At 40.5% G+C, this 72,089-nt stretch overlaps 3 protein-coding genes and 2 pseudogenes across 3 annotated transcripts; 3 read left to right on the plus strand and 2 right to left on the minus strand.

The window, feature by feature from the left end:
* The first annotated feature begins 6,733 nt into the window (after nucleotides 1-6,733).
* LOC110304078 (proteasome subunit beta type-3 pseudogene) lies at nucleotides 6,734-7,345 on the plus strand (annotated as a pseudogene).
* Nucleotides 7,346-10,846: 3,501 nt separating this feature from the next.
* LOC110303744 (trace amine-associated receptor 7f) lies at nucleotides 10,847-11,923 on the plus strand. Its single transcript, XM_021174948.2, has one exon. The coding sequence runs from the start codon at nucleotides 10,847-10,849 to the stop codon at nucleotides 11,921-11,923; it is 1,077 nt and encodes a 358-aa protein (XP_021030607.1).
* Nucleotides 11,924-38,526: 26,603 nt separating this feature from the next.
* LOC110303445 (trace amine-associated receptor 8c-like) lies at nucleotides 38,527-39,649 on the plus strand (annotated as a pseudogene).
* Nucleotides 39,650-53,139: 13,490 nt separating this feature from the next.
* LOC110303695 (trace amine-associated receptor 8b) lies at nucleotides 53,140-54,204 on the minus strand. Its single transcript, XM_021174878.2, has one exon. The coding sequence runs from the start codon at nucleotides 54,172-54,174 to the stop codon at nucleotides 53,140-53,142; it is 1,035 nt and encodes a 344-aa protein (XP_021030537.2). The 5' UTR covers nucleotides 54,175-54,204.
* A 9,991-nt stretch (nucleotides 54,205-64,195) lies between these two features.
* Nucleotides 64,196-65,260, minus strand: LOC110303812 (trace amine-associated receptor 8c). Its single transcript, XM_021175035.2, has one exon. It carries the CDS (start codon nucleotides 65,228-65,230, stop codon nucleotides 64,196-64,198), a length of 1,035 nt encoding a protein of 344 aa, XP_021030694.2. The 5' UTR covers nucleotides 65,231-65,260.
* Between the last annotated feature and the right edge of the window lie 6,829 nt (nucleotides 65,261-72,089).

Raw genomic sequence — 72,089 nt, forward strand, 5'->3', positions numbered from 1 at the left:
CCCAGATCTGCTACTGATAAGTGATGAATTATGCTTCTGCAGTGACCCAAACACATAAATCTAATGTCTTTTTAAAATGTACAATTAATTTTTCATTTTGGTGAAATCTGAGGATTTGGATCTAATTCATTCTTCTGATTTTTGTGCTGGTTTGTGTCCATTACTTTCCCTATATCCCTGGCTAGTAGCCCCCTTTCCTGCCCTTCTGAAATTCTAATGGTCATATTTGTTAAACTTTTTCCTTCAAGTTTTAATATATAACATTTAAAGCTCTTAGTAGTATTTTTCTTTTTCTTCCCCCATAATATTTTTATTGATTTTTTGGGACACAATGCTGCACAATGTACCTTGACTACCCTTGCTTTCTCTCGCTCCCAGGTCCTCCCTCCTGTTCTTTGCCTTTCCCCAGCCAAAAATAAATGAATATTTTAAAAAAAATTCACCAAGTACAATTTGTGCTGGCAATATACTCATTGGTACATGGTCTAACTTCCAGTGGCCAGCACTTAAACCTGAGTCCATTTCATTCCTCCCATCATTAGCTATCAACTGTGAAGAGCTACAGACCAGCAACATTATCCCAACTCTTAAGGACTCTCTTTGATGTCTTTCCATCTGTGCCTTTTCTTTCTCTGTGTGTGTATGTGTGTATGTGTTGGGGGGTAGGGTGTTGCAGAAGTGTTTGGTGCACAGGAGACATCTCTTACTCAGAAAGGGGCAAGGATATAGTAACTGAGACCCAGCTTTGCTCATTTAAAGTGTATTAATTAACAACTACTCAGTTGTTTATAGAGGAAAATAAAAAGAGTATCACAAATTGTAATATCTCTTCAGTGAGCTGCTTTCGAGGGAGCACACACACAGAGGAATGCTCACAATCCTAAACCTTTTTAAGTTGTCATATGTTTAAATTAAAGATTTAAAGATGATCATTGTTTATTCACTATGATTTATAATTTTGCTGATCCCTCACTTATTTGTTTTTTCCATTCTTAGAGATGTATAGAAGTGTTCAAAGATATGCACAAAAGCAAAGTTAATAAGGTGTTCAGAAGAAAACATGAAGATAAAGGGCGAAATAGGCAGTCACAAAGTTGTCAATACATAAGAAACGTCTTGATATTATTTTTTAATTTCATGTGAACAAACATGAAGACTGTTTATTATTAATGTATGATGTCCTTTTTGTCAGATTTTTAAAGCTGAAATCCTTCCCTCAGTTGTAATTCCATTTCTGTTTCTTATTTGAAACAGTCTTTTTCTGCAGCTCAGACTAACCTATATTGGGTTATAACTGCAGGCAATTCCCCTGTCTCAGGTTTTTGAGTGTTACGTATAGGCTTAAACTACCACACATGGGTTATTTCCTATTTACTACAATTGAGGAAGTCTGTCCTTGTGAGACTGACAGATGACCAAAAGCTCCCCAGACTCCTTAATATCCCCTGCTCATGGCTCTTCAGTTCAACCCTTAAACACTATCAGTTTATTTTGGCTTTAGCTGTTTAGATTCCAGTGGCTTATCCTGCATGCACAGAACTGTAAGGTGTCTTCCCTTGAGTGACAGTGTTGATAAACAAAAGCTTTAGAATAGCTGATGCTTACTGTAATCGTCTGCATTGAAAAGAAACACTAATGTGTAGTTAGTTCAATATAAGCAAAGCAGAAGTTCCTCTTTCAGTAGCCTTTTGTGCTGTCTTGTATTATATCAACTTGACCAAAGCTAGAGCTATGTGTAAGGAGGAAACCTCATTTGAGAAAATGCCTCCATAAGACCTGGTTGTAAGGAATTTTCTTAGTGATTAATGGCAGGGGACCCAGCCAGTGGTGGGCGGTCCCCACCATGTGCTGGAGTCCTGTGTTGTAAAAGAAGGCAGGCTGTCCAAGCCATGCTGAGCCAGAGAGTACTTAGCATCCCTTCATGGTCTCTGCATCACCTGCTGCCTCCAGGTTCCTGACCTGTTTGAGTTCCTGACTAACTTCTCTCAGTGAAGGCCTGTTACCTGGAAGTGTTGGCTGAAATAAACCATTTTCTCCAAAAGCTGCCTTGGTCATAGAGTTTTATCACAGCTGAGGGGGTCCCTGGAGGTGTCATAGCAGGCAGGGAAAAGAACCTGCAAGAGTGGAGAATGAAAACTTGGTTCTGACTAGCTTAGTCAACCTAGAACAATGTTTAGGTAGTCTAATGACAGGACATTTATTGCCAGCATATTTAAACACAATATAACGTGGATAAAGGTTTCCAGGCAACAATCACTTCTGTTCTATGGTGCACAATAAAGCTTAATATGGGACTACAGAGAAACTCTGTTAGTGTGTTGTCTAACTAAACGGTCTAGAATCTAGTGTGGTCTCTAGTTGTGACAGCATAGAGGTCCACATGGTATTAAGTACATGCGACATCTCCCTTAAGGGTGGGTTCTATTACCTGGGAACTACAGATGAACCCAGTGAGGAAAATTCTAGGATAAACATTCTGCAGGACTTGGGACATGTCTGCCTCTACTGATAGCAAAAATGTCACCAGGACATTAACAACATCCCCTCTCAGCTCTCTGGGTGGAATGCAGTATTTTGTTTGGTCTCCTGCACAGAGGAGGTGCCCCTGATTTTTCAACCTTCCTGCTTCTCCTACTACTTATCTGTGAACACACAGCAATGGCAATCCTGACTAAGACTCCTGGAACCATATTAGTCAAGTTAATTTACCATGTTCCATCCTTGATCATTATACTTTTCTGAATATTTTCTGTGTGCTGGAAAACTGAGTATAAATCTGAACATGCTAGTGCATCATTATTCTCTGCAACCCCTCTGCTTGTGCTGGCTTTAGCATGAGCCCTGTTTCAGTGTCTGTTAATGGAGCTACCCAGTAGCAAACAAAGGGACTCTGGAACTGGAAGCACAGGGTGGAGTGAACTGAAGCCTTCAAAAGACTGCATGTCATCTTGTTGTGTTGTCAACTCTGTGCTTTGGACTGCTTTAGAACAGCTCACACCCTGGTAAATCATGTTCCTCTTTTAGTGTGTTTAGGTCAGAAGAGGCCACAGCTCACGCATAATTTCATCATAGTCATACATGAGCCTGCACCACACTGATCTCAGAGACTATGGGAAGAAGGAAGCTCCCAAATATTCCCCCGTCACAAAGAAGAATGGGGTCCAGTCACTGATGACATATTGCTTAGTAAAATTTTAGAGTATGCTGGGGAGTGGTGGCACATGCCTTTAATCCTAGCACTTGGGAGGCAGGCAGGCAGATTTCTGAGTTTGAGGCCAGCCTGGTCTACAGAGTGAGTTCCAGGACAGCCAGAGCTACACAGAGAAACCCTGACTCAAAAAAAAAAAATTAGAGTATATACATTTCACAAGATTATTATTTTTTTAGTTATTTTTTTTACACTCCATATTGTATTCCTTCCCGTCAACCCTCCGACTGCTCTAAGTCCCACACCTCCTCCCCACCCCTTGTCTCCACGTGGATGTCCCTACTCCCCACCCCACCTAACCTCTAAATTCCCTAGGGCCTCCAGTCTCTTGAGGGTTAGGCACATCATCTCTGAATGAACACAGACCTGACAGTCCTGTACTGTATGTGTGTTGGGGGCCTCCTATCAGCTGGTGTATGCTGCCTGGTTGGTGGTCCAGTGTTGGAGAGATCTCAGGGGTCCAGATTAATTGAAACTGCTGGTCCTCCTACAGGATCGCCCTTCTCCTCAGCTTCTTTCAGCCTTCCCTAATTCAACAACAGGGGTCAGCTGCTTCTGTCCATTGGTTGGGTGCAAATATCTGCATCTGACTTTTTCAGCTGCTTGTTGGGTCTTTTGGAGGGCAGTCATGATAGGTCCCTTTTTGTAAGCCCTCCTTAGCCTCAGTAAAAGTGTCAGGTCTTGGGGCCTCCCTTTGAGCTGAATCCCACTTTGGGCCTGTCACTGGACCATCTTTTCCTCAGACTCCTCTCCATTTCCATTCCTGTAATTCTTTCAGACGGGAACAATTATGGGTCAGAGTTGTGACTGTGGGATGGCAACCCCATTCCTCACTTGATGCTGTCTTCCTGCTGGAGGTGGGTTCTATAAGTTCCCTCTCCCTATTGTTGGGCATTTCATCCAAGATCCCTTCCTTTGAGTCCGGAGAGTCTCTCACCTCTCTGGTCTCTGGTGCATTATGGAGGGTTCTCCCAACCTCCTATTTCCCGAGATTGCCTGTTTCCATTCTTTCTGCTGGCCCTCAGGGCTTCAGTGCTCCAGTGAAGTTTGCTTGACAGGCTGAGAAGCCTTGGAAGCACTCGCGAGACAAAGAGTTTCAGAGAAACTCAACCTCCTGGAACCTTGGCGTTCTCATAACTTGGCGTTCTCATAACATATACTCATACCCTATCCCCGAGTTAGTCTGGTGTATGGATCCATGTGCTCTCTTTTAGTATTATTTTATTATAAGTGCCTTTTAAGATTGAATTCTGACATAGCTAAGCCTTCACCAGTGTTCCAATGTCCCCGAAAATCCTTGAAGCCAGCAAACTTGAATTCAGTAGGAATTCAGTAACAAGGTTACCTATTCAGTAACATTCAAATTTACTTCTTGTAGAGACAGACGCATTGCAAAGAACAGAGCCAGAATAGCTCAGGGCTGGTCTGCAGAGTGTTTACTTGAGACAATAGCCAGTCTTATAATAGTTAGGGAATCCCACTGAGACAGGAATCTTCACTACAGCCAGGTATAGCAGGCTACACTGCATATTAGAAGCAAGTTGGTGAATTCTTCTGACAAATGGAGATTCTCCACAGATACTTAAAAGAACAGCCAAGTTACACTCATACAAGAATTTATCAAGGCCTAGGAAATAGGGGGGTTGTGGTATTGCATTATTCATGAGAAGGTCTGCTAGAGCAGAACCCCCAACTAGGGTGTGAAATCCTTACCTGTCATTAGCTGACCCTAGGCAAGGCTGTCTTATCTTTACTGTAAATATTACCTGGTTCCTGTAAGTCCTTTTGAAGTCATTCCTTCATTTTGTTTCAGGTAACTTCAATGTACTTTGCCTGCTGTGACATCCTACCCCCTTTATTTTCTGTATTATATAAGACTGGTGTCCACTTTGTGACAATACATTCAGATTCTACACAATCTCCTGTGTTGCATCTGTCTGTCATTTATTCACCGACTCCTTGTCCATCTGCAACCAGAGACCCATTCTATGCAGACAAGGGACCAAGAGGGTCTGTGGCACTGCAGTCTTTTCCCTCACCCAATATTAGATCAGGTTTCCCTCCTGATTCCCCCCTTCATTTTCCCTCCCAGGTCCCTCCCTCTCTTCCCACTTGTGACTGCTTTCTTCTCTTTCCCAAGTGGGACTGAGATGTCCTTACTTGGGCACTTCAGCTTGTTGAACTTTTTAAATTCTGTGGACTGTATCTTGGGTATTTTGTACTTTTTTGGGAGTGTGTGCTAATATCTACTTATTAGTCATGCAGGTCCTTTTGGGTCTGATTTACCTGACTCAGGATGATATTTTCTAGTTCCATTCATTTGACTGCAAAACTCAGGATGTCCTCATTCTTAATTGCTGAGTAGTATTCCATTGTATAAATGAATCACATTTTCTGTATCCATTCTTCTGTCCTGGGACATCTAGGTTGCTTCCAGCTTCTGGCTATCACAAATAAGGCCACTATGAACATAGTGGAACCTGTGCCCCTGTGACATAGTAGCGCATCTTTTGGGTATAGTCCCAAGAGTGGTATTGCTGGGTCTTCAGGTAGATCTATTTCCAATTTTCTGAGAAACTCCAGATTTGATTTCCAGACTGGTTGTACCAGTTTGCAATCCCAGCAGCGATGGAGGTGTTTTCCTCTTTCTCCACATCCTCTCCAACATGTGTTGTTACCTGAGGTTTTGATCTTAACCATTCTGATTGGTGTAAGGTGGAATCTCAGGGTTGTGTTGATTTGCATTTCTCTGATCACTAAGGACTTTGAACATTTCTTTAGGTGCTTCTCAGCCATTTGAGATTCCTCAGTTGTGAATTCTTGGTTTAGTTTTATAACCCATTTTTGATTGGGTTGTTTGTTTCTTCAGTGTTTAGATTCTTGAGTTCTTTATATACTTTGGATATTAGCCCTCTATCGGATGTGGGGTCAGTGAAGATTTTTTTTTTCCCAATCTGTAGGTTGCTGATTTGTCTTACTGACTATGTTCTTTGTCTTACAGAAGCTTTCCAGTTTCATGAGGTCCCATTTATCAATTGTTGATCTTAGAGCATGAGTCATTGGAGTTCTGTTTAGGAAACTCCCCCCTGTGCCAATGAGTTCAAGGCTCTTTTCCATTTTCTCTTCTATTAGATTCAGTGTATCTAGATTTATGTTGAGGCCCTTGATCCACTTGGACTTGATCTTTGTACAAGGTGACAAATATGGGTCTATTTTCATTCTTCTACATACAGACAGCCAGTTCGATCAGCACTATTTATTGAAGATGCTTTCTTTTTTCCATTGTATATTTTTGGCATCTTTGTTAAAGATCAAGTGACAGTAAGTGTGTCGTTTTATTTCTGGGTTGTCAGTTCTATTTCCTTGATCAACATGTCTGTCTCTGTGCCAATACCATGTAGTTTTTATCATTATTGCTCTGTAGTAAAGCTTGAGGTCAGGGATGGTGATTCCCCCCAGCTGTTCTTTTATTGTTAAGAATGGTTTTCTCGACAGTGGAGATCAGGCTTCCACTCCAGCACAATCATGTCTATTATGTCCTATAGTGGAGGGGCTGTCATGGCCACAAAGGGAAAGAACTGTGTGGCCATCACTGCAGACAGGCGTTTCGGGATCCAGGCCCAGATGGTGACCACAAACATCCAGAAGATCTTTCCCATGGGTGACAGGCTCTACATAGGCCTGGCCGGCCTTGCCACTAACATCCAGACAGTTGCCAGTGTCTCAAGTTCCGACTGAACCTGTATGAGCTGAAAGAAGGTTGGCAGATCAAGCCTTACACCCTCATGAGCATGGTGGACAACCTCCTGTATGAGAAGTGGTTTGGTCCCTACTACACAGAGCCTGTCATTTCTGTCCTGGAAGATCTTCAAACCCTTCATTTGCTCTCTGGACCTCATTGGCTGCCCCATGGTGACCGATGACTTCTTAGTCAGTGGTACCTGCTCTGAACAAATGTATGGGATATGTGAATCTCTCTGGAAGCCCAACATGGATCCAGAACACCTGTTTGAAACCATTTCTCAGGCCATGCTGAATGCTGTGGACTGGGATGCTGTATCAGGTATGGGCATCATTGTCCACATCATTGAGAAAGACAAGATCACCACCAGAACGCTGAAGGCCCGGATGGACTAACCTCTGCTCTGGTCCCATCTCCCTTTTGTTGTTTTTCTTTTTAATAAAATTGCCTTTCTTAAAAAAAAAAAAAAAAGAATGGTTTTCTCTACTGGGATTTTTTGCCTTTCCAGATGAATTTGAGAATGCACTTTCAATGTCTTTGAAGAATTGTGTTGGGATTTTGATGGGGATTTCACAAGATTATTGTAAGGGAAAATGATTTTCATTAATAAAAATTAAAGTTAAAATAAAGTAAAAATATGTGTTTATGTGTATTTTTGTATGTGCACACATATGTATATATACTTGTATGCATATGTATGTATTGTATATATATGTATATTTGTATATGCACATGTGTATTTTCTTATATATACATGTGTATTGTGTAGTTATATATGTATGTATGTGTTCTTTCATGTGGGCATATATGTATAAATATATTATTGTGTGTATGTATGTATATATGTATATATATATATATATATATATATATATATATATGTAGATGCATATATATAAGCTCCAGACCATGCAAGAGCCTGAGAACTGTGTAGGAGAGAGTCAGATCACATGGGGAAAGAAGGCCTGGATATTTTCTAATAACTCATGGAGAAACTCTACCTTTTAATAATTGAATTGTTGAATCAGTAAATATATGTAGATTTGTATTTGGCCATATGAGTATGTATTCTTATATGTAAGAATATGTATATATATATATATATATATATATATATATATATATATATATGTGTGTGTGTGTGTGTGTATATATGTGTGTGTGTGTATATGTGTGTATGTTTGTATGTGAATGTATGTGTATGTGCTATTCTGTATTTTTTTTATCAATTTGGTTACTTCTATTAGTTACTTATCAAGAGTATGTTTTAGGGAATTTTGGTAAGAATTTAGGAATAATGCAAGCAAAATGTTGTATCCATATACTGTGATTTTAGGTAGTGGACACTGATTCAATAATTTGATCATTAAAATGTGGAATTGCTCCATCAGTTATTAGAAAATATCTAGGACTTCTGCTCTGTGATCTGACTCCTTCCTTCATACTTGACAGGGGCCACGTGTCCAGAGCTTATGTGATGAGCCGATGGCCATGCTCCACCACCAACATATCATAGATTCTGGGGGGTTGCTGCCAGTAACGTGCTCTTATTGTCGAACATTTTTACTACCATGTACTTAAATTTTGATAATACATGTCAAAATATAAAACTTTAAATGTATTTAATAGTATCAAAATATCAGTTATAATTTATGTTCAACAAACAAATGAGATATCTCCAATATCTGTGATAGTATGCTGTGGACTATTTAATCTATTCTGAAAAGAAACAAGGATTTTAACCATCAAATTCTTCTGTGTGTCTATTTGTACAGTGAACCCTGAGCAGTGGCATGTGTCTCTAGTTTCATTTTATTCTACTTTGGGTCTATTGCAAATACAAAATATCTTTATTCCCTTATCTCTGAAATCTTTTATGTCACAATGTCTTTATTTATTTGTTTTAAAACTATTTATTTATTTAAAACTCCAGATTTTATTCCCCCTTCCAGCCCCCTGTCTTCACGAGGTTATCCCCAACCCCTGGCCTCCACTCCACCAGACCTCTAATCTCCCTGGGGCCACCAGTCTCTTGAGAGTTAGGTGCATCTTCTCTGACTGAACCCAGACCCTGCAGTCTTCTGCTGTGTATATGTTAGGGGCCTCATATCAGCTGGTGTATGCTGCCTGGTTGGTGCTCCAGTGTCTGAGAGATCTTGGGGGTCCAGGTTAATTAAGATTGCTGGTCCTCCTACAGGGTTGCCCTCCTCCTCAGCTTCTTCCAGTTTTCCCCTAATTCAACCACAGTGGTCAGCAGTTTCTCTTCATTGGTTGGGCACAAATATCTGCATCTGATTCTTTCAGCTGCTTGCTGGGTCTTTTGGAGGGCAGTCAGAGGGACATTAGATGAAATGCCCTACACTGGGGAGAGGGAAAACCTCCAGCAGAAAGACAGGACATTAAGTGAGGGGGGTTGCCATCCATTCCACAGTCAAAACTTTTTGTTTGTTTGTTTGTTTTTTGTTGTTTTTTCAAGACAGGGTTTCTCTGTGTAGCTCTGGCTGTCCTGGAACTCACTCTGTAGACCAGGCTGGCCTCAAACTCAGAAATCCTCCTGCCTCTGCCTCCCAAGTGCTGGAATTAAAGGCATGCGCCACCAAACAGTCAAAATGTTGACCCATAATTGTTCCTGTCTGAAAGAACTGCAGGGATAGAAATGGAGAGGAGCCTGAGGAAAAGAAGGTCCAGCAACAGGCCCAAAATGGGATCCAGCTCAAGGGGAGGCCCCAAGACCTGACACTATTACTGAGGCTATGGGACACTCACAAGAAAAGGACGTATCATGAATGTCGTATTTTCTAAACACCTATATTTCTGCAATATTGATAGTAAAAAGAAATCTACAATGTAAGACATTGAATAAGAATAGATTATTGAAGAAATAACATTGGAGTAATGGGATGATTAAAAACTCTAACTAATTACCCATATCCCTCACAAAATTATGATTAATTCTTTTAGATATGAAATATTAGAAGAAAATGTTGGTTTTATTTCATGGGCAAAATATTAATATTATAAATTATAAATGTAGTTTTGGGGGTAATTGTCACAGAAATGGAAACTAAGAAGATGAATAAATGTTTGAAATGGTGACATGCAGAAATTGCACATTGCTCCTGAGATTCCCTTAAACAACACAGAGCCCATGCAGAAGACAGTCCTGCTTGTTTACAGAGCCTTCATGTTACATTCCAGGAGCAAATTTGGCTGTCCATGCCCTCAATTTTCCAGGGCAAAACTATTAAAGCTGAAACTGGAGAAAGGAAGGTGTTCTCGTGATGCTAGATCTTGTTTTGTTAACACAGAACAATGCTTAGGAAAAGAAAACGTTCATGCAGGAATCTTGATCACTTTGAATAGGAATGTCATAGATAACATTACTCACAAAACGTAAAGGCCATCTCTATGAACAGAACTTCAAATCTCAGTAAAGTTCTATTGGGCCAATTATCACATCCAACTCTACTACAGAGAAAGATCATTGTAGCAAATTAGCAGGGGGAAAATTTGGTCATGGCATAAACAACATGCTAATTGACAGGCATTTTGTCTCACCTTACACCATGAGGATTCACTTCTAGGAACACACTGTATTTGACACCACTAGGGAGGTTTTCCTGAGGGTTAGGAATGCTTAGGGTATTAATATAGACTAGTTAAAGAACCCTGAAAATGCTAAGAGCAGGTCAGACTTAAATGTGCATCTCAGAATACATTGGAGTTTTGAGATGTGAAGAAACAGATGAAGCATAAAAATATTAAAATAGATTTAAAAGAGTCTTCTTGTCATTAGGAAGGTATACTGTGAATTAGGAAATACATTAACTAGGAAATGAAAATATATTAGTAATTACACATTTATAATTTTTCTGAGGATCTGTGGAATAGCATATATGGCTATAGCTGACGACGGTGTTTCCTGGGACCAAGACAGCATCCTGAGCAGAGATCTGTTCTCTGCCACATCTGCAGAGCTGTGTTATGAGAACCTGAACAGATCCTGTGTCAGGAGCCCATATTCCCCAGGCCCTCGCCTCATCCTCTATGCAGTCTTTGGCTTTGGGGCTGCGCTGGCTGTGTGTGGAAACCTCCTGGTGATGACATCAATTATTCATTTCAGGCAGCTGCACTCTCCTGCCAACTTCCTGGTGGCATCCCTGGCTTCTGTTGACTTCTTGGTGGGTCTGACTGTGATGCCTTTCAGCACAGTGAGGTCTGTGGAGGGCTGCTGGTACTTTGGGGAGAGTTACTGTAAATTACACACTTGTTTTGATGTATCTTTCTGCTATTGTTCTCTCTTCCACTTGTGCTTCATCTCTGTTGATAGATACATTGCAGTCAGTGACCCCCTGATCTACCCCACCAGGTTCACTGCATCTGTTTCTCACAAGTGCATCACCTTCTCCTGGCTCCTCTCCATCAGCTATGGGTTTTCCCTCATTTACACAGGAGCAAGTGAAGCTGGGCTGGAGGATCTAGTGAGTTCCCTCACCTGTGTGGGTGGCTGTCAAATCCCAATGAATCAAACCTGGGTCTTTATCAATTTTCTATTATTTCTTATCCCCACCCTTGTGATGATGACTGTCTACTCTAAGATTTTCCTCATTGCTAAACAGCAGGCTCAGAACATTGAGAAGATGAACAAGCAGACTGCCAGGGCATCAGACAGCTACAAGGACAGGGTGGCCAAGAGGGAGAGGAAAGCAGCCAAAACCCTGGGCATCGCAGTGGCTGCCTTCCTCCTTTCATGGATGCCATACTTCATTGACTCCTTCATTGATGCCTTCCTAGGGTTCATCACGCCCACATATGTGTATGAAATCCTAGTTTGGATCGTTTACTATAACTCAGCCATGAACCCTTTGATTTATGCTTTCTTTTATCCTTGGTTTCGAAAAGCCATCAAATTCATTGTCTCTGGCAAAATCTTGAGGGAGAATTCCTCAACCACCAACCTGTTTCCTGAGTAGATTCTTGGCTTAGTTGGGGATTGAAGAGACTCCCAGCAGAAAAATCACTGGGGAGACTGAGTGCCCAGGTCTGTTCCTGTAAAGTGATGAATTGTGTTTCAGCTGCGACCATCACATGCATCCAGCTTCTGTGTTTTTCAATAAATATAAAATTAATTTCTAGATTAATTAGAGAATTAGGTGAACTTGGATCTAACCATCTTTCACTGTGTTTTGTGCTTGTTACTCTTGCTTGGTTTCCCCAACTAAGAACCCCTCCCCCACCCCCACCCCCACCCCTGGCCTTTCTATAGTTCTCATTGTTGACATTGGCTAAACCTTTTAAGTCTCAAATTTGAATATGTAGTCCTTTAATCTCTTTGTAATGTGTTTCTTGTAAATATAAATTAAACACAGAGACTCTCAAGGGCTGTCTCTTGCTCAGGGAAGGGGGATATTAAGAAAGGGACTCTGTCAACTAAGGCCCAGATTTGCTCACTTAATAATATGATTCTTAAGGTCAGAAAAATAAGACATGATGTTTATGTATTAACTAACATTTACTCAATTGCTTTTAGAGGAAAATAAAAAAAGTGTCACAATAGGATCACCTGCTGAGTGACCTGCTATTTATAGAACGTCGCAGAAGGGAATGGTCACAATCCTACAGATTTACAAGTTGGTATGTGTTGAAATCAATGATTTAAAGTTGATCATTCTTTATCCACTGTGATTTGTAAATTAGCTGGTCCCTTGCTTTTGTAAAGTTTGCAAAGATGTGCAGAGTTTTCATAGACAAAAGCCAAATTTATAATGTGTTTAGAAGACACAAACACTAAAGCAAAATATGCAGCCACCCTGAGTCTTGTGTATTCATTCTATTAGATTCCAAGGTATTTTTCTAAAACTCCCCCTCCATAAAGGTCCAAATTCCTATATAGTTTGCCCTTGATCAAGCCAACAGGATGTTTTAGATGTGACTCACTAGACAGTAAACTACAGAGCACTGTACAGCAGAGGAACACTCAAACCCATATTCTACTTATAACTATTTTGTTTCATAGAAAAAAAATTCCAAGACTCCAAGAGTTAAGGCTGGAGAGCTTGTTCTTCAGTTTAGAGCACTAGCTGCTCTACCAGAGGATTAGGATTCAATTACCAGCATCCCATAGCAACTCACAGGCATAGACAACTTAAGTCCTGTTCTCCACTGAAACTGGAAGCACATGATGTACAGACATACATGGTAGCAAAGCACTTTTACACATAGTAACAAGAATAAAAAGAAAAATAATTGAGTTCCATGTATTTGGCAATTTATTAATACTCTTGCCAGTCACTAGTTTCCAATTTCTATGTTGGCAACTACCAGGAGCATTTACTATCAGATACATTTTAAACTGGTAAAGCTCTCCCTTGGTTGCAGTCCTCTTTCTGGTTTTTATATGAGACAGCGTCTTTCTCTGTAGCTCAGACTAACATATATTGGGTTGTAACTCCAGGCAGTTACTCTGCTTCAGTGTTCTGAATCTTGTGATTAGAGGCTTAAGCTACCACCTTTCACTTACTTTCTGTTTTAATGTGTTTGAAGAAGTTTGTCTGTGATTGACAAATGACTCATGGCTCCTAAGACTGCTTAATATCAGCCCTTAAACAGCATCAGTTTATTTTGGTTTCAGCTGTTTAGATTCAAGTGGCTTATCCTGCATGCACAGAACTGTAACCCTTCTTTAGTGTAGTGACAGTGTAGGTAAACAATAGCTGGTGCTTATTGTCATTGTCTGATTTCAAAAGAAACTCTTTTGTTTAGTTCAATATACCCAAAGAAGCAATTCCTTTATTAGTAGTCATTTGTGCTGGTGTTTTTTTTTTTTAATTTAAATGCTTTTTTTATTATTATATATTTTCCTCAATTACATTTCCAATGCTATCCCAAAAGTCCCCCATACTCTCACCCCCACTCCCCTACCCACCCATTCCCACTTTTTGGCCCTGGCGTTCCCCTGTACTGGGGCATATAAAGTTTGCATGTCCAATGGGCCTCTCTTTCCAGTGATGGCCGACTAGGACATCTTTTGATGCATATGCAGCTAGAGTCAAGAGCTCCGGGGTACTGGTTAGTTCAAAATGTTGTTGAGCCTACAGGGTTGCAGTTCCCTTTAGCTCCTTGGGTACTTTCTCTAGCTCCTCCATTGGGGGCCCTGTGATCCATCCAATAGCTGATTGTGAGCATCCACTTCTGTGTTTGCTAGGCCCCAGCATAGTCTCACAAGAGACAGCTATATCAGGGTCCTTTCAGCAAAATCTTGCTAGTGTATGCAATGGTGTCATTGTTTGGAGGCTGATTATGGGATGGATCCCTGGATATGGTTGGTGGTTTTATATCAACTTGATACAAGCCAGAGGCATATGAAAGGAGGGAACCTCAATTGAGGACGTCCCTCCATAAAACACAGCTGTAATGACTTTTCTTAGTGATTGATGGAGGAGGGCCCAGACTATTGTGGGTGGTACCATTCTTGGGCTGGAGCTCCCGGGTATTATAAGAAAGCAGACCAAGCTAGCAAGTAAGTGTTCAGGTTGCTGCATTAGCTCCTACGTTTAAGAGGTTCCTGGCCTGTGTGAGTTCCAACCCCTACTTCTTTCATAGACTAAACAGGAAGTATAAGCTCTTTCCTCCATAAGGTGCTTTGGTCATGGTGATTCATCACAGCAGTACAAACACTAAGACACCTTTCAAACACACTAGACAGGTAATTTTACCATGTTCTGTCCTTAAACAATATACTTTTCTGAATATTTTTCTATGCACTGGAAAACTGAGTATTAACTTGAACATGTTAGTGCATCATTATTCTCTGCACTTCCTCTGCCTGTGTTGGTTCTAGCATGAGCCCTGTTTCAGTGACCATTTATTAAGCTACCCAGTAACAAACAAACAGAGTCTGGAACTGGAAGCACATAACGGAGGGAACTCAAGCCTTCTGAAGAGCATATGTGATCTTGTAGAGTGTTTACTTTGTGCTGTAGATTGCTTCAGTAAGAAGAGCTCATTTACTCTTCACCATACCGTGGTATATCAGGTAGGATTGTTCCTCTGTTAGTGAGTGTGCTTAGGTCAGAAGAGGCCGAGGCTCATGCCTAATGTCATTGTAATCAGATGTGAGCCTGCACCATACTGATCTCAGAGACTAATGGGAACAGTGCTCCCCAATATTTCTCCCATCAAAAGAAGAACAAGGCCCAGTTACTTAGTAAAATTTTTCTTTTTTTTTCTTTTTTGGTGTTAGATACTTCTTTAATAATAACCCTACATATTTCTTTTTTTTAATCTTTTATTTATTTATCTTTTACACTCCAGATTTTATTCCCCTCCTAGTCCATGCTCTGACTGTTCCACATTCCATACCTCCTCCCTGTCCCCTGTCTCCATGAGGATTTCCCTACTGCCCAGCCCCCACCCCACCAGACCTCTAAACTCCCTGGGGCCTCCCATCTCTTGAGGGTTAGGTGCATCATCTGTGACTGAATCCAGACCCAGCATTCCTCTGCTGTATATGTGTTGGGGGCCTGATATCAGCTGGTGTATACTGCCTGGTTGATGGTCCAGTGTCTGAGAGATCTCGGGGGTCCAAGTTAATTAAGACTGCTGGTCCTCCTACAGGGTTACCCTCCCTTTGCCCTAATTCAACCACAGTGGTGAGAAGCTTCTGTCCACTGATTGGGTACAAATATCTATCTCTGACTCTTTCAGCTGCTTGTTGGATCTTTCGGAGGTCAGTCATGCTAGGCCCCTTTTTGTGGAGGCTCCATAGCCCCAGTAATAGTGTCAGGCCTTGGGGGACCTTCTTTTTCTCAGGCTCCTCTCCATTTCCATTCCTGCAGTTCTTTCAGACAGGAACAATTATGGGTCAGAGTTTTGACTATGGGATCATAACCCCATCTCTTACTTGATACCCAGTCCTTCTGCTGGAGGTGGACTCTACAAGTTCCCTCTCCCCACTGTAGGGCATTTCATCTAAGGTCCCTCCCTTTGAGTCCTGAGACATTCTGGAGGGTCCCCCCCAACCTCCTACCTCCCTAGGTTGCCTGTTTCCATTCTTTCTGCTGGCCCTCAGGGCTTCAGTCCTTTTCCCCCACATAATACCAGATCATAATCCCCTCTTCCTCCCCCCACCAACTCCATCCACTTTCCCTTCTAGGTCCCTCCCTCCCTCTCCCCTTGTGATTGCTTTCTTCTCCCTCCCAAGTGGGGCTGAGGTATCCTCATTTTAGTATAATTTTTCAACAAGTAAATGTCACATAATTATTTTAAGGGAAAATATGATTTCATTAAAAATACAATTAAATATCTCAATGTGTGTGTATTTGTGTTTGAGTATATATGTGTATGTGTATATACATATATATACATATGTTTGTATGTAAATGAGTATATGTGTGAATGTACCTGTATGTGTGTATTTATCTATGTATGTGTATTTATGTCAGTGTGTGTTCATGCATGAGCACATGTGCAGGCATGTGTGTGCTATTGTTTTATCCATTAATTTGACCACTTTTGCTTTTGATCTTTCAGGGATGTGTCTTAAAGAATTTCAATGAGAATTTAGGAATAGTATAAATAAAACTTTGCATTTAGTTATTGTGATGTTTAGGTCCTGGACACTGAATTAACCTCTTAATTATTAAGCTTGGAAATTGCTCCATCACTTATCAGAAAATATCCAGGCCTTGAGCTCCATGTGATTTGACTCATTCCTCCATACTTCTCAGGCTGTAGCATGGTCCAGAAACTGATGTCATCTCAGGGCTATGCTACACCCTCAGGACATTAGAGATTCTGTTGTCTGCTGCCTGCCATTTGCTCCTCCCATTTCGGGATATGAAGTCTGAATATGAACTTGGGAATCAAGTGAGGACATCTTGAACATGTTCACCACAATAAGGTTAAGTTTTGATAATGCACGCCCAAATATAGAAATTTAAGATGTACTAAAGATACTAACTTTAATCAGCTATTTATGTTAAATAAGACATCTTGAAACCTGTGATAGTGTACTGTAGAGCATTTAAAGTGTTCAGAAAATGAACAAAGAACAACCTTTAACCATCAAAATTCTCCTTATCTCTACTTGCACCATGAGCCTAACTAGTTAAATGTGTCTCTAGTTTAATTTAGTCTACATTTGGTGAATCACAAACACAAAGTAACTTTATCGTGGATTTTTCTTTTCACTTCTCTATTTACTCTCCCTCTGTCCATTCACCATCTTTTATTAAGCTACTAGATAGACTCCATTGTCTACCCGTTAGTTTATGAATTTAAAGTTCTGTCAGAATATAATTTAAATTAAAACTTCAAAATCATGTGCAATTTAGCACACTTGAAATAGAAACTCCAAAATCATGCGCACATTACCTTTCCTGCCTATGCTGATTTCCAAATCAGAGAAGCATATCTTGTAATTTTCATTCTCTCTACTCTCTCTTTTTCCAACATGATACTTTTATCAAGGAATTTCACAGCATATGCCCCTACCATGTTTACTTCTCACTCCTTCCCTGCCCCCTTGACATTTGTAACCTCCTCCCACCAAATAATAATAATAATAATAATAATAATAATAATAATAATAATGTCCAATTTGTGTCCAATAATAATAATGTCCAATTCACCAGAGTGCCTGACCCTTATATAAAGCTAAATACCTGTGTCACTGTCCACAATAGACTAGTTTTATTGGGTTCCCACATGTCAATTGCCACAATAGATGGCTTCCAGGAGGAGTGCTATTGGGAAAGCACCCCCTGTCTTATAAACTCACTCAATGTCCAGAACTAAGAAAGATGAAACAAAGAGAGGGTATTGGTACTAGGAAAATAGCATTCCCCTTGCCGAGTAGTCATGTGGGGTCATGTAAAAAGGGGTCAGTGTGGTCTCCAAACAAGTGCAAGCTCTCTGATATGGTACATACCTCATTCCATTGAGAGAATACTGTCCCCAACCCAAAGATATGTAGGCCAGGCTTTTCAGTGGATCATTCCCAATTCCTGTTGGAAGTCTCCATGACAGAAAACTTTGTGGGATTTTGAAATGGTCATGTTGTCTAAAGGACATTCATACCTTTGAAGACAATACTGACAAGAAGGTTCAAGCTTTATTCCCCACTTATGCCTCCTTATTCTGCAATATTTCTTAACTTTCCCTGTGTATATTTGGAGCAGAAGAAAGGAAGAATTAAGAATGCAATTTGAGTAAAGAGGCAAAACCTCCATTAGCCCTCTCTGGCATGTAATAAAGAAGTGTGAGTTCCACACGACACAGAGCACACATGGAAGACATGGAGCCTTGGCAGAGCCTGCATGGATTCCATGCAGGAGCTGAAAAGGAAATAGAAAGAGGCCAGCCTGGTGTGAGAGCAAGCCTCCGGTATGTGGGGCGTTATTATACTTCCCATGGAGTACTGAACGTGAGGCAATCAGCAGCAGCGGCCTAATACAGACATGGAGCCCACATGAGTGGGGTACGAGCAGACACAATTGGCTACAAAATTATCTTATTCGTTTTCATCTCCCCCTTTCCACTTTTTGTGTGATAATGAATGCAATGATATATAATTAATATAAACAAAGTTAATTATCTTCTTTAAACCCAACATTCTGTGCTCTTGCATATCTACCACTGGAAGAAAAGGTGACAGTAACACTCAGATATGGACTGAATAAGGGAGGCATTTAACTGAACGAGTAAGGTGGTTAACTGAATGAGGGAGACAGTTACCTGAATGGCGGTTTTCATGGAGCAGCTTTAATACTTGCTTTCCTGTTGTTATCTCCTAATATCATTCCAATGTGTTTTTAACACCTTTTCCTCTTTGGTAGGTCATTTTTCTATTTCAATCTTTAACAAACTGCTGTGAAAAAAGTATTTATTATTTTCCAGCTGATAGTTGGTTTATGAGATCAAAGGAAGCTAATCTTCACAGACAAAAAAATCCCTTGGGGCTTCAGCTCTTCGTTGTCCTCTGGGCTTTCCATACTCTGATAAATTCCGAGTGCAAGATTCTGAGTCAGAAAAGATGCTGATGTTGTAGTTGCCTGGCCCTCACCTTCCACCCCCTGTACCTGGTGGTCATGCAATAAAGCATACTGTCTGCTATTCTTAGCTTCATCAATGAATTGCTATTACCAAGATATAACAATATATGAAATGGAGAAAGGACTGTTGTTGGACCAGAAGCCTGCAACTGGAGCAGTAGTGGAGCCTTGCAATTGGGCCTTGGTGTTTGAAACTGTTGCTTTGAATTTATTTATTATCTTATCTTAGAAATATTTTTGTTCAATTTCTACTTAATGGACTCCAAAAGGATAATGCTTCTATATCATACATACATACCCCATCCCTTCATTTTTCATAGGTTCAGTCAACTACCCTTATACTTTCTTGAAATTGCTCCTTCCATACTAGCTACCCTGACATTCTCTACCCACCTGGATGCATGGACAGAGTTGTGGTTGTGTATTCCCAACGAGTCTCAGAATCATGCCTAGGCTGGTGTCAGAAATATTTTGTTACCCTAATTAGAAAGGCCAATTCTCCACCCTTCCTAAACCAGGTTACTTGTGCTATAACGATTACAATTCCTTTGCAGTCAGCTGTCTGTCTGAGGTTGAAGAGGCAAGTCAATGAAAAGGGAAGCTGTCTGGGTCTACTTCCTTTTCTCCATCATGAGTATGATGTATAGTTTAAGCATGGACAGGAAGTAAATATATCAGTGTCTGTGACACACACAGGCTGAGCTGTGGGGCAGAGCACGCAGACATCTGTGAGGCTTTTTCTTGAGCACGTCCCACTCGACCAGTAAGAACGACGCTGCAACAGGATCCTTCTGCACATGTTTATTGGGAGAGCTTGATTGTAGAGGCGAATAGACCCCGAGCCCAGCACTGGTGCTGCTTTATATAGGCCTAGGAGAGGCGTGTCTCACACCCGGATTGGTTGTGCTTGGTTGATGCTTACCACCTCATTTGCATGCCTACATCTGATTGGTTACTTTCTCTCTCATCTGATTGGTTAACTTCTCTCTCTTCTGATTGGTTAAATTTTCTCTCATCTGATTGGTTAACTTCTCTCTCATCTGATTGGTCAATTTTGGTTAATTCTCAAAACCTCATCTTGGCAGGAAACTTTCCTGCCTATGTATGCATGGTGGCCAGCAGAAGCCTGTGCCACTCTGCAATGGCACATGTGGCTTCCCACAGCTTTTCATATGGCTTATAAAAACAACCCTTTGTAGCTATATGGTAGATTAAATGAGAATGGCCCCCTTAGGTTTGTATGTTTGAATATTTGGTCCTCGGTTGGTGAAACACTTTAGGAAGGGTTAGGAGACATGGTCTTGTTGGAGAAGGTGCATCATGGAGGGTGAGCTTTGGGGTTTCAAAAACCCATGCCAATCTCAGTTAGCTCTCTCTACCTGGTGCTTATGGATCAAGATGTAAGCTCTCAACTACTACTCCAGTGCCATGCCTGCCTTCTGGCACATTCCCCACCATGATGGCCATGTACTCTTACCCTCTGGAACTGTGAGCCCAACTCACATGTTTTGGTTTTGGTGCTTTGTCATGCCATTTAAAAAGTAATCACAACAGTCAGGAAGCATTGAAAACAACAAACACCAGGAGAACACAAAAGACAGGAAAGAGCCTGATGTCTCAGGCCTCTCAGATGTTTTCCCATATTTTTAAGCAAATAGCCTTTCTTTTCTTCATTCTTTTGTCCTGGGCCTTGTAAAACTTGAAGGGAGGTTTATGAACATCAAACCAGAGTCTAATACTGACCTGGGCTCTTTCAACACTGTTGAACTGAGAGAAATCCTTGGTAATGAGAGACAGAAACACCTGTACAAAGTGGCTCAGCACAGAGAAAGCATTTCACATAAGAAGTTAGTGATTACAATTATCGAAGCAAAGTTTCTTTCATGATTCACACCTCATGACACAGGGACTCCCTGGGAGGAGTAACCAGTACCCCCAGAGCTCCTTGGAACTATACCACTAAGGAAAGAAAACACATGGTGGAACTTGTGACTCTAGCTGTATATGTAGCAGAAGATGGCCTAGTAGGTCATCAATGGGAGGAGGGGCCCTTGGTCCTGTGAAGGCTCTATGCCCCAGTATAGGGGACTGCCAGGACAATGAATGGGAGTGGGTGGGTTGGGGAGCAGAGGGAGGGAGGAGGGGATAGAGGATTTTTGGAGGGGAAACTGGGAGATGGGATAACATTTGAAATGTAAATAAAGTCTGTGCAGGAGAACTCATGGGCATGGGCAGCAGAAGCAACATAGCTCTGGGACAGAGTTCCTTTTGGGCCTTCATCTTCAGCCAGAGGACAGAGCAGAGACCCAAACCTCTGCACACTTGCCTGCAGAGAGTACTCTGACAACTGAGACTCAGGAGAGAGTTGGACTCCCAGGAGTGCTGACAGAGGCTAACAAAATCACAGGAGGAACAAGCTCCAGCCAGAGACAGCTATAACAACTAACTTCAGAGATTACCAGATGGCGAAAGGACACATAAGAATCTTACTAACAGAAACCAAGACCACTCAGCATCATCAGAACCCAGCACTCCCACCACAGCAAGTCCTGGATACCCCAACACACCTGAAAAGCAAGATTCTGATTTAAAATCATATCTCATGATGCTGGTGGAGGATTTTAAAAAGGACATTAATAACTCACTTAAAGAAATACAGGAGATTACGGCTAAACAGGTAGAAGGCCTTAAAAAGGACTAAGGTCAAATCTAAGTGGATCAAGGAACTTCACATAAAACCAGAGACACTGAAACTTATAGAGGAGAAAGTGGGGAAAAGCCTTGAAGATATGGGCACAGGGAAAATATTCCTGAATAGAACAGCAATGGCTTGTGCTGTAAGATTGAGAATCGATAAATGGGACCTCATAAAGTTGCAAAGCTTCTGCAAGGAAAAGACACCGTCAATAAGACAAAAAGGCCACCAACAGATTGGGAAAGGATCTTTACCTATCCCAAATCGGATAGGGGACTAATATCCAATATATATAAAGAACTCAAGAAGGTGGACTCCAGAAAATCAAATAACCCCATTAAAAAATGGGGCTCAGAACTGAACAAAGAATTCTCACCTGAGGAATACCGAATGGCTGAGAAGCACCTGAAAAAATGTTCAAAATCCTTAATCATCATGGAAATGCAAATCAAAACAACCCTGAGATTCTACCTCACACCAGTCAGAATGGCTAAGATCAAAAACTCAGGTGACAGCAGATGCTGGCGAGGATGTGGAGAAAGAGGAACATTGTTGGTGGGATTGCAAGCTTGTACAACCACTCTGGAAATCAGTCTGGCAGTTCCTTAGAAAATTGGACATAGTACTACCGGAGGATCCAGCAATACCTCTCCTGGGCATATATCCAGAAGATGTCCCAACCGTCAAGAAGGACACATGCTCCACTATGTTCATAGCAGCCTTATTTATAATAGCCAGAAGCTGGAAAGAACCCAGATGTCCCTCAACAGAGGAATGGATACAGAAAATGTGGTACATTTACACAATGGAGTACTACTCAGCTATTAAAAAGAATGAATTTATGAAATTCCTAGGCAAATGGATGGACCTGGAGGGCATCATCCTGAGTGAGGTAACCCAATCACAAAGGAACTCACACAATATGTACTCACGGATAAGTGGATATTAGCCCAGAAACTTAGGATACCCAAGATATAAGATACAGTTTGCTAAACACATGAAACTCAAGAAGAATGAAGACTGAAGTGTGGACACTATGCCCCTCCTTAGAATTGGGAACAGAACACCCATGGAAGGAGTTACAGAGACAAAGTCTGGAGCTATGACGAAAGGATGGACCATCTAGAGACTGCCATATCCAGAGATCCATCCCATGATCAGCATCCAAACGCTGACACCATTGCATTCACTAGCAAGATTTTGGTGAAAGGACCCAGATATAGATGCCTCTTGTGAGACTATGCCGGGGCCTGGCAAACACAGAAGTGGATGCTCACAGTCAGCTATTGGATGGATCACAGGGCCCCCAATGGAGGAGCTGGAGAAAGTACCGAAGGAGCTGAAGGGATCCACAACCCTATGGGTGGAACAACATTATGAACTAACCAGTACCCCGGAGCTCTTGACTCTAGCTGCATATGTATCAAAAGATGCCTAGTCGGCCATCACTGGAAAGAGAGGCCCATTGAACATGCAAACTTTATATGCCCCAGTCCAGGGGAATGCCAGGGCCAAAAAAATGGAAAATCCTTTAAAGAATTACAGGAAAACACTGCTAAATAGGTAGAAGTCCTTATAGAAGAAACACAAAGAAATTCCTCCCATTACATAATAATCAAAGCATCAAATGCACCAAATGAAGAAAGAATATTACAAGCAGTAAGGGAAAAAGGTCAAGTAACTGTAGTGGTTATTCCTGGTTGTCAACTTGACTATATTTGGAATGAACTACAGAATTGGAAGGCTCACCAGTGACCCTTATCTGGAGGCTTGGAAATAGAAGTTTCTGATCTGGATCTTGGTATGGAGATCTTGAGGCATAGTGGCTATGGATTTCAGAAGATTAAATCTCCAATTTCAAGATCATCTGGGATTAAAGGTGTGATGGAACACACCTTTAATCTGGGCTACACCTTCTGCTGGAGACAATATAAAGACATTGGAAGAAGGGAGTCTCTTGCTCCCTCACCTGCTTGCCATGTGGGACTGAGTAACTGCTAGATCCTTGGACTTCCATTCACAGCTACTACTGAACCATTGTTGGGAATTGGACTGCAGACTGTAAGTCATCAATAAATTCCTTTACTATATAGAGACTATCCATAAGTTCTGTGACTCTAGAGAACCCTAACTAATACAAGTAACATATAAAGGCAGACCTATCAGAATTCACCAGACTTCTCACCGGAGACTATATAAGCCAGAAGATCCTGAGAAGATGGTCATAGAGACCCTAAGAGAACACAAATGCCAGCCCAGGGTACTGTATCCAGAAAAACTCTTACTCACCCTAGATGGAGAAACCAAGATATTCCATGGCAAAACCAAATTTATACAATATCTTTCCATAAATCAATCCCTACAAAGGATAATAGATGAAAAACACCAACACAAGAGGGGAAGGTATACTTTAGAAAAAGCAAGAAAGCAGTCTTTCCACAAATCCAAAAGAAGATAGCCACACAAACATAATTCCACCTCTAACAACAAAAATAACAGGAAGTAACAATCACTTTTCCTTAATATCTCTTAACATCAATGGACTCAATTTTCTAATAAAAGACTTAGACTAACAGACTGGATATATAAACAGGACCCAGCACTTTTCTGCATACAGGAAACACATCTCAGTAACAAAGACAGACACTACCTCAGAGTAAAAGGTTGAAAAACATTTTCCAAGCAAATGGTCCCAATAAACAAGCTGGAGTTTATTCTAATATCAAATAAAATTGACTTTTAACCAAAAGTTATTGAAAAGGATAAGGAAGGATAGTTCATACTGGTCAAAGTAAAAATCTACCAAGATGAAATCTCAATTCTGAACATCTATGTTCCAAACACAAGGGCACCCACATTCATAAAAGAAACTTTACTGAAGCTCAAAATACACATCACACCTCACACAATAATAGTGGGAGACTTCAATACCTCACTCTCAGCAACGGACAGATCATGGAAACACAAACTAAACAGAGACACAGAGAAACTAACAGAAGTTATAAACCAAATGGATCTAACAGATATTTGTAGAACACTTCATCCTAAAGCCAAAGAGTATACCTTCTTCTCAGCACCTCATGATACCTTCTCCAAAACTGACCATAAAATTCATCACAAAGCAGGCCTCAACAGAAACAAGAAGAATGAAATAATCCCATGCATCCTATCAGATCACCACAGATTAAGGCTGGTCTTAAATTCCAACAAAAGCATCGTAAAACACACATACACATGGAAGGTGGACAACGCTATGCTATATTCAATGATAAAGTGGTCAAGGAAAAAATAAAGAATGAAATTAAAGACTTTTTAGAATTTAAAGAAAATGAGGACACATCATACCAGAACTTATGAGGCACAATGAAAGCAGTGGTAAGAGAAAAACTCGTAACTCTAAGTGTCTCCAAAAAGAAACTGGAGAGACCTTACACTAACAGCTTGATAGCACATCTGAAACCTCTAGAACAAAAAGAAGCAAATGCACCCAAGAGGAGTAGATGGCAGGAAATAATCAAACTCAGAGGTGAAATTAACCAAATAGAAACAAAAAGAACTATACAATGAATCAAGAAAACCAGGAGCTGGTTCTGTGAGAAAATCAACAAGATAGATTAAACACTTACCTAGACTAACCAGAGGGCACAGAGACAGTATCCAAATTAATAAAATAAGAAATGAAAACATAATAATGGAAACTGTGGCGATTCAAAAAATGATCAGATCCTACTACAAAAGCTTCTCCTCAACAAAACTGAAAACTCTGGATGAAATGGATCTTTTCTAGACACATACCAGGTACCAAAGTTAAAACCAGTTCAGATAAACGATCTAAACAGTCCCATTACCCCTAAAGAAATAGGAGCAGCCATTAATAATCTCCCAACCAGAAAAAAAAAAAAAAGCCCAGGACCAGATGGATTTAGTGGAGAATTTTATCAGACTGTTAAAAAAGGCATAATACCAACACTCTTCAAACTATTCCACAAAATAGAAACAGAAGGAACACTATAGAATTTGTTCTATTGAGCCACACTTACGCTTATATCTAAACCACGCAAAGACTCAACAAAGAAAGAGAACTTTAGACCAATCTCTCTTATGAACATTGATCCAAAAATACTCCATAAAATTCTTGCCAACTGAATCCAAGAACACATCAAAACAATCATTCACCACGATCAAGAAGGCTCATCCCAGGGATGCAGGCATCATTCAATATATGGAAATCCATCAACTTAATCCACTACATAAACAAACTGAAAGAAAAACAAAACAAAACCTCATGATCATTTCATTTGATGCTGAAAAAGTATCTGACAAAATTCAGCATTCCTTCATGTTAAAAGTCTTGGAAAGATCAGGAATCCAAGGCCCCAACCTCAAAGCAATATAAAGCAAACCAGTAGCCAACATCAAACTAAATGGAGAGAAACCTGAAGCAATTTAACTAAAACCAGGGACTAGACAAGGCTCCCCACTCTCTCCCTATGTATTCAATATAGTACTTAAAGTTCTAGCCAGAGCAATTTGTCAACAAAAGGAGGTCAAATGGATACAGATTGGAAAGAAATATCACTATTTGCAGATGATACGATCATATACTTAAGTGTCCCCAAAAATTCCACAAGAGTACTTCTAAAGCTGATAAACTACTTCAGCAATGTGGCCAGATATAAAATTAACTCAAACAAATCAGAAGCCTTCTTCTGCTCAAAGGGTAAACAGGCAGAGAAAGAAATTATTGAAACGACACCCTTCACAATAGCCACAAATAATATTACGTATCTTGGTGTGACTCTAACCTTTTAAGCAAGGAAAAGATCTGTATGACAGAAACTTCAAGTCTCTGAAGAAAGAAATCAAAGTTCTCAGAAGATGGAAAGATCTCACATGTTCATGGATTGTCAGGATTAATCTAGTAAAAATGGTTCTCTTGTTGAAAGCAATCTACAGATTCAATGCAATTCCCATCAAAATTCCTAATCATTTCTTCATAGAATTAGAAAGACCAATTTGCAAATTCATTTAGAATAACAACAACAGCAACAACAACAAAAACCCAGGGTAGCAAAAACTATTCTCAACAATAAAAGAACCCCTGGTGGAATCACCATTCCTGACCTCAAGCTGTATTAGAGAGCAATAGTGATAAAACTGCATGTTATTAGTACAGAGACAGGAAGAGCAATGGAATAGAATTGAAGACCCAGAAATGAACCTACACACATATGGTCATTTGATATTTGACAAAGGTGCTAAAACCATCCAGTGGATAAAGGACAGAATTTTTAACAAATGGTGCTGGTTCAACTGGTGGTCAGCATGTAGAACAATGCAAATTGACCCATTCTTATATACTTAATCAAAGCTCAAATCCAAGTGGATCAAGATCCTCCACATAAAAACAGATACACTGAAACTTATAGAGGAGAAAGTGGGGAAGAGCCTTGAACACATGGGGATAGGGGAAATTTTCCTTAACAGAACACCAATGTCTTATGATCTAAGATCACCAATGGACAAATAGGACATCATAAAATTGCAAAGATTCTGTAAGGCAAAGGACACTGTCAATAGGACAAAACAGTAATCAACAGATTGGGAAAGGATCTTTAACAATCCTAACTCCAATAGAGGGCTAAGATCCAATATGTACAAAGAACTCAAGAAGTTAGACTCCCAAGAGTCAAATAACCCTTATTTAAAAATGGGGCAAAGAGCTAAACATAGAATTTTCAACTGAGGAATATCAAATGGCCTAGAAGAACTAAAGAAATGTTCAACATCCTTAGTCATCAGGGAAATGCAAATCAAAACAACCCTGAGATTCTACCTCACACCAGCCAGAATGGCTAAGATCAAAAACTCAGGTGACAGCAGATCCTCTCCACAGTGAGGATATAGAGAAAGAGGAACACTTCTCCATTGCTGGTGGGATTGCAAACTGGTACAACCACTCTGGAAATCAGTCTGGCAGTTCCTCAGAAAATTGGACATAGTACTACCAGAGGATCCATCAATACCACTCCTGGGAATATGCCCAGAAGATTCTCCAACATGTAATAAGGACACGTGTTCCACTATGTTCATAGCAGCCTTATTTATAATAGCCAGAAGCTGGAAAGAACCCAGATGTCCCTCAACAGAGGAATGGATACAGAAAATGTGGTACATTTACAGAATGTAGTATTACACAGCTATTAAAAACAATAAATTTATGAAATTCTTAGACAAATGGATGGATCTGGAGGATATCATTCTGAGTGAGGTTACCCAATTACAAAAGAACACACATTATATGTACTCACTGATAAGTGCATATTAGCCCTGAAGCTAAGAATACCCAAGATAGAATTTGGAAAACACAAGAAACTCAAGAAGAAGGAAGAACAAAGTGTGGATACTTCGGTCCTTTATAGAAGAGGGAACAAAATACCCATGGAAGGAGTTACAGAGACAAAATGTGGAGCAGAGACTGAAGAAATGACCATTCAGAGACTGCCCCACCTGGGGATCCATCACATAGACAACCACCAAAACCAGACACTATTTTAGATGCCAACAAGAGCTTGCTGCCAGGAGCCTGATATAGCTGTCTCCTGAGAGTCTCTGTCATTGCCTGACAAATACAGAAGTAGATGCTCACAGCCATCCATTGGACAGAGCACAGGGTCCCCAATGAAGGAGCTAGAGAAAGTACCCAAGGAGCTGAAGGAGTTTGCAACCCTATAAGGGGAACAACAATATGAACTGACCAGTACCCCACAGAGCTCCCTGGGACTAAACCACCAATCAAAGCAAACACATGGTGGGACTCATGGCTCGAGCTGCATATGTAGCAGAGAATGGCCTGGTCAGTCATCAATGAGAAGAGAGGCCCTTGATCCTGTGAAAGTTCTATGCCCCAGTATAGGGGACTGCCAGGGCCAGGAAGCAGGAGTGGGTGGGTTGGGGAACAAGGGGAGGGTGGGTGGAAGGGATAGGAAAGGGAATAACATGTGAAATGTAAATAAAGAAAATATCTAATAAAAATAACTTGCCCAGTGATTGATTGGCTCCTTTATTCATTAGGCGATTGATTGGTTTGCAAGAAGTCACCTGAGTATGGCTTGCTCCTTGTTGGCAACCCCTCGCAGGAGAGTGGAATTAGCATCAACATACAAACAGCACCAGGCCCAACCACAACATTAGTGTAATGTGTTTACTACAATTCAGCTAAGAACCCCTTGATATACGCCTTTTTTAATCCTTGGTTTCGTAAGGCAATAAAACTTATTGTGAGTGGCAAAGTCTTCAGGGCTGATTGATCAACAACCAGTCTACTCTCTGAAGATGCAGGTGCAGGTTAAAACAGTCACAGCAGAGATTTGAAATCTGACTAGGGTTTAAGGTCAGAAGTAAAACTAAACCTCTGATCTAGTGAGGTCCGGTATTGAACACTAGTGAGTGTTCAGGTATTGACAGAAACAATAAGGAAAAGAAGCTCTTAGGAGCATGAATGTATGTGTTCAGTGGACAAAGCCTTCTTTAAAGCATATCTTTCGTGACAAGTAAACATAATTACAAATTCCTGAAATGTTTACTTTTAACCTTAGAGAACTGTTGCAGGAAATATTAAAAACTCCCACGCTATTTCCATCAATGCACAGATAGGCTGGCTAGCCTGTTCTTATCTCGTGGAGACTCTCTGACTCAGAGCCCTGAAATCTCTCCACCCAGATCACTAAGTTCCCACTGGCAGGTTGCTACTACTTCAGCCCCATGCTTCAAAACTCCCATGTCCTTTTGAGGTGAACATCAGGCAAAGTCTATGCTGTGTGCAACCCAGTTGAGCCACCGTGTAAAGGAAAACACCACACAGAGTTATTTCAGAAACAATGGTAACTCAGTCTCTGGGTTTATCAACTAGAATCCTAACCTTGTAAACCATATTAAATCTAAATCCTCCAGTGGTAAATCCTGGCGGATTCGGCATCTAACCCAGGATATATGAGCAGCTACATCTTGTCCTCTCGCTATCCCCATCCAAAAACGCCCCTATCTCTCTCCTGCTTCCTCTTTCTTCCTCCAACTCAAAAGTCTCACCTATTTGCCCAGTGATTGGTTCCTTTATTCTTTCAGAAAAGGTTCACAAGAAGTCACCTGAGTATGTAACACATCCCTCGGTCCAGTTAGCTCCTCCTAGGAAAGCAGAATTAACATCAAAATATAGACAGTACCAGGGCCATCCACAAATTCCCCCTTTCTGTCCACTTAAAAGGCTTTTATCTCAGATGTAAATTGAGCACAACTACTACCATTTTGTAATTTATAAAGTACAAGAGAGACCTAACACCCAGTTTGACAAAAATGTCAATAAAATAGAGCACTCTGTCATCTGTCCTAACTTTAAAAACTTATAATTCTACACCTGACTTATGTCCTGGCTTTAGATTTCATGCCATCTGAAAACCATCCTCTCAAATCTGTTCTCTCAATGTAAATAGCCTGGGTCGGCTATGAGACTCTAAGCAGTCTTTCAACCCTGTCAGAAATCCAAGAATGACCAACATTATCTGAAGATATAGGAAGCCTAACACTGCTTCCAAAACTGAGACAGGTTGCAGAGACAGCTACCTACCTATACAGCCCCAGTAAATCAGGAATTGGAGCATCAGTCTTAAGCTTTCTGGCCCAGGATATTCTGACAGACACTGAAAAACAGGAATTATTAAGGACTAGCTTGTTCTGTCTCAGCAGAACTATGCTGTCCTAACCTGTAACTTGTGTCCTCTCAAGGACAGTACAGGTCTGCAGGAGAGATAGGCAATTTCTGCCCAGTGGCCACCTAGCCACAATGTATCGCCTCAGCTGAAGGTAAGATGCTCAACTGCTTCTTTGAATCCACGAATGAGAAGCTGTTAGGAGCAGATTTGTCTCAATAACAAGTGAATAAATGACATTAAATGTCACATTCTGTGGGTTTCTGATGCTTTAAAAAACCAACTATCTATGTAAAGTAATCTGAACTGTTGTCCGTTAACTACACTCAGCTTTAAAATATCTGAAAACACCCTAGCAATACACTTAGAGCCATGCATTTGCTATTTGGCCCTTAACTCACAGGCTTAAACATCTCAGATCAGTTTATAATAACAGTTGTAGAAGGACTGGGTCCAAGCTGTGCACTTCTAAAATTTTTGTATCAGTAGAAGAAATGTGTGCCAATGAAACCTTGATTCTGCATCAAAATAAATTCTATACCAAAATAAGAAATTATGACTTCAACTTAGTAGTAATTATAAAGATTTCTACTAAATGAGATTATGGCTATACAATTAATCCTAGCTATTTCCTCCCTGTTCTAATTATGACCATTTTTAAATTCCCTAGAAAGGCAACCTTAGAATAACCACCTCCAGCCCCAAAGCTCAGCTAACTGGAATGACAACTGTTCATAACTTCTTCAAGCTGAATATGGGTGTTGAGATATCTTTGAAGGGGATGGGGAAGTTTGTTGGCCTCAAGGCCACACCAATGATTGTTATAGTCTCTTTTTTTTTTCTTTTTTCTTTTTTTTATTAGCTATTTTCTTTATATACATTTCAAATTTCAAATGCTATCCCAAAAGTCCCCTATACCCTCCCCTACCCACCCACTCCTGTTTCTTGGCCCTGGCATTCCCCTGTACTGGGGCATATAAAGTTTGCAATACCAAGGGTCCTCTCTTCCCAATGATGGCCGACTAGTCCATCTTCTGCTACATATGCAGCTAGAGACATGAGCTCTAGGGGTACTGGTTAGTTCATATTGTTGTTCCACCTATAGGGTTGATGAAGGGACCCTGGTATAGCTGTCTCATATGAGGCTATGCCAGTGCCTGGTAAATACAAAAGTGGATGCTCACAGTCATCTATAAGAAGGAACATAGGACCCCCAATGGAGAAGCTACAGAAAGCACCCAAGGAGCTGAAGGGGTCTGTTATAGTCTCTTATGTCTGTATCCTGAGTGGATCTGGCTGAAACTCCAAGATATCAGGAGTTCAAACAGGTCAGTTCAGCATGTCTGACAATGAGACTCACCGAGGCTGTATATTCTGTTATATACAAATCTCAAAACAAAATTTTAGTATCATCAAGATAACTTTTTTGATCGATTCTCTGGAATCTAGTTCTTCAGAGGGTCTCCCTTCATCATTTCTGATCCATATTACTCTGGAAGGTGTGTATAGACACTAATATCCTTTTCTAAAAACACAAAAACAAAACCTTTCTCCCAAATTGGCATATCCTTGAGCCAGTAACCAGAAAAACCTTTATTTTGGCCTCTCTCCCAGAGGAATAATATAGCCACAAAGCTCAAAATCACACCCATTTCGAAAATTAAAACAATCCAAAACAAATGAAATAAACTAAAATACTGTATGTGCCTATTCTTAGGCTTTTTCTATTTTGCCATTCAGGATAATAACCCAAGATTCCCATGGAGCCCACGTTAGAGAATATCAGTTAGTTATCTTGCAGACCTTATTATACAATCTTTAAAACAATAGACTCACACTTCTATCTCTACCTGCTTATAAGCAGGCAGCTTCTCAAGCCAGGATTTAAACCCAAAATTCCTGTGAAGCCCATGCTAGACAGAATTTGAGCATCCTGTAAGACCCGTCAGAGCAACATATCGTACACCAGGATCTGCATGTGAATAAAAAGATGGTCTGTCTACTTGATTAGGGGTGGTTTGTTTGTCTTGTTATTTCTGTGACAGTGTCTCATTATGGAGCCTGGGATGGTTGGCATTTACTATTTAGACCAGACCAGCCCTGAACTCATAGAGATCTGCCTGTGTCTTATTTACTCTTTTAAAATTTGAAGTAAGATGTGAATTTCAAATTTTAAAGTGTTAATTCAAATTAGTGTTTTAACACTTGAGATCTTCCTTTGAGTCAAAGAAAGCACATGGTGCTAAAATCACATAAAACCTGAGTGAATGAAGGGTTGTGTTAATACAGCAAAAATTCAGATAGCTACTCCAGGAATAGCTCCCACTTTCTGCTCTGTTACACATTTCTCAATCAACATGACTTTTAATTCATTTTGACTAAAATACGTGTTGTGTGTTTCAAGATAGAGTATGACCTGAAAACACCTAATGAGAGGACATACTTCTAACTTTCTGGAATGATAGCCTTCCATCTTTGTGTAGGTAGCCAGCCACACACAGGATTCCATAACAAGCTGACATGTCAAGTGGCACAGTTCCATGTAGATAGTCCCATAAGTGTTCCATAGAATTCCTGCTGCAGTCCATACACATGAACCAGTCTGGAAACACTTCACAGAAAAGTTAAGCCACATGATGGTTGGTGCTGATTCATTTTAAGTAGAGCTGAGAGTGTTTAGCAGGAAGAGGCTAAAAGAGGAGAAAGGGGACACGGAGCTTCCCAGCTGAGCACTGGGTGTGGTTCAGAAAACAACCACAGTTCCAGGCTCTGCTGCTCGCCTTCCAAGAGATTGCCTTAAGCTGCTGTGCTGTGGTCTCACGCCTAAAGAAGCGATTGAAAGCTGTGTCTGCCAGCCTGTGCGTCAGACATGTCTTTATCCAAACATGGTCTTTCCTTCAGCTGCAAATGTCAACTTCGTACCAACACTTGGAGTAGTAGAGAAAAGAACCCTAAGTTATTGAGAAGTTCATTCTATGCTGTTCATTTTTGGCTCATTTTTTTGACTCTGTAGAGCACATTCTTAGAGGAATAGATTATAAAAGTAATAATTCCTGACCTGAAATGCCTTCAAGTTTTTCCCAGCATCACTAAGTATAGACTGTCCTCCCAGTCAATGGTCTTCTTGTTTCTTTATTCTTTATGCCCTTCCAGCTTCTGGTAAAACTCCTGAGTCGGTTTCCTCAAGATCAACCACAATGTTAACACTGGCCCGTCCTCTCAATGATGACACCCCAATTCTTAGAAATCAACCATAAACCCTTATCCTCTACACATCAAGACCCTGCAGAGTCATCGATGAATTCAGAGTCAGATCCACGGAAGAGGGACGAGAGCTCTACTCTCCGATGGTCCCTATGATCTCAGACATGGAGCTGAACTTGATCCTTCAGCCTAGTGATCTGTAGCTCTTGACTTATTTGCTTTGTCCAGTAAAAGGTTCCATACTATTAAAAGAATAACGGATCCACTTCCACCTTGGCAGAAATATTGAAATACTATGCTTCTCATATAGAAAGATTAGTATTAAGTTACAAGCTTAGTTTAATTGACTAAGTATAAATCTGTTTTAAAGTTTTTCTTTATTCACAATAGCTTTTGTTCACATGTGAACAAAAAATAGCTTTTCTCAGGTTGATAGTTAAATAAAAACTAAATTGTATAGAGCTCTGTATATTTTTTACATGTGCTCAGACATATCACATAAAATATCAGCAATCAGGCAATTTCCATCAGACATATTCCCATCAATATGGCAATTTTTCCAATAATTTAGTGGTAAGGCTATCAATAGCTTATCAGTAACAAAATATAGACACAGTAATAGTGGATTGGGGTAGAGAACAGTGATAGAGTTTGCCTAGTAAGTGTGAGGTACTGTGCTCATGCCTAGCATGGCTAAGAATGAGTGAATGAATGAATGGTAACAGTCATCATTCACACCTAGTCCTCTAAGAACTACCCATGAGACCAAGCATTGCTGCAGTAGAGGTTTCCATTTGTAACAGAAGCCACACCAAACGTTCCCCTGGCTGGATATCATGGCCTCTTTACTTTCCCCTGTCAAGAAGTCATGTTTGTTTTTCTTTCTCTCTTCTGCCTTTGACTCAGTCTTACTTTCACACATTTGAAGGTCAGCCCGAAGCAATCACATTTCTCACACATATGTATATAAACAGTGATAGAACAATACTCGAAATACTAATTTCAACATCAAATTACTTTAACATAACCAGTAAGGGCAACATACATGCCCTAGATTGTTAAGAGTTTACTTATGTTAAAAACTAAGAGTGACTGACAATACTTATTTCAGATATTATCGTTCTTGACCCATTCCTATTTCTCCTTTTTCCTCCATTTTTCTGTCTCTTCTGCCTTCGTGTGTGTGTGTGTGTGTGTGTGTGTGTGTGTGTCTGGTCTGTCTGTCTGTCTTTCTGTCTGTCTGTGTTGATGTATACCTTGTATGTAGGTGCCTGTGTAGGTCAATGAAAGGTCATAGGATCTCTTGTAATGAGGGTTACAGAAGATTGTGAGCTGCCTCGAGCATGTGTGATCTCAGGTCCTCTGGAAGAGCAACAAGCACCCTTATTGCTGAGACACCTCTCTGGCTGTCATATATTCTACTGTACAAAACCATGTGTTATAATAATTAATAGTGTGAAAATATTTTCCACTTTAGGTAGGTACATTTATGTCCTTTATAAATCAAGAAGTTGGATGTTTACAGAAAATACAAAGTTGCTACACCTTTTTGAATATTCCAATTTTAAACCTTTAAAAATATTTCTTAAAGTAAACAAGTTACCAAGCTTTAATATCTCAACCATTTAATAATGGCTCATTAGTCTTTTGCTTTTAAAAACTTCAATCACTTTTCATTTTTATTTGGTTTTGTAAAATGGAAAATGTGTAAATATTAATAGTTCTTCTTAACTGAGAACATATAGCCAATATCTCAGAGACTGAACATAAGAACTGCATACGGCAGGTTCGATTGGATGCCAGTTGCTTTTTCTTTTGTATGAAGAAGCTGTGTACAAGGCAAGGATTCAGAGGGAGCTCCCAAGGCCAGAGACCTGTGTGTGAAATGCCAAAAATCCTCTACATCATGCACAGGCTTCGCTTGGGTTAAATCACTTGCTATTTGCAAGAGTGAGGCCTCGTCTGGAAAATGGAGTTAAAATGGAGTGTTGTCCATGAAGAACTGTCTGCAAAGCAAAATGGATCAAGCTGCTGAACCACTGTAACATGTGTACAAGAAAAAAAAAATCAATAAGGTGTTTCACTCAAGAAATTTTAATGCATGTCCTATAAAATGTGTTTAAAAAACAAAGTTCTTTTTTTGAAAAAAAAAAAAGAAAAAAAAATCTTGCGTGAAGTATCAGGTGTCCACAGGAAGATCAGGAATCCAAGTGTAAAGAATAGAGACAATGTAATTACAAAATAAAATGATGCTTGTATGAACAGTTTTTTCTGTGGGTTTTTAGAATTAGTATTTTGTTTTTCTTATTGTTAATATTACTTTAAAAGTAAATAAGAAACATTTTGGAGAGACTTTATTCACTAAATTCTGAAGCTGGGGTAACTATATCCACATATGTTTTTAAAGTCAACACTCTATTCGCATTGTGAGCAGGTTAGACCAGAAAAATAAATCCTACTCCAATATTTCCAGAAGTACAAGGCAGAGACTTTCGACTCAAGAATCTCATAGGAAATGACTTAGATGTTTTACTTTGTCCAAACATACATACATATGCACATGATACTAATACCAGAGGGTAATAGTGCAATACTTCATAAAACAGTCGCAAGCTTAGCATTGTACACCCTGTTAAGAAAAAAGCCATAAATGTCTAGAGTCCCTGAAGTCTCTTGGTGGAGTAAGTTTGCAGAGACAGCAAAACCCACTTGAGAGCCCTGACCTTACACCCTTCTCCAGGATTGTCCTCTCTCTTGGAGGCCCTGCACTCCAGGCGTCTAAGACAGGTTTGTGCTGTGTCCTTTCCCCTCAGTGATATCAGCTTCTAAACAGTAACTAACTGCTAAATGAACTAAACTCATTCGTATAAAATTTCCAGCGGGCTTCCCTTCTGAGAGCACAGTGCCTGAAAGAGAAAATGTGAAAGCATTCAGAGAGTTAGTTCATACAGTAAGTAAAATACTGAGTGAAGTTCCAGGAAGGGGAGATTCAACCAGGTGGGGGAAAGTCCTGTTGTTGACATGAATGGAGCAAACTCAACACTCCAGCTATTGGGAAGGGTCGCCCTCTCTGTGATCATCTGAGACCATGCTGAGCAAGTTTAAATCATAACCATCACATTGGTGCACACTGACACAATGAAGCAGCTCACAAAAAGCCAACCTGCAGCTTTTAATCAAGTCATCTGAAGTATGAAGTAGAGGTCACGGGGCAGTAGAGGAGAGGGAGTAACATGAGCTCTGGGCTCCTAAGGCTCCTATGGGTCCAGCAGCTTCCTTGTGCCTGCCCTCAGATGGCTCACTTCCACTGAATGATCCAGGAAGACCTAGGTCACAATGAGAGTGTTAGACACCATGGGATTACTTGATGTCAAAGTTCAAAGGTCCTATCACCACCAGTTCAGAAGTATACAAAGAGCTGTCTTTCAAAACAGTGTGTTGGCCCTCCATGCCAATTCACATGGCTTTGCTTCAGAAACACCAAGGGCTCCTGGCTCACCCCAGTGCAAGTCCTCAGCACAGTGTCCCTCCAACTGTTACCTCCAGCACCACAGGTCACCTAATGTTCTGACTTTTTATCAAAGTCCCACCTAAACTCAGTGCACTCTCCTGCTCTTGCCTCTAGACAAAGCCAGCCAGAAGGATAATTCCAAGTGAGGAGTGTTTCACCTTGAGGTCATAAAGAGGTGTACCAACTTCTGTGATTCTTTTTGATGTGTGCAGATACAAGATAAGTCATTGGACCTTTCCTTTAAGTGGGACATCTATAACTAATGAAGTGTAAAAGCCCTGAATCTTTGTATGAACTACTGACTTACAGGAAACCTTCACCTTACTAAAGCGTTCAGAGTTCTAGGTCACACTTGCTCGTCCCTCCCCGTGCATCCTCAGTGTAACGGATCCATGTGATCTGAAAGTTTAGGTAACCCTTGCTCATCGCTTCCCATGCATCCTCAGTGTGACGGATCCCTGTGATCGGAAAGTTACCCGGATGATGTTGCAGGTTTGTGTCTTTATTTTGTTGCTTCTATTTGAGTTTTGCGTCTTGCCATGTGCTTTGGAAATGCCATTGATCAGACAGTCAGAGAGTGTGCGTCTCAATTGAGGTGAATGTGGTATAGAGAGTCTAAAAGAGCGTGACCTATAAGACTTCCGTTACTGAGCAATGGAATTATCTATTGATTTCTTTCCTCACAATCAATGTGTTGCTGTAAACTAATTACAGAACATCTTTAGTATCTTTTCCCTAAACAGTTGACCACATTTTTCTTCAAAAGCTTTCAATCTACTACTCTAGAAAGAAAATAGTTTCCCTAAAACATCTGAACTTATAATAATGACTTCAACCATCAAATAATAAATATCTATATATCAGGCTAAAAATATTAAATAGTTAATATAATTGTCAAATACTGAACTTTTCAGAGTAGTCAAAAATTCTTGGTTATGGCTATCAGCACTCATTGCACAAGTTAACAGTGTATAGAGAAACATAATTTATAGAACTTACTATTTATAATTAACAACAGTGAGTGTGCTTTGAAGATTCACACCTTACACTGTAGGGACTCCTCATGTGGAGCCTACAGCAGATAGAGTGGATTGGCTGTCTTCTGAAAACAACATAGAATTTGAAATACTATTAAAGGTGACCTTTGAATGTGCCATTATATTATAAGTCATCATCTTTTGCAAGAAAGTAATCTACTCTCAATTACTCAGGTAATTGGATAGTTGAAAGTCAGTATTAAAATCAATTTGCCTGGGATTAACAGTGACGTTTAACATAGTTATAGGAATAACTGTGTGAACATCGATGGGAAAATTGATTCTGAGGTTTGATATTTCTTCATTTTTTTATAATTAAAATACAAAAAGGATTTATAATCGTGGGTAATATTTAAAATGAATTCTTCAGTATGGAGTTCATTTCTTTAATTTTTATATCTCAAAATTACCGCTGTCTTCTAGCAGGACAGAAATCCTTCAAGCCTCAAAAAGCAGATTCATGACCAGCAACTTTTCCCAACCAGCCCTGCAGCTCTGCTATGAGAACACAAATGGATCCTGCATTAAAACTCCCTATTCTCCAGGGCCCCGGGTCATCCTTACATGGTCTATGGCTTTGGGGCTGTGCTGGCAGTGTGTGGGAACCTCCTGGTGGTGATTTCAGTCCTCCATTTCAAGCAGCTGCACTCTCCAGCCAATTTTCTCATTGCCTCTCTGGCCAGCGCTGACTTCTTGGTGGGCATCTCTGTGATGCCCTTCAGCATGGTCAGGTCCATCGAGAGCTGCTGGTACTTTGGAGATACATTTTGTAGCCTTCACAGTTGCTGTGATGCAGCATTTTGCTATTCTTCTCTCTTCCACTTGTGCTTCATCTCAGTGGACAGGTACATCGCTGTCACGGACCCTCTGGTCTATCCCACCAAGTTCACAGTGTCTGTGTCTGGAATTTGCATCAGCATCTCCTGGATTCTGCCCCTGGTGTACAGCAGTGCAGTGTTCTACACAGGCATCAGTGCTAAGGGGATTGAAAGCTTAGTAAGTGCTCTGAATTGTGTAGGGGGCTGCCAAATCGTTGTCAATTAAGACTGGGTTTTGATAGATTTTCTTCTATTCTTCATACCTACCCTTGTTATGATCATTCTTTACAGCAAAATATTTTTGGTAGCCAAACAGCAAGCTGTAAAAATTGAAACTTCTGTAAGTGGCAACAGAGGTGAATCATCCTCAGAGAGTCACAAAGCCAGAGTGGCCAAGAGAGAGAGGAAGGCTGCAAAAACCTTGGGGGTCACTGTGGTGGCTTTTATGGTCTCGTGGCTCCCATACACAATTGACTCATTGGTTGATGCTTTCGTGGGCTTCATTACCCCTGCCTATGTCTATGAAATCTGTTGCTGGAGTGCCTATTATAACTCAGCCATGAACCCTTTGATTTATGCTTTCTTTTATCCTTGGTTTAAGAAAGCCATAAAGCTTATTTTAAGTGGGGAAATTCTAAAGGGACATTCATCAACTGCAAATTTATTTTCAATGTAAGCATTAATACAAAATTCAGAAAATTCCTTAAGGCATAAAATTATGAAATGGTGACAGAACTAAATCTAAGAAATGACCGTTATGAAGCTAGAAAGATACAGCATAAAAATATTAGTCAGGAGGAATGTCGTGTCAAAGTTAAAACATTAAACTGTCATTGACATTATTATTTTATTGCATGACAAACATGGCTTTTATGTCACCAATGTCTTTGAACATGCACTTGCATTGTTTCAGTGCATTGAATTTTTAAAAGATTTATTATTATTATTTTTTATATGTAAGTATACTGTTGCTTTCTTCAGACATATCAAAGAGGGCATCATATCCCACTAGAGATTGTTGTCAGCTGGGAATTGATCTCAGAACCTCTGGAAGAGCAGTTAGTGTTCTCAACTGCTGAGCCATCTCTCTAGCCCCAATGAATTGCATTTTAGATCTCATTTGTGGTTGTGAAATCTCTAAGGAAACGATCTTTCTTCCTTTGCTGTCTGCAGTACAGTATTACGTTTCTATAGTTCAGGAAAAAATACCATAAACCTGCTTGTTTCACTGTCATACAACAATGCAACGTCTCAAAGCTGAGCACTGCAAGCTTAAGGTCAAGCCTTGGCAGAGCTGATTTCTTCGGAGGGAGTCTATCCCCAGCTTGCAGAAGGCTCTTGCTGCTTGTCTGTGTCCTTACCTCTTCTTACAGGGTTATCAGTCACATTGGATTAAGATGTGTCCTCTGTTGCCCATTTAACTCTTTTGCCTCTTAAAAAATGGGGCACAGGGGGAGCATGCACAGTGTCTTAGGACTGGTATTTTAGATTTAATGACAGACACTGCCCTGAGAGTGGAAAAATCCTACACTAAAAGGTAGAACCAAGGAAGAGAAAATAAGAGTCAAGTAAAGTAAAGGTTCAGGTGTGGTGCGGAAGCTGAATAGGGGGTCGCTTGGGAGAAGGAAGAGTATTAGCAAGAAACAATGAAAGGCAGTGTACAAGAGGGATAAACTAAAATAAAGTACAGTGGTTGTGCAAAGCCATGTAATACAATAACAAAATGCCATAATAGAATGAGTAACTTTGTATGCTAACCTAAAATTTCTCAACGAAACATTGTATCTATAAATATGTGCAGTTACCATCTGTCAATGAAAACTGAGGACGTTTTGTAGGAAGGTACACTAGTCTTTAAGTTCCTACCCCTACTTGTTTCTTCTGTGTATGGTGAGGTAGCTTATCCGCACATACGTAGAGGAAGAGCTATAGAACCATCCTCTTTAGAGCCAAGTTGACAGTAGGGTCTAATATTACCCAACATTATTGCAACATTTGAATATTCTTTTAGAAATACTAGTTAATAATAATGAAATCAGAGGAAAAGTAGATATTGTAATTCATAATTGGGGACTTAAACTATCATTATTTTGAGATGTGATGGCTGAGAATAGATTTATTTAAATTACGTCTTACCGTTAAGGTCTGTTCCCACACCCTGATCAGTCTTTTCATGGAGCAGATTAAAGACCTCTCTTTCACACATAGAATTATTTGGTTTTGATGAGAGATGGAAGCACGTAACCACTTTAGGTCATGTTACAGATAACACTTTACATAATTTGCTTTCTATGTTTGTTAAAAGTTCCATCCCCGGGGCATCTTGTTCTATTGATGGTTGAATGCATTATGCATGCCAATATTTCAAATGAGAGCATTAAGAAAATCTGAGGTAAGCATTTTAAACAAACTCAGTAAACCAACAAACAGAATACATCAGAGAGGTTCATAGGCAGTAAGAAATTATTCACAGTTCACTGAGGGAAAACAGAAGAGGTGAATTTAAATTTTACAGTGACTTTTTCTTTTCACCAGATATTGTCCAGTTCCAGAAGAGACCAGGAAGAGTTCAGGATGGCTTTGCCAGTCTCATCAGGCAGTGAGAAAGTGTTAGACTTTTTTTTTTTTTTAAATGTCCCAACCAGAAAGAGGAGCCCACACCTCATGCCCACAGCCAGTGTTTCTAGGAAAACCTTGGACCACAGTATTTCCTGAATGTAAGGGCAGGCCTTTCATTCAAATTGTCTCAGGGTTTATGGTGGAGAGAACAGTGGGGAGATACTGCTGTGTCTCTTAGTGATGTGCCAGAAGCAAGTGGGTTTGTCTCTGGGAAGGATCATATCTGCCGAGTGCCTTAAAGTATATAAAAATGGTATAGGGAAAGTTTCAACCTCGATAAAAAGTAATCAGGAATAAAATTATATGAAACAATATTGCAGAAAGCAACAGAAGGAATCAGTAATTTAAAAAGTGTAGGAATTCATGTTGTTCTTTTATAATAGCTAAATTGAATCCCATTGATAATCTTAATACAGCTAAGCTGAGAGAATTTAATGAAATAATAATCAAATTTGGAGAGTTCAGAAAATAATTATAAGCTGTTCTTTATTTTTATTGAAAATAGATTTTTTTCATACAATGTATTTTAATTACAGCTTCCCCTCCCTCTATTCCACCTCCCTACCTTCACTCCCATTCATATCCACCCCCTTTCTGTCTCTCATTAGACAACAAGCTGATGTATGAAGGATAATATTAAAATAAAATAGAAGCAATAACATAAAACAAAAATCAAATCAGAATAATACAAATCCAGAAAAAGAAGAAGAAACGAGGGGAAGGCCCAACAAACACCTAGATCCTGAGACCCACCGTTCTCACACTTAGGAATCCCACAAAAACACAAAACCAGAAGCTATAATGTTTGTACAAAGGACCTGTAAGTGGGGTGTAGAGAAGCCCTACATGATATTATAAGACAATGAACCTCCAAAGACGGCTTTAAGTTTGTCTTCTGTGGCCATCTACTGCCATCTACTGCTGAGCTTGTAGCCTACACTTAAGAGTAGTTTGTTTCCCCAGAGAGACTCCCTTGGAGAAAACTAAATTTTCATTTGCAAGTGATTATCAATTGGAAACAGCTGCTGGATTAGGGATAAGAGCATGTGTCCACCTCTTCCAGCTCTAGCATGCAGTCTGGTGCAGCCCTGTGCATGCCACGTCAGTCTCTGAGTTCATATTTTCTTGGTCCTGCTGTGTTTAGAAGGCCTTGCAGCCTTAGTGTCCCCTCACCACTCAGGCTCTTAAAATCTTTCTCCCCCTCTTTCTCAGGGTTCTCTGGGAAGGATTTGATGGAGATATCTCTTTTAGGAGTGTTCAGGAGGAGGTTTCTCAGATGATGGCTAAGCAAGGCACTGATCTGTGTACAGCAGAATGGCAGTAGGAGTCATCTTATTGCTACCTTTAGAAAATAAGTTTAGAACAGTAGTATTTGGTTTTACCCTAGGTCTGTGGCGATGTAGACTTAAGTTATTCGTCATCCATGCAACCTCAGGGATGGATTCCATCTCATGAAGTGGGGCTTCAGTCAAGGTAGACTTTGGTTGGTTACACTCACAAACTTTGTGACTGGCTGCATTAGCATATCTTGGAGGCAGGACACCATTGTAGATCCAGCTTTGTAACTGGCTTGGTGTTTCTGTTTCTCTTTTGGTGCTGTGCAGAATAACCTTCCTGTACCAAAGTTACTAAGAACATAGGGGTGAAGGCTCTATTTGGCACCAGCTTGACTCTCCCATGTTCAATCAGTCTTGTAGATATAAGACAGTTTTAAATTTGCCAAAGGGAGAGAAAGCATCTTTTAACGATTCAAGCTACAGTTATCAAATACCTTGTCAATTTCAGTTTTAATCTTTAAACCTATGCGCTATTCCAAACTCAATTTAAATGCTGTGTAAGTTTTATTATCAAGATCTGTGGAGAGCAGATGACACTCGCAGAAGCGTGCTGTGTTGACATGATCACAGCTGTGCCACAGAGGCCAACGCCTTAGTCCCGCCGAAATAAAACTCCATCTCTTGGTGAGAGTGGGTGCTGCCAGTGTGTGAGGAAAGAGTCCATCACAGCTTCAGCAAGTGTGGCTTCCTCCTCCCAGGTGGCTGACTGCTTTCTACAGAGACCCAACCTGAGGAGACTAGCTAACCCCCCTACTTGTGCTTACATTCAACACACTGAGGTTCCAGGATACCTTTGCATCTCCATCATTAAGTATATGGTTCACCCAATCCACACTTTGATCGTATTCTGTTACTTCTATTTTTCTTAATCTCCTGTTGCCCCACCCCCACCCCAAGGTTCACAAGTCTAGCTTTGTGGGTCATTGGCTGGAGTAAAAATTTTCAGTCTTTGTAAGTTCATATAAAAGACACGCAATCCAGATATTTTATTTATAAGCTACAAGCTTAGATTGGGCAGCTCTAGGGCTAGACTTACTTATTGTTACTTGCTGTTTCTCTTGGCCACACAGTTCTTGTCTATGGCAGCTTCCTCCTACTCCATCTTCCTCCTCTTACTTTCTCTTTCCCACCTGCAACCTCCACTCAAACCTCCAATCCCACCTTTCTCCCTCCACGGCCCAATCACAGGATTTAGCCTGTTACACTGGGGGAAGGCTCAGATGGCATCACGTGAGTACATGAGGATCTGCTTGTCAGGGACACCCATATCTTGAGGAACCAGTATTTTAGCATTGGAATACAAGCAGCATTGGACCAACCCACTACACTTAGCAGTGATCATTATACTTTGTCAGAATGTAACTAAGAAATAATCCAGTAAGATTTATACTTCAAGCAAAACTGCCATAAATTCCCTATGGCCACAAATTATGCTGGTCTTATCAGCTTACCAGGTCTTTTACTACCTGAACCTGATATAAAACTTCTTCCATATCTGGTGGTATCTCAAATGTGTGTGTATGTGTGTGTGTGTGTGTGTGTGTGTGTATCCAGCTTACACCAATAAGAGTCTCCTAGCAGTTGCTGAAAATCTCCCAGGAAGCCACTGCACATCCTAAACACCTCAAAGTGATTCCACTTTGATCTTTTATCTATGAACATTTTATCTTTTATCTATGAATAGTAAGATGTAAATAGTGAGAAGAATCTATGCTTGGTAATTTCTACTCAAAATTTAATGTTTTGTATAGAATAGCTTCAGTGGAAGAGTCCAGTAGAGACGATATAAATAAGAACAACAAAATGCCTTCCTCACATGCAGATGTATGAAAGGGCTTTCTCACATGTACATGTATGAAAGGGTTTTCTCACATGTACATGTATGAAAGAACTTCCTCATGTATACATGTATAAAAGTCCCACCTCGGGACTGTGAGTCACCTCTAAGTGCAGCAGTGTGGAGGCCTAGGAGGCAGGGAGTCAAAAGTGGTCTGGGATAAATGTAAAGGCTCTGTTAGGAAATGAAAGAAAGAGAGGGGAGGGGAGGAGAGGGGAGGGGAGGGGAAAAAGGGGAGGGGAGGGGAGGAAGGGGAAGGGATTGAAAGTATGAAATCAAATCATATCAAATGAAAGACTACAGAGCTGGGCTGGAGAGATAGCTCAGCATTTAAGAGTACCAGCTGCTCTCCCAAAAGTCCTGAGTTCAATTCTCAGCAATCACACAGTGGTTTCCAACCATCTATAATGAATTCTGATGCCCTCTTTTGACATGCAGCTGTTCACGCAAGATAGAGCACTCATACATAAAATAAATAGATCTTTTAATTTTTAAAAAAGAGACTGCACAGCAAAATAAATAAGTGAAAAAGCTGTTTACAGAATGGGAGGGAACTTGTATCACCTATTCATCTGATGACTCTTTAGTGTCGAGAATATGTAAAGACACAACAGAAATAACAACTGGAAAAAAACAAACAGAGATTCAACCAACAACAGGCTAATCATCTGCAGAACAAAAAAAGAGACAAAAATGGTCAATCAGACTTGGGGTGGTAGATCTCCTTAGGAAAAGGAAATAGAATAGATAAATACAGATGGATGGGGTGGGGGTGGGGGGCACTGGACTAGGAGGACCAAGCAGGGAATGGGATGGAAGAGGGACATGAGAGGAAATACGGAGAGAGTCTACTAAAGTTAAGGACCACTTGAGTACTGACACAGTAGAAGCTTCTTAAAATACGTACATATGAATGTGATCTAAATGAAATTGCCAGATAATGGGGAGACAAAGCTCCAACTGGAAAATTCTTCTTATTGAATGAAGCTCCCAACACTGGGAATGGGTTACATCTAATTGAGTTTTTCACCAGAGAGATCCCAAGGGAACTCTCAGACTACCCAAGCTGTTGTCAAGGCTACAGATGGTCTTCTACAAGCTGGTGGCAAGACCCTGTTGTGAAGATAACACCTACACAACTCATTGAACACGGAAAAGTAGAGCTGATGCCCTACCTAGAGCCTTCACCCCTATAGACCAGTGTTCTTACTACTGGAAAGTGTTCTGTATGGTACCAAAGGAGAAAAATAAACACCAAAGGAGCTAAGAACCCTATAATCTATAATGGTGTCTTGCCTGAAAGACAAGGTAGTACAAATGTGGTACCAAGCTTGTAGGAATAGTCAACCAGTATCTGATTTAAGACACACTTCATGAGCTGGAATCCATTCCTGACACTGCTTGGGTGACTAAAGACTAGATAGCCTGGGGAGGTAGAGAAAACTCAAATTCTACTGTTCTACTAAAGGAAAATAGCAGTAAAACGACTCCTAATGACATTCAGCTAGACTCATAGATCAGTGCCTTGCTCAGCCATCATCAGAGAAGCTTCCTTCTGAAGCAGATGAGAACAAATAAATGACAGAGCCTAACAGCCAGAAAATATGCAGAGAGTTAGAGACTTCAGAACCAGTTGGCCATAAACAGGGTGTCTCCATCAAATCCCTCCCCACAAGGATCAGGGAACCCCGAGGAAGAAAGAGCATAAGAGTGAGAGGACACTAAGGAAGCAAGGCCTTTAAAACACAGCAGGACCAAGACAATATGAGCTCCCAGAGACTGAGGTGGCATGCACAGGGACTGACTACACAGGGCTGCACCAGGTTGGCTTCTAGAGCTGAAAGAGGTGGACACATGCCTTCATCCCTAGCCCAGCAGCTGTCTCCAATTGATAACCACTTACAAAAGAATATTGACTTTTCTCCTAGTCTCACTGGAGAAACAAAGTACTCCTTAGGGTAGGCTGCACGCCCAGATGGCCAACAGAAGCAAAGTCAGTGACATCTTTGGCTGATCCTTGTCTCATGAGCCCTGTAAGTGCACTTCCTTTATTTTTTGATATTTTAAATTTTATGTCATTATTCTTAAATTTTAGTTTCTCCTTTTTCCTTCTTACCCTACAGGTCCTTTATTATAGCTTCCAGTTCGATGTTTTTATGAGATTCCTATGAACCTATGTGTCTCTATTTCTTGTGCCTTTTCTAGGGCCCTTTTCCTTTTGTTTGTTTTGTTCAATTCTGATGTGTTAGTTTTTGTTTTCTTATTATATTATATCATTGTCTCAGAATCCTGTTTGTTTTCTTTTTAAAAAACAATTATTTATTTATTTGTTTATTTATTTATTTAATGTACTCTATCAGCATGTACAACTGTAGGTGAGAAGCAAACATCAGATCACATTGTAGATGGTTGTGAACCACCTTGTGGTTGCTGGGAATTGATCTCAGGACCTCTGGAAGAGCAGTCAGTGAGCTGAGCCATCTGAACCACTGAGCCATCTCTCAAGCCCGCCTGTTTGTCTTCTCATGAGAGACTGAAAGGAGGTGGGTCTAGACAGGAGACCGTAATCAGGATATGTTATATGAGAAAAACATCCATTGACAAAACACAACAGCAAAAACTATGTCTTACGTGATTGGTAAATAGCAGATAGTGTACTTGTGCAAACTGTGGTGACACATAGGCATTCTGCTCCTCCAGTGGACCCACACCTCTGCTAGGAGAATGTGAAAGGTCCTGTGTGTGAACTCCCTGCTCTTTCAGGTCCTGGGTCAGGGCTTCTAAGATCTCCACCTCTCTCTACACTAAATATCTCCCATATGGTGCAGTCGTCTGGGGAAGCCATAGAGTGAGGTACACGATCCATCTCCCTGACAGTAAATGACTATTTTTTATTGTGAGAATCACCATCACTGTGGGCTTGGTTTAACAAGGCCCAACGAGGTTGGGAGAACAAAGGTTTTGTGTCTCATTTAGGGAGTGAAGGACAGGAGGCTTTCTGTTGAGATGCAGCAGATGTTAACATGCCCCAACCTTTGTCCAGCCCAGAGACCCTGAGGGTTATCCTCATAGATTGGGAGACATTCTGGAATTTCTCCATGCTACAAATATCTGAACCACATACTATTAGAACCCTAGATACAGGGTCATAGGTCATTGCAGCCTTAGATATAGGGTCATAACTTGACTATGAGACAGTTGGTTCAGAGTGGAAATGGTATCTCAGTGACTTCAAAACTGACTGAGGAATGTGAAGGTATGTGTTTGGAGAGTCCTCCTACTCAATATTCTTTATCATGTGGGCAGAAACAGGCGATTAGCATAGGAAATTAAAAGGCAAAGAAATGAACACAGTTGGAGAAGGTGTTAAAAAGTCTTTAACAGCCATGAAAGGGCTGATGCATATAACATGTTTTTAATCCTCTAGATCAAACTATTTTGAATTTTTTTTTCTCCTCTGAACGTTAATGCTTTTTCAGAGGAAGGATGGTGACTGAACTTGTTATACAGCAGTAGAGGCAGAAGTCTGTGGCAGTCATGAGCACCCGAGGGACAACATGGCCTGTCCTGCTTCTAGTTGTTGGGGGAGGGGTAGTGGGGGAAGGGTGCTGACCTTTCCCCAGAAGAAATTCTTAGCACCCAGAGGATAAAGGAAACACTTAAATCAGCATGAAGTTGTAGACTCTAGCTATTCCTTAAAGAGTCTTGATCAGAAATGGTTCATGGTTTATGTAGGATTAGACATTGTCATAATCTTGTGACCATTTTAGAGTGATTTTTCTATCCCTGGCCGGAAGAGATCCCCCCCCCCCGCCCCCAGAGCTACGAATGTTTTGCAGAAGCTGAATTTGCAGGTTTCCAGATAGTTTTACCTTTAGCAAACAGAACTTGCTTTGTACGCAAATATGGGTAGAGGTTGCTCCGCAGCGGAAGAGAGCAGATGTTAGCCTTTCAGGAGAGAGGAAAGGCAAGCAAGTTTACAGAAGCAGAAATCATCAGCTGCTTTAGCTGTGTTGTCTCCGACCAGAGAAAGTTTCCTATTCTGTTTTCTTATTCCTATGTAACCCAATATTTGCTTAGCAAGCTTCTTAATTGATTTAATGTTAAAGCTTGCTCTTCTCCCTTCACCGGCCTTCATCTCCTTCCCTATCATGGCAGGAAAAAAGGTGCTCCTCGTGTGTGTGTGTGTGTGTGTGTGTGTGTGTGTGTGTGTGTGTGTGTAGCCTGCTCCTTGGAGTTAGAGAATCGTATTCCAGAAATAGAAAACAGGAAGTACGCTCAGAATCAGTATGGAGTCCATGGATGCCAGCCTACAGAAGAAGAGTGCATCTTAAACTTACTAAGATATATTTCTTTCATTTTGTAGCATGTAGCTCTATAAGTAATTTAAATGACTGCAGAAAAATCCATTACAATGGCAGCAAAGCTGGGTCTGACAGCCAATCTACATTCCTGTCCCTAGGTATGCTTTTGTCCCTTGCCCTGGAGGATGACTTGTGTAGAAATGCAGACTGCTTGTCATGAGGAGTGTGTCATGAGGTAGGCTCATCCCCTCAGCCACTGTCCCTTTCCCTTGTTTACGCCACTCCTGCTGTGCATGACACCCCTGTTGCAGAAGCTCAACCATGCATGTAGATCCTGACGGTGCGTTGTCATCTTCTCAAGACTTGGTACACACACTTCATTCTGGGTATCCTTGCCCTATTTTAACTGGCATTTACTGTTGTGTTAACTTTTTCCTGGAGGAACATGAACAAATGCCTACTCATCTTTCAAAGGCAACCAACAACCATACAGAAAGGTGATTCTAATCATGCCCAGCTTGCTAAGCCAATGGCTTACTTATCGTTACTTATAAGGCTACCGACAGAAGTATGGGTGAGAGATTCCCTACAACAATCCTGGGAAGTTGCAGGCTCCCATCAAGCTCCTCTCCTCCAACAGCCAGTAGCAGCTAATATATTTTGCAGAGGAGCGAGGCCTCATGTGTACAAAACACTGTTTTATGCTCTGTTTGTTTAATGCTTTATGAGACTTGTGGGAGTTACTTCATGAACTACTCATGACCAGTTCCTGAGTATGGTGAGCCCTCCCTCTCTCCTCTCCATGAGTAAGGTTAGTTGGCCCAGGTGCTGTGAGGGTATAATGCAGAGAGCCACAGATCCTCTGATTTCAAGGGAACTAAAGCCCTGTTGTGCCCAAAGGATAAGATTCCACAGCAAAGAAAGGCAATCAAGCAGGAAGAATCTCCAGGGAAAGACCTGAGGCAAGAAAGAAGACATAGAAAGTAAGAGGAGGGAGCCAGGTGGTAGTCACTGCCCAGTACCCTGGAGATGGCAGAGGCAGAGGCAGAGGCAGAGGCAGAGGCAGAGGCAGAGGCAGAGGCAGAGGCAGAGGCAGAGGCAGAGGCAGAGGCAGAGGCAGAGGCAGAGGCAGAGGCAGAGGCAGAGGCAGAGGCAGAGGCAGAGGCAGAGGCAGAGGCAGAGGCAGAGGCAGAGGCAGAGGCAGAGGCAGAGGCAGAGGCAGAGGCAGAGGCAGAGGCAGAGGCAAAGGCAGAGGAATTTGTGAGTTCCAGGACAGTCTGGTCTGCAGAGTGAGTTCCAGTAGAGTTGAGGTTACACAGAGAAACTGTTTCAAAAACCAACCTAAACCAAACCCAAACCAAAATAACATGAAGAGGAAGGAAGAGGAGGAAGAGGAAGAAGAGGAGGAAAAAGGGAAAAGAGAAATAAGCCCAGGCTGGGTGAATCAAAGTTTTCACACAACTGGGAACTGAGATTACTTAGTGCTGGGATATGTGTGACCTTTCTGGTTAACTTATCAACATTCCTCTATTATCCGTATGCCTAACTGATGTAATCTATTAAAGTCATTTTTATAACTTAATTTACAAAGTGGAAATCCTTATGAGAAATAGGTAATCCAGCTAATTTATTTTACTTAATTTTAAAATTGTGCTTAATTGTTGAATTAGGTTGTACACTGTATCCTCTAAAAAGCATACCTTTCAAAAGCCACAAAATCTTATTCACACATATTTTTAATGGATATGATTTTTATTTTTATTTATTTTTATTAATTAATTATTTTATTTATTTACATCCCAAATTTTTCCCCTTCTTAGTCCCCCCTTGAAGAGTTCTTTGCCTCTGAGAGGGTGCCCACCCCACCCCCCACCCCAGCAGCCTCCTCTCTGGGGCATCAAGTCTCTACAGGATTAGGGGAATCCTATCCTACTGGGCGAGACAAGGCAGTCTCTGCTACATATGTGCTAGCAGCCTGGGACCAGTCCCTTTATGCTCTTTAGTTGGCTTAGTCTCTGTGAGTTCTCAGGGGTCCCAGTTAGTTGACACTGTTGGTCTTCCTATGGGGTTGATATCCCCTTCAGTTCCTTCAATCTTTCCCCCTAACTCTTCCATAGGCATCCCCAATCTCAGTCCAATGCTTGTTACCAAGCAAATGGGGCAAAAGTTCCCAAAAGTTCATGCTGAAGTGAACAGAGTTACATAGGTACAGGAGAGTATGCAGTGAACTGGAGAAGCCAGCAGATGGAGAGGCCCCAACAGGGGAGGAAGACAGGAGTTTCTCTTCTGGGGAAAACTGGGAAGTAGTATAGGACCCGCCTGACAGTAGTCCTGTCTGCTTGGTGACAGGCAGGGATTCATACAGCACTTCATACCACTTGGATCTAGCCACTTGCTTGTGGGTTGAGTGATAGGCAGGAGATGGGCAGACACTGGACAGAAAACATTCCAGTGCTGGCAGTTGGGAGATCAGCCAGGATATACTGCAGCAGGAAGTAGAAGAATTGTAGCAACGTACTAAAACAAATGAAATGTGCAGGCAAGAGAGATGACTCAGGGGATGAAGATACTGGTCATCAAACCCAACAACTTGAGCTTGATCCCTAGGACCCATAGGATAGAAGGAGAGAACCATAGGGGGTTTTCAGAGGGAAAACCAGGAAAGGGGATAACATTTGAAATGTAAATAAAGAAAATATCTGATAAAAATCTTTAAAAAGGAAAGAACCAACTCCTACGGGTTGTTCTCAGACTCCCATTTTCATGCTCGCACAGAAAACCAAACACATAACTAAATAAAATAAGTAGGTTATAAGAACAGATTTGCATATTACTAGTAATTTAATTCCCTACTGAGCCTAATTTATAAGTTACACTTCATCTAGATAGATGGATGATAGATAGATAGATAGATAGATAGATAGATAGATAGATAGATAGAGATAAATAGATGGGAAAAACAGTATAAATATGGTCCAGTGTCATCTATTATTTCAATAATCAATTGGGCATCTTTACCTTGAGAACAAATAACTGTGATGCACACCATTTTGGAGTGACAAAAACTATGTATACATCACGCAGACCTGAAATACACAGAGCTGAAAGTGACTACACTTGGTATAACTTACCATTGTGCCAAACCTCTGTGGTAGATCCTCTCCTTGCCGATTTTCTGGGAAACTGTACTAATTCTATGATGACCCACAAGGCCTAATTACTGGTTCCATAATATTGTAAGTGCACCTACATTCTTCTTCAATACTGAGTTCAAGAAATTTACCTTCAGTTCCCCAGTCTCTGGTACGTACAAACACTGAAGAAATGGAGAGGGATTGTCAGAGGAGAATAGGAAGTAGACAGCCACTTGTGTCATTAAATGTGGATAGATGGATTGTGTCACTCAAAATATAGAAGTTACAGTACTAATTTCCAGGACTGCAGTAGTGAAGAAACAATTAAATTATGTAGTTAACGTCCTATCAAGTCTAACATGACAGATGTGCTTGCAAGTAGAGAAGACCACAGCACAGACACATACAGGTGAAGAACCTGTGAGAGAAAAGCCATATGCAAGATTCTTATTCAGGTCTTCCTGGAAGGAAATCAGTGCTGACATCCCATGATCTTTGACTTCCAGCCTCTAGAATGTAAAAAAAGTAGATTTCTGCTCTTCAAATTTATTAATATTGAAACATTATGGTAGCCCTAGCTACTCATGTGAAATTTGAAAAGGAAAGGATGCCCATATGAGACTGAGTGACAGCCCAGGATAAACTAGCTTAGAAACTAAGCAACAAAATTTCAAAACTGGAAAACACTAGCGCAAATGCCTATGATGTATACAAAGCATAGGTAAATAAGACACCTACCAAGCATTCACTATTCATTATTTAATGCAATAAACATATTTACAATAGTTTAATCTGCCCACAGCTCCTTTCCCACTTAATTGAAAAAATATTGTTTCTCTAACTTAGAACAAGATTTATTTACTTCTTATATCAAAGTTCATCCTCATTGACTACATGTGGAGATATTCTTAACATCATCAACTTAGTGTTAATACTTACTCTGAAAACAAACTTATGGTAGATGAATGACTCTTTAGAATCTCCCCACTTAAAATAAGCTTTATGGCTTTCCTAAACCAAGGATAAAAGAAAGCATAAATCAAAGGGTTCATGGCTGAGTTATAATAGGCACTCCAGCAACAGATTTCATAGACATAGGCAGGGGTAATGAAGCCCACGAAAGCATCAACCAATGAGTCAATTGTGTATGGGAGCCACGAGACCATAAAAGCCACCACAGTGACCCCCAAGGTTTTTGCAGCCTTCCTCTCTCTCTTGGCCACTCTGGCTTTGTGACTCTCTGAGGATGATTCACCTCTGTTGCCACTTACAGAAGTTTCAATTTTTACAGCTTGCTGTTTGGCTACCAAAAATATTTTGCTGTAAAGAATGATCATAACAAGGGTAGGTATGAAGAATAGAAGAAAATCTATCAAAACCCAGTCTTGATTGACAACGATTTGGCAGCCCCCTACACAATTCAGAGCACTTACTAAGCTTTCAATCCCCTTAGCACTGATGCCTGTGTAGAACACTGCACTGCTGTACACCAGGGGCAGAATCCAGGAGATGCTGATGCAAATTCCAGACACAGACACTGTGAACTTGGTGGGATAGACCAGAGGGTCCGTGACAGCGATGTACCTGTCCACTGAGATGAAGCACAAGTGGAAGAGAGAAGAATAGCAAAATGCTGCATCACAGCAACTGTGAAGGCTACAAAATGTATCTCCAAAGTACCAGCAGCTCTCGATGGACCTGACCATGCTGAAGGGCATCACAGAGATGCCCACCAAGAAGTCAGCGCTGGCCAGAGAGGCAATGAGAAAATTGGCTGGAGAGTGCAGCTGCTTGAAATGGAGGACTGAAATCACCACCAGGAGGTTCCCACACACTGCCAGCACAGCCCCAAAGCCAAAGACCATGTACAGGATGACCCGGGGCCCTGGAGAATAGGGAGTTTTAATGCAGGATCCATTTGTGTTCTCATAGCAGAGCTGCAGGGCTGGTTGGGAAAAGTTGCTGGTCATGATTCTGCTTTTTGAGGCTTGAAGGATTTCTGTCCTGCTAGAAGACAACAAAAATTGAAATATAAAAATTAAAGAAATTGAACTTCTTTTCTGAATAGTTACTTTTAGATGCTGCCTAAGATTATAATTCCCTTATCTATTTTAATTATAAAGAAATGAAATTTAAAAACTTGGAAAATCAATTTCTGCATCTATAGTCATATAATTATCTCTATAACTATGTTAAACTTCAGTGTTAATCCCAGGCAAATTTAGTACTGATTTCAACTGTCCAGAAAACATATTACCTGAATAACTGACAGTAGATTCCTCTCTTGCAAAAGATAATGGCTTATAATATAATGGCACATTTAAATAGTCACCTTTAATAGTGTTTCAAAGCCTCTGATATTTGGGGAGCCACCCAATCCACTCCAATCACTGTAAACTTCTCATGAGGAATCCCTACAGTCTGAGGTGTGAATCTTCAAAACACACCTACTGTTGTTAATTATAATTAGTAAGTTCTACAATTTATGTTTCTCTGTACATTGCTAATTTGTTCACTTGGTGCTGATAATCACAACCAAGAATTTCTTTGACTGCCCTGAAAAGTTCAGTATTTGGCAATTATATTAACCATTTACTATTCTTAGGCTGATACAAAGATGTTTCTTACCTGATGGAGGAAGCAATTATCCGTTCATATGTTTAAAAAGAAACAAAAACCAAAACAAAACAAAAACTCTTTTCTGTTAATCCTACCAATCCATGAGCATGGGAGATCTTTCCATCTTCTGAAGTCTTCTTTGATTTCTTTCTTCAGAGACTTGAAGGTCTTGTCATAGGTCTTTCCTTTGTTTGGTTAGAGTTTCACTAAGATATTTTATATTGTTTGTGACTATTGTGAAGTGTGTCATTTCCCTATTTTCTTTCTCATCCAATTTATCATTTGTTTAGTTAATTTTATTTCCAGCCACTTTGCTGAAGCTGTTTATCAGCTGTAAAATTTCTCTGGTTTAATCTTGGAGGTTGCTTATATTTTCTATCATATCATCAGCAAATAGTGATACCTTGACTTCTTCCTTTCCAATTTGTATCCCCTTGATCTCCTTTGTTGTCTTATTGCTCTAGCTGGAACTTCAAGTACTATACTAAGTAGACAGGGAAAGAGTGGGCAGCCTTGTTTTGCCCCTGATTTTAGTGAGATTACTTCAAATTTCTTTCTATTTAATTTGATATTGGCTGTTGGTTTTCTGTATAATAGGTTTATTATGTTTAGGTATGGGCCTTGAATTCCTAATCACTCCAAGAATTTTAAATGAAGTGATGTTGGATTTTGTCAAAGGCTTTTTTAGCATCTACTGAGATGGCCATGTGATTTTTTTTCCTTTGCCTTTGTTTACATAGTGGATTACATTGATGGGTTTTTGTATATTGAACCATCCCTGCATCCCTGGTATGAACCCTACTTGATCATGATGAATGATAGCTTTGATGTGTTCTTGGATTTCACCTGTGAGGACTTTATTGAGCATTTTTGCAACAATATGGCCATCCTACAAAAAACAATCTACGGATTCAATGCAATCCCCTATCAAGTGTCCAACTCAGTTCTTTACAGACACGGAAAGAGCAACTCTAAACTTCATATGGAAAAACAAAACAAACAAACAAACAAACACCCCAGGGTAGCAAAAACAATTCTCAACAATAAGAGAATTGCGGAAATTACCATCCCTGACCTCAAACTATACTACAGAGCAATAGTGATAATAAACTGCACAGTATTGGTACAGAGACAGACAGGTCAATCAATGGAATACCCAGAAATAAACCCACAGACCTATGGACACATAATACTTGACAAATAAGCCAAAACCATACAGTGGATAAAAAGAAAACATCTTCAACAAATGGTGCTAGTCTAACTGGTGATCTGCTTGTAGAAGAATGTGAATTGACCCACATTTATCTCTGTAAAAAAGTTCAAGACCAAGTGTATCAAGAACCTCCATGTAAAACCAGATAGACTGAATCCAGTAGAAGAGAAAGTGAGAAATAGCCTCAAACACATTGGCACAGGGGAATATTTCCTGTAGAGAAAACCGATGTTTCAGGCCCTAAGATCAATAACTAATAAATGGAATGTCATGAAACTGAAAAGCTTCTGTAAGGAAAAGGACACTGTCAATAGGACAAAATGGCAACCTACTGATTGGGAAAACATCTTCATTAACCCTACATCATATAGAGGTCTAATATCCAAAATATACAAAGAACTCAAGAAGTTAGACTCTAAAAAACCAAATGATCAAATTAAAAATGGGGTACAGAGCTAAACAGGGAAGTCTCAACAGAAGAATCTCTAATGGCTGAGAAGCACTTAAGGAAATAAATGTTCAACATCCTTAATCATCAGGGAAATAAAAAATAAAACCAAAATGACCCTGAGAATCCACCTCACATCAATCAGAATGGCTAAAGTCAAAAATGGAAGCGACAGACATGCTGGCAGGGATTATGGAAAAGAGAAACACTCCTTCATTGCTGGTGGGATTGCAAACTGGGACAATCATTCTGGAAATCACTCTGGTGGTTCCTCAGAAAACTGCAAATAGCTCTGCCCAAAGACCCAGCTATACCACTCCTGGGCATATACCCAAGAGATGCCCTACCATACCACAAAGACACATGATCCACTGAGTTCACGGCAGCCTTTTTTGTAATAGCCAGAAGCTGAAAAAACCCCAGATGTCCCACAACAGAAGAATGGATACAGAAAATGTGGTTCATTTGCACAATGGAGTACTACTCAGCTATTAAGAATAGGAAAATCAACTAAACATGGGCAAAGGAGATCCTAAGAAGCCGAGAGGCAAAATGTCCTCATATGCATGCATTCTTTGTGCAAACTTGCTGGGAGGAGCACAAGAAGAAGCACCTGGATGCTTCTGTCAACTTCTCAGAGTTCTCCAAGAAGTGCTCAGAAAGGTGGAAGACCATGTCTGCTAAAGAAAAGGGGAAATTTGAAGATATGGCAAAGGCTGACAAGGCTCGTTATGAAAGAGAAATGAAAACCTACATCCCCCCCAAAAGGGGAGACCAAAAACAAGTTCAAGGACCCCAATGCACCCAAGAGGCCTCCTTTGGCCTTCTTCTTGTTCTGTTCTGAGTACCGCCCCAAAATCAAAGGCGAGCATCCTGGCTTATCCATTGGTGATGTTGCAAAGAAACTAGGAGAGATGTGGAACAACACTGCAGCAGATGACAAGCAGCCCTATGAGAAGAAAGCTGCCAAGCTGAAGGAGAAGTACGAGAAGGATATTGCTGCCTACAGAGCTAAAGGAAAACCTGATGCAGCGAAAAAGGGGGTGGTCAAGGCAGAAAAGAGCAAGAAAAAGAAGGAAGAGGAAGACGAGGAGGAGGATGAAGAAGATGAGGAAGAGGAAGAAGAAGAGGAAGATGAAGATGATGATGAAGAAGAAGATGGTGATGATGAATAAGTTGGTTCTAGCGCAGTTTTTTTTTCTTGTCTACAAAGCATTTAACCCCCCTGTACACAACTCACTCCTTTTAAAGAAAAAAATTGAAATGTAAGGCTGTGTAAGATTTGTTTTAAAACTGTACAGTGTCTTTTTTTGTATAGTTAACACACTATCGAATGTGTCTTTAGATAGCCCTGTCCTGGTGGTATTTTCAATAGCCACTAACATTGCCTGGTTCAATCTGGGGGTTGTAAATTGGCATGGAAATTTAAAGCAGGTTCTTGTTGGTGCACAGCACAAATTAGTTATATATGGGGACAGTAGTTTGGTTTTTTTTTCCTTTGGTTTTATTTTTGGGTTTTATTTTTTTCATCTTCAGTTGTCTCTGATGCAGCTTATACAAAGATAATTGTTGTTCTGTTAACTGAATACCACTCTGTAATTGCAAAAAAAAAAAATTGTGGCTGTTTTGTTGACATTCTGAATGCTTCTAAGTAAATATAATTTTTTTTTATTAAAAAAAAAGAATGAGGATCTCCTGAGTTTTGCAGGCAAATGGATAGAACTAGAAATTATCATCCTGAGTGAGGTAATACAGTTCCAAAAGGACATGCATGGTATGTACTCACTGATGAGTGGATACTAGTAAAAAAGTTCAGAATACCAATGATACAACTCACAGATCATAGGAAGCTTAACAAGAAGGAAGACCCATGTATGGATATCTGAAACCCACTTAGAAGGGAAACAAAATAATCATGGGAGGTAGAGGGAGGGAGGAAACTGGATGGGAGAGGTGAAAAAAAGGGGGAAAGAAGGGGGCAGGATCTAGTATGGGGAGAGAGAGGAGGGATGCCCAGAGGGCCAGGAGAATGAATCGAAATATGCAGCAGTGGGAGTTAGAGAGCAGATGTGGGGACCTCTAGACAGTTCAAGAGACCTGGGATGTGAGAGGCTACCAGGACTCAATGGGAATGACATTAACTGAAATGACATAGGTAGACATGGCCCCTAGTTGAGTCAGTGACCACCCACCCATCTTCAAAAGTTTTAACCAAGAATTATTCCTGTCTAAAGGGACAGGAACAAAAATGGAACAGAGACTGAAAGAAAAGCCACCCAGTGACTGACCCAACTTGGGATCCATCTCATGGCACACACTAAATCCTGACACTATTACTGAGGGCATATTGTGGGTGCAGACAAGAGCCTGGCATGGCTGTCCTCAGAGAGGCTCTACCAGCAACTGACTGAGACAAAGCAGATACTTAACAGCCAGCCTTTGCATTGAGGTCAGGGATTGCAACCTCACAGAACAGCAGTGTCAACTAAATTGGACCGCTTTCCCCCCTGCAAGACATTCCAGAGATTAAATGAAAAACCAAGGAGCATGCATGGGCTGGTCCATGGGCCTGAGCACATGAATAGATGAGGATGGCCTTGTACTGCATCAGTGGGGGAGGATGTACTTGATCCTGTGGAAACTTGATGCTCCAGGCAAGTGGGATGCTGATGAAGAGGGGTGGGGGAGTGGGAGGTCTGGAGAAGAAGGACCCTATGAGAGGCAGGGGGAAGGAGCACAACTGTTGGAATGTGAATAAATAAAATAATTATAAACAACAACAACAGCAACAAAAACTACTGAAGAAAAAAATTCTTTTTTTTTTTCTAGAGGAGTAGACTGAAACGTTTTAAAGAGAAATTCAATCTACTATTTAGGGCAAAGAAACCAAAGAGTTCTGTAATTAGTTTACAGCAACACATTAACTGTGAGGGATAAAAATCAATAGATAATTCCATTGCTCAGTCACAGAAGTCTTATAGGTCATGCTGTCTCAGGCCCTCCATAGCACATTCTCCTCGACTGAGACGCACACTCTCTGACTGTCTGATCAATGGCATGTCCAAAGCACATGGCAAGATGCAAAACTCAAATAGAAGCAACAAAATAAAGACGCAAACCTGCAACATCATCCAGGCAGCTTTCAGATCACATGGATCCATTACACTGAGGATACACGCGGAGGGACGAGCAAGTGTTACCTAGAACACTGAACGCTTTAGTAAGGTGATGGTTTCCTGTAAGCCAGTAATTCATACAAAGATTCAGGGCTTTTACACTTCATTAGTCATAGATGTCCCACTTAAAGGAAAGGTCCAATGACTTCATCTTGTATCTGCACACATCAAAAAGAAGCACAGAGGCCGGTACACCTCATAATGACCTTGAGGTGAAACAATCCTCACTTGGAATTATCCTTCTGGCTGGCTTTGTCTACAGGCAAGAGCAGAAGAGTGCACTGAGGGTAGGTGGGACTTTGATAAAAAGTCAGAACATTAGGTGACCTGTGGTGCTGGAGGTAAGAGTTGGAGGAACACTGTGCTGAGGATTTGCATTGGGGTGAGCAGGGGAGCCCTTGGTGGTTCTGAAGCAAAGCCATGTGAATTGGCATGGAGGGCTAACACACTGTTTTGAAAGACAGCTCTTTGTATACTTCTGAACTGGTGGTGATAGGACCTTTGAACTTTGACATCAAGTGATCCCATGGTGTCTAACACTGTCCATTGTGACCTAGGTCTTCCTGGCTCATTCAGTGGAAGTGAGCCATCTGAGGGCAGGCACAAGGAAGCTGCTGGACCCATAGCCTCAGGAGCCCAGAGCTCATGTTACTCCCTCCCCTCTACTGCCCCAGTGAGCTCTACTTCATACTTCAGATGACTTGATTAAAAGCTGCAGGTGGGTTTGTCATGAGCTGCTTCATTGTGTCGGTGTGCACCAAAGTGATAGTTATGGTTTAAACTTGCTCAGCATGGTCTTAGATGATCACAGAGAGGGCGACCCTTCCCATTAGCTAGAGTGTTGACTTTGCTCCATTCATGTCACCAACAGGACTTTCCCCCACCTGGTTGAATCTCCCCTTCCTGGAACTTCACTCAGTATTTTACTTACTGTATGAAGTAAAACTCTGAATGTTTTCACATTTTCTCTTTCAGGCACTGTGCTCTCAGAAGGGAAGCCTGCTGGAAATTTTATACGAATGAGTTTAGTTCATTTAGCAGTTACTGTTTAGAAGCTGATATCACTGAGGGGAAAGGACACAGCACAAACCTGTCCTGGAGTGCAGGGCCTCCAAGAGAGAGGACAATCCTGAAGAAGGGCGTCAGGTCAGGGCTCTCAAGTGGTTTTTGCTGTCTTTGCAAACTTACTCCACCAAGAGTCTTTAGGGACTCTAGACATTGATGGCTTTTTTCTTAACAGGGTGTACAATGCTAAGCTTTGGAATGTCTCCTGAAATGGTGCACTGTTACCCTCTGGCATTAGTACCATGTGCATATATGTGTGTGTATGTTTAGGCAAAGTAAAACATCTAAATAATATCCTATGCAATTCTTGAGTCGAAAGTCTCCGCCTTGTATTTCTGGAAATATTGGATTAGGATTTATTTTGCTGTTCTAAACTGTTCACAATGAGTGTAAAGTGTTGACTATGAAAACATATATGGCTATAGTTACCTTAGCTTCAGAATTGAGTATATAAAATCTCTCAAAAATGTGTTTCTTAATGACTTTTAACATATCATTAATAATAAGAAAAATAAAATACTAATTCTGAAGACCCACATAACAGTAGTGTGCTGCGAGCTGTTCATACAAGCATCACTTTATTTTGTAATTGCATTGTCTTCATTCTTTACATATGGATTCTTACTCTTCCTGTAAAGATCTGGAGTTGACACTGTATTCAGGACTTGTTTGTGGACTCCTTTATTGGACATGTATTAAAATCTCTTGACTATAACATCTTAGTGGTTTTCTCTTGCACACATCAAGTACAGTGGTTCATCAGTTCTTTACCTCAGAGTTCTTAGATCCATTTTGCTTTGCAGACAGTTCTTCATGGACAACACTCCATTTTAACTCCATTTTCCAGAGGAGAGCTCACCCTTGCAAATAGCAAGTGACTTAACCCAAGTGAAGCCTGTGCATGATGTAGAAGATTTTGGGCATTTCACACATAGGCCTCTGGCCTTGGGAGCTCCCTCTGAACCCTGGCTTTGTACATAGCTTCTTGAGACCAAAAAACAAAACAAAACAAAAACAAAAACAAACTGTCATCCAAGGAAACCTGCCATATGCAGTCCTTATAGTCAGTCTCAAAGATATAGGCCTTTATATTCTCAGCTAATCTTAGGAGAGGCAAACTAATGTTAGGTTCTCTTCAGGTATTAATCATTAGACATTTTGTAAAACCAAATGAAGATGAAGTGTGACATAAAATTTATGAGTGAAAGAATATGGACCATCATTAGATGTGTAAAAATGTAAAACTTGGCAACTTGTTTGCTTTAAAACTATCTTTACAAGTTTAAAAATGACAAGGCAATGTTCAAAATATTCAAATAGCATAGACAAGATTTTTACTGGGAAAAAAAAAACAAAAAACAAAACCTGTAGCAATTTACTGTATTCTGTAAACCTTCAGTACAGTGATTTATAGAGGACAGAAATGTTTCTTCCTAAAAGTGAAAATGACTTTGCTCTATGGCTTAAGTATCCTAACAGTTTACCGTTAATATTTTTTAACAGTACAGCAAATGACAGCGAGAGAGGTGTCTCAGCAACAAGCGTGCTTGCTGCTTTTCCAGAGGACACAGACTCAGTTTCTAGAGCATACATGAGGCAGTTCACAATCTCCTGCAACCCTTTCTCCAGGAGACCTAGTGACCTTTTGGCCACCACAGGAACCAACATATATGGCATGCATTCACACAGACAGACAAATAGGCAGGCAAGCAGACAGACAGACAGACAGACAGAAGGAAAGAAGGAAGGGAAGAAAGAAAGAAAGAAAGAAAGAAAGAAAGAAAGAGAGAGAGAGAGAGAGAGAGAGAGAGAGAGAGAGAGAGAGAGAGAGAGAAGGAAGGAAGGAAGGAAGGAAAGAAAGAAAGAAAGAAAGAAAGAAAGAGAAAGAGAGAGAAAGAGAAAGAGAAAGAGAAAGAGAAAGAGAAAGAGAAAGAGAAAGAGAAAGAGAAAGAGAAAGAGAGAGATAAATAAATAAGAAGGGAGAAGAAACAAGAAATGGAGAAGGTAGGAAAAGCACAGCAGCCTAGCATAGGCACAGCCCAAAGGTTAATGTGTGAAACAAGCATTGTCAAATTCTCTTATGCTTTATTAAAGATTGTTATTAAACAAGTAGATATTACCCATTTTTAAACAAAAGTATGACATGAGATATACATTGATAACATGTTAGCATCATGGTACATAAATGTCAAAGTAACATTTATTTCAACCTGAATCAATTATAACAACACATGAAAATGTTATTAATGGAAAATTTCAGGATAACTGGAGGCAGTGAATGTTGCCTTTAATGACTATTTTGAAATAAATTAATGTTGAAATTAGTATATCTAGTATTGTTCTGTCCCTGTTTTTATACAAATGTATGAGAAATGTGATTGCTTAGGACTGACCTTCCAATGTGTGAAAGTAAGACTGAGTCAAAGTCAGAAGAGAGAAAGAAAAACTAACATGACATCTCGATAGGGAAAGGTAAAGAGGCCATGACACTCAGCTAGGGAAGCGTTTAGTGTGGCTTCTGTTACAAATGGAAACCTTTACTGCAGCAATGCTTGGTCTCATGGGTAGTTCTTAGAGGACTAGGTGTGAATGATGACTGTTACCATTCATTCATTCATTCATCCTTAGCCATGCTAGGCATGAGAACTGTGCCCTCACACTTACTAGGCAAACTCTATCACTGTTCTCTACCCCAATCCACTATTACTGTGTCTATATCTTGTTACTGATAAGCTATTGATAGCCTTACCACTAAATTATTGGAAAAGTTGCCATGCTGATGGAAATATTTCTGATGGGAATTATCTGATTGCTGACATTTTATTTGATGTGTCTGAGCACATCTTTTAAAACTATGTAAAAAATATATATAGCTCTATATAATTTAGTTTTAATAGGTATCAACCTGAGAAAACACTTATGAACAAAAGCTATTGGAAATTAAGAAACACCTTAAAACAGATTTATACTTAGTCAATAAAATTAAGCTTGTAACTTAATAATAATCTTTCTATATGAGAAGCGTAGTATTTCAATATCTCTGCCAAGGTGGAAGTGGATCCATTTTTTTTAATAGTATGGAACCTTCTATTGGACAAAGCAAATAAACCAAGAGCTACAGATCACTAGGCTGAAGGACGGAGTTCAACTCCGTATCTGAGATCATAGGGACCATCAGAGAGCAGAGGTAACATCTCTTCCATGGATCTGGTTTAAAAAAGAAACGAACTCAATGCACTGAAGCCATGCAAGTAGATGTTCAAAGACACTGGTGACATAAAAGCCATGTTTGTCATGTAGTAAAATGTCAATGACAGTTTAATGTTTTGACTTTGACACGACATTCCTCCTGACTAATTTTTTTTAATGCTGTATTTTCCTAGCTTCAAAAGAGTCATTTCTTAGATTTAGTTCTGACACCATTTCATAATTTTATGCCTTAAGGAATTTTCTGAATTTGGTATTAATGCTTACTCTGAAAATAAATTTGTAGTTGATGAATGTCCCTTTAGAATTTTCCCACTTAAAATAAGCATTATGGCTTTCCTAAACCAAGGATAAAAGAAAGCATAAATCAAAGGATTCATGGCTGAGTTATAATAGGCACTCCAGCAACAGATTTCATAGACATAGGCAGGAGTGATGAAGCCCATGAAAGCATCAACCAATGCGTCAATTGTGTATGGGAGCCACGAGACCATAAAAGCCACCACAGTGACCCCCAAGGTTTTTGCAGCCTTCCTCTCTCTCTTGGCCACTCTAGCTTTTTGACTCTCTGAAGATGATTCACCTTTGTTGCCACTTATAGAAGTTTCAATTTTTACAGCTTGCTGTTTGGCTACCAAAAATATTTTGCTGTAAAGAATGATCATAACAAGGGTAGGTATGAAGAATAAAAGAAAACTTATCAAAACCCAGTCTTGATTGACAACAATTTGGCAGCCCCCTACACAATTCAGAGCACTTACTAAGCTTTCAATCCCCTTAGCACTGATGCCTGTGTAGAACACTGCACTGCTGTACACCAGGGGCAGAATCCAGGAGATACTGATGCAAATTCCAGACACAGACACTGTGAACTTGGTAGGATAGACCAGAGGGTCTGTGACAGCGATGTACCTGTCCACTGAGATGAAGCACAGGTGGAGGGCAGAAGAGTAACAAAAAGCCACATCACAGCAACTGTGAAGGCTACAAAATGTATCTCCAAAGTACCAGCAGCTCTCGATGGACCTGACCATGCTGAAGGGCATCACAGAGATGCCCACCAAGAAGTCAGCGCTGGCCAGAGAGGCGATGAGAAAATTGGCTGGAGAGTGCAGCTGTTTGAAATGGAAGACTGAAATCACCACCAGGAGGTTCCCACACACTGCCAGCACAGCCCCAAAGCCATAGACCATGTACAGGATGACCCGGGGCCCTGGAGAATAGGGAGTTTTAATGCAGGATCCATTCGTGTTCTCATAGCAGAGCTGCAGGGCTGGTTGGGAAAAGTTGCTGGTCATGAATCTGCTTTTTGATGCTTGAAGGATTTCTGTCCTGCTAGAAGACAGCGGTAATTTTGAGATATAAAAATTAAAGAAATGAACTCCATAATGAAGAATTAATTTTAAATATTACCCAAGATTATAAATCCTTTTTTCTATTTTAAGTGTAAAGAAATGAAGAAATATAAAAGCACAGAAAAACAATTTTCTCATCTATAGTCATATAATTATTCCCATAACTATGTTAAACGTCACTGTTAATCCCAGGCAAATTGATTTTAATACTGACTGTCAACTATCCAATTACCTGAGTAATTGAGAGTAGATTCCTTTCTTGCAAAAGATGATGACTTATAGTTTAATGGCACATTCAAAGGTCACCTTTAATAGTATTTCAAGTCCTATGTTGTTTTCAGAAGACAGCCAATCCACTCTATCTGCTGTAAAGTTCACATGAGGGATCCCTACAGTGTAAGGTGTGAATCTTCAAAGCACACTCACTATTGTTAATTATAATTAGTAAGTTCTATAAATTATGTTTCTCTATACACTGCTAATTGGTCCTAGTAGTGCTGATAGCCAGAACCAAGAATTTTTTGACTACTCTGAAAAGTTCAGTATTATATTATATTCAATTATATTAACTATTTAATATTCTTAATCTCATACATAGATATTTCTTATTTGACGGATGAATTCATTATTATCAGTTCAGATGTTTTAGGGAAACTATTTTCTTTCTAGAGTAGTAGACTGAAAACTTTTAAAGAAAAATGTGATCAACTGTTTAGGGAAAAAAAAACCTAAAGATGTTCTGCAATTAGTTTGTAGCAACACATTAATTGTGAGGAAAGAAATCAATAGATAATTCCATTGCTCAGTCACGGAAGTCTTATAGGACATGTTTTCTCAGACTCTCTATACCATATTCACCTCATTTGAGACGCACACTCTCTGACTGTCTGATCAATGGCATTTCCAAAGCACATGGCAAGATGCAAAACTCAAATCGAAGCAACAAAATAAAGACGCAAACCTGCAACATCATCCGGGTAACTTTCCGATCACAGGGATCTGTTACACTGAGGATGCACGGGGAGCGGTGAGCAAGGGTGACCTAAACTTTCAGATCACAGGGATCCGTTACACTGAGGATGCACGGGGAGGGACGAGCAAACGTGACCTAGAAATCTGAACGCTTTAGTAAGGTGAAGGTTTCCTGTAAGTCAGTAGTTCCTATAAAGATTCAGGGCTTTTACACTTCATTACTCAAAGATGTCTCACTTAAAGGAAAGGTCCAATGACTTTATCTTGTATCTGCACACATCAAAAAGAAGCACAGAGGCCAGTACACCTCTTCATGACCTTGAGGTGAAACAATCTTCACTTGGAATTATCCTTCTGGCTGGCTTTGTTAGAGGCAAGAGCAGGAGAGTGCACTGTGGTTATGTGGGACTTTGATAAAAAGTCAGAACATTAGGTGACCTGTGGTGCTGGAGGTAATAGTTGGAGGGACACTGTGCTGAGGACTTGCACTGGGGTGAGCCAGGAGCCCTTGGTGGTTCTGAAGCAAAGCCATGCAAATTGGCATGGAGGGCCAACACACTGTTTTGAAAGACAGCTCTTTGTATACTTCTGAACTGAAGTGGTGATAGGACCTTTGAACTTTGACATCAAGTGATCCCATGGTGTCTAACACTGTCATTGTGACCTAGGTCTTCCTGGATCATTCAGTGGAAGTGAGCCACCTGAGGGCAGGCACAAGGAAGCTGCTGGACCCATAGGAGCCTTAGGAGCCCAGAGTTCATGTTACTCCCTCCCCTCTACTGCCCCAGTGACCTCTACTTCATACTTCAGATGACTTGATTAAAAACTGCAGGTGGGTTTGTCATGAGCTGCTTCATTGTGTCGGTGTGCACCAAAGTGATGGTTATGATATAAACTTGCTCAGCTTGGTCTTAGATGATCACAGAGAGGGTGACCCTTCCCAATAGCTGGAGTGTTGAGTTTGCTCCATTCATGTCAACAACAGGACTTTCCCCCACCTGGTTGAATCTTCCCTTCCTGGAACTTCACTCAGTATTTTACTTACTGTATGAACTAACTCTCTGAATGCTTTTACATTTTCTCTTTCAGACACTGTGCTCTCAGAAGGGAAGCCCTCTGCAAATAGTGGGGTGTTAAAATTATTTTATATGAAAGAACTATTTCATATGAATGTTTATTTCATTTAGCAGTTAGTTATTGTTTAGAAGCTGATATCCTTGAGGGGAAAGGACACAGCACAAACCTGTCCATAGTTGCCTGGAGTACAGGGCCTCCAAGAGAGAGGACAAGGCTGGAGGAGGGCGTCAGGTATTTTAAAGTATCATTAAGAAAAACAAAATACTAATTCTGAAGACCCACAGAACACTAGTGTGCTGCAATCTGTTCATACAAGCATCACTTTATTTTGTAATAGCATTGTCTTCATTCTTTACATATGGATTCTTACTCTTCCTGTAAAGATCTGGAGTTGACACTGTATTCAGGACTTGTTTGTGGACTCCTTTATTGGACATGTATTAAAATCTCTTGAATGTAACATCTTAGTGGTTTTCTCTTGCACACATCAAGTACAGTGGTTCATCAGTTCTTTACCTCAGAGTTCTGAGATCCATTTTGCTTTGCAGACAGTTCTTCATGGGCAACACTCCATTTTAACTCCATTTTCCAGAGGAGAGCTCACCCTTGCAAATAGCAAGTGACTTAACCCAAGTGAAGCCTGTGCATGATGTAGAGAATTTTGGGCATTTCACACACAGGCCTCTGGCCTTGGGAGCTCCCTCTGGACCCTTGCTTTGTGCACAGCTTCTTCAGACCAAAAAACAAAACAAAAACAAACTGTCATCCAATAAAACCTGCCATATTCAGTCCTTATAGTCAGTCTCAAAGTTATAGGCCTTTATATTCTCAGCTAACCTTAGGAGAGACAAACTAATGTTAGGTTCTCTTCAGGTATTAATCATTAGACATTTTGCAAAACCAAATGAAGATGAAGTGTGACATAATATTTAAGAGTGAAAGAATATGGACCATCATTAGGTGGGTGAAAATTTAAAACTTGGCAACTTGTTTGTTTTAAATCTTTAGAAGTTTAAAAATGACAAGGCAATATTCAAAATATTCAATAGCATAGACATGTTTTTCCTGTTAAAAAAACCTAACTAAAACAAAACTTGTAGTAATTTACTGTATTCTGTAAACCTTCAGTACAGTGATTTATAGAGGAAAATAGGAAAATCAACTAAACATGGGCAAAGGAGATCCTAAGAAGCCGAGAGGCAAAATGTCCTCATATGCATGCATTCTTTGTGCAAACTTGCTGGGAGGAGCACAAGAAGAAGCACCCGGATGCTTCTGTCAACTTCTCAGAGTTCTCCAAGAAGTGCTCAGAAAGGTGGAAGACCATGTCTGCTAAAGAAAAGGGGAAATTTGAAGATATGGCAAAGGCTGACAAGGCTCGTTATGAAAGAGAAATGAAAACCTACATCCCCCCCAAAAGGGGAGACCAAAAACAAGTTCAAGGACCCCAATGCACCCAAGAGGCCTCCTTTGGCCTTCTTCTTGTTCTGTTCTGAGTACCGCCCCAAAATCAAAGGCGAGCATCCTGGCTTATCCATTGGTGATGTTGCAAAGAAACTAGGAGAGATGTGGAACAACACTGCAGCAGATGACAAGCAGCCCTATGAGAAGAAAGCTGCCAAGCTGAAGGAGAAGTACGAGAAGGATATTGCTGCCTACAGAGCTAAAGGAAAACCTGATGCAGCGAAAAAGGGGGTGGTCAAGGCAGAAAAGAGCAAGAAAAAGAAGGAAGAGGAAGACGAGGAGGAGGATGAAGAAGATGAGGAAGAGGAAGAAGAAGAGGAAGATGAAGATGATGATGAAGAAGAAGATGGTGATGATGAATAAGTTGGTTCTAGCGCAGTTTTTTTTTCTTGTCTACAAAGCATTTAACCCCCCTGTACACAACTCACTCCTTTTAAAGAAAAAAATTGAAATGTAAGGCTGTGTAAGATTTGTTTTAAAACTGTACAGTGTCTTTTTTTGTATAGTTAACACACTATCGAATGTGTCTTTAGATAGCCCTGTCCTGGTGGTATTTTCAATAGCCACTAACATTGCCTGGTTCAATCTGGGGGTTGTAAATTGGCATGGAAATTTAAAGCAGGTTCTTGTTGGTGCACAGCACAAATTAGTTATATATGGGGACAGTAGTTTGGTTTTTTTTTCCTTTGGTTTTATTTTTGGGTTTTATTTTTTTCATCTTCAGTTGTCTCTGATGCAGCTTATACAAAGATAATTGTTGTTCTGTTAACTGAATACCACTCTGTAATTGCAAAAAAAAAAAAAATTGTGGCTGTTTTGTTGACATTCTGAATGCTTCTAAGTAAATATAATTTTTTTTTATTAAAAAAAAAGAATGAGGATCTCCTGAGTTTTGCAGGCAAATGGATAGAACTAGAAATTATCATCCTGAGTGAGGTAATACAGTTCCAAAAGGACATGCATGGTATGTACTCACTGATGAGTGGATACTAGTAAAAAAGTTCAGAATACCAATGATACAACTCACAGATCATAGGAAGCTTAACAAGAAGGAAGACCCATGTATGGATATCTGAAACCCACTTAGAAGGGAAACAAAATAATCATGGGAGGTAGAGGGAGGGAGGAAACTGGATGGGAGAGGTGAAAAAAAGGGGGAAAGAAGGGGGCAGGATCTAGTATGGGGAGAGAGAGGAGGGATGCCCAGAGGGCCAGGAGAATGAATCGAAATATGCAGCAGTGGGAGTTAGAGAGCAGATGTGGGGACCTCTAGACAGTTCAAGAGACCTGGGATGTGAGAGGCTACCAGGACTCAATGGGAATGACATTAACTGAAATGACATAGGTAGACATGGCCCCTAGTTGAGTCAGTGACCACCCACCCATCTTCAAAAGTTTTAACCAAGAATTATTCCTGTCTAAAGGGACAGGAACAAAAATGGAACAGAGACTGAAAGAAAAGCCACCCAGTGACTGACCCAACTTGGGATCCATCTCATGGCACACACTAAATCCTGACACTATTACTGAGGGCATATTGTGGGTGCAGACAAGAGCCTGGCATGGCTGTCCTCAGAGAGGCTCTACCAGCAACTGACTGAGACAAAGCAGATACTTAACAGCCAGCCTTTGCATTGAGGTCAGGGATTGCAACCTCACAGAACAGCAGTGTCAACTAAATTGGACCGCTTTCCCCCCTGCAAGACATTCCAGAGATTAAATGAAAAACCAAGGAGCATGCATGGGCTGGTCCATGGGCCTGAGCACATGAATAGATGAGGATGGCCTTGTACTGCATCAGTGGGGGAGGATGTACTTGATCCTGTGGAAACTTGATGCTCCAGGCAAGTGGGATGCTGATGAAGAGGGGTGGGGGAGTGGGAGGTCTGGAGAAGAAGGACCCTATGAGAGGCAGGGGGAAGGAGCACAACTGTTGGAATGTGAATAAATAAAATAATTATAAACAACAACAACAGCAACAAAAACTACTGAAGAAAAAAATTCTTTTTTTTTTTCTAGAGGAGTAGACTGAAACGTTTTAAAGAGAAATTCAATCTACTATTTAGGGCAAAGAAACCAAAGAGTTCTGTAATTAGTTTACAGCAACACATTAACTGTGAGGGATAAAAATCAATAGATAATTCCATTGCTCAGTCACAGAAGTCTTATAGGTCATGCTGTCTCAGGCCCTCCATAGCACATTCTCCTCGACTGAGACGCACACTCTCTGACTGTCTGATCAATGGCATGTCCAAAGCACATGGCAAGATGCAAAACTCAAATAGAAGCAACAAAATAAAGACGCAAACCTGCAACATCATCCAGGCAGCTTTCAGATCACATGGATCCATTACACTGAGGATACACGCGGAGGGACGAGCAAGTGTTACCTAGAACACTGAATGCTTTAGTAAGGTGATGGTTTCCTGTAAGCCAGTAATTCATACAAAGATTCAGGGCTTTTACACTTCATTAGTCATAGATGTCCCACTTAAAGGAAAGGTCCAATGACTTCATCTTGTATCTGCACACATCAAAAAGAAGCACAGAGGCCGGTACACCTCATAATGACCTTGAGGTGAAACAATCCTCACTTGGAATTATCCTTCTGGCTGGCTTTGTCTACAGGCAAGAGCAGAAGAGTGCACTGAGGGTAGGTGGGACTTTGATAAAAAGTCAGAACATTAGGTGACCTGTGGTGCTGGAGGTAAGAGTTGGAGGAACACTGTGCTGAGGATTTGCATTGGGGTGAGCAGGGGAGCCCTTGGTGGTTCTGAAGCAAAGCCATGTGAATTGGCATGGAGGGCTAACACACTGTTTTGAAAGACAGCTCTTTGTATACTTCTGAACTGGTGGTGATAGGACCTTTGAACTTTGACATCAAGTGATCCCATGGTGTCTAACACTGTCCATTGTGACCTAGGTCTTCCTGGCTCATTCAGTGGAAGTGAGCCATCTGAGGGCAGGCACAAGGAAGCTGCTGGACCCATAGCCTCAGGAGCCCAGAGCTCATGTTACTCCCTCCCCTCTACTGCCCCAGTGAGCTCTACTTCATACTTCAGATGACTTGATTAAAAGCTGCAGGTGGGTTTGTCATGAGCTGCTTCATTGTGTCGGTGTGCACCAAAGTGATAGTTATGGTTTAAACTTGCTCAGCATGGTCTTAGATGATCACAGAGAGGGCGACCCTTCCCATTAGCTAGAGTGTTGACTTTGCTCCATTCATGTCACCAACAGGACTTTCCCCCACCTGGTTGAATCTCCCCTTCCTGGAACTTCACTCAGTATT

Source organism: Mus caroli, unplaced genomic scaffold, assembly GCF_978045245.1.
Source record: "Mus caroli unplaced genomic scaffold, Mus_caroli_1 scaffold_9, whole genome shotgun sequence".
NCBI classification, from domain to species: Eukaryota; Metazoa; Chordata; class Mammalia; order Rodentia; family Muridae; genus Mus; species Mus caroli.

Excerpts from the sequence above, each read along its gene's own strand:
- LOC110303744 (XM_021174948.2), top strand. The coding sequence starts at position 10,847 with ATGGCTATAGCTGACGACGGTGTTTCCTGGGACCAAGACAGCATCCTG.
- LOC110303812 (XM_021175035.2), bottom strand. The coding sequence starts at position 65,230 with ATGACCAGCAACTTTTCCCAACCAGCCCTGCAGCTCTGCTATGAGAAC.
- LOC110303695 (XM_021174878.2), bottom strand. The coding sequence starts at position 54,174 with ATGACCAGCAACTTTTCCCAACCAGCCCTGCAGCTCTGCTATGAGAAC.